The following is a 69,068-nucleotide window of genomic DNA, read 5'->3' on the forward strand; positions in this document are numbered from 1 at the left end:
TTTCACAATGTTGCTGCACCGAATGGCAAATATGAAAGTCTCAAACAGTCTTAAAAGAAGCTCTCCGGTTGACGGGCAAAGCAAAGTTATTGCATGTAACAAACCCCAGACAGGTTCACTTGATTGAGATATTGTGTTCTACCTTACACATGCAGATATTTTACTTCTTTCCTTTTTTGTTTTTCTTTTAGTCGGTTCCGATGCCTTACTGGTTATAGCCGAGCTTCTAAAAATATTCGTTCATGGTAAGAAAACCCTTTATTGTATTACTGGTAATGAAATCTGTATTAGCAGGTCAGGTGGCTAAGTGGGCAATACTGCTTCCTATTGGATCATAAGGGATGATTGACAACTTAAGGAAGACCCACCCACCTAATAGTTGCTGCAGAATAGGAAGAGCGAGTGTCGATCCTACCAGTAATCTTGTGAACTGACTTCCTCACTCCTAACCTCATCACAATCACGGCTCCAAGACTTTTCTAGAGCTGCCCCAACTCTCTGGAATGGTCTTCTGCCTAATCAGCATGCTCCTACTTTCTGCTCATTTAAAGAGAACTCAAAACCCAACCTCACCTACCCGTCTTCGTCTGCCTCCTAAGCCCTCAGTAGTTCCCACCATTCCATATCCCCTCCTATTGCTTGATACTTCCCCCACCTACCAGATTGTAAGCTCTTCAGGGCAGGATCCTCTCCTCCTGTGTCACTGTCTGTCCTTTCCAACCCCTATGTAATGTAATATGTTGGCGCTATATAAATCCTGTTTAGTAATAATAACTTCCTGTACTGCATTCTATTGGTTACATTGTTTCCAGTTATCCGTGTGGACTACAGAAATGTCTTCCCTGTTTTTAGAGAGATGAAGACTATGCTGGCATTTAAAAACAAAATTGGATAAAGAAGAGATAGACCCCCTCCCTCCCTCCTAACTTCTTTTGCTTGCTGTCCAATGTAGGTAGTAGGCAGGGCTGTGGAGTCGGTACATAAATCCTCCGACTCCTCAGTTTCTGGTACCTCCGACTCCTCTGTATTTAATATGCTAATGTATTTTCCCCATTGATTGAAGGAAGACAACATACACGCCATTTAACCACAGAACTACTGGCTAGGAAGCTGACGCTCTACTGTATTGGCCAGTTTAATCAAAAGACAAAAAAATGAAAACACCAAGGCTTTATTTATTGTTTTTATCAAGTGGCTATAAAGTAGTACATAGCATGCATAAAAAACAGGGACTTTACCAAAAAATAAAAACCATAAAAAAATTAAAATATTAACCACATTCCTTGGTAGTTTTAAAACAAAAACAAAGCTTAACTACATAAACAAAAACAAAAGCTGGAAAACCTAAAACAGTTTGTATATTAAACTTGGAATATAGTTGTAGAGTAGAATAGCTGGTAAATGCAACCCTAAACTAACTCAATCTAGTGTCGTTCTAAGAAACAGAATTCCTTCTGCCAGATCCTTTTTCATAGAAGCTCCTAAATCTGACTAGATTATTTTAGAGACTGAAAATAGTTATTAGACACTGACTTGGTGGGTGGAATTGCTGTTACAGTTCTAGCCACATCACTAATATTCTCGGGATAAACAAGAATAGGCGATCATACTTTTCTACTTTTACTTCTTTAACAAACTCCTGCTGGAGTCTCTTTACTTGGACATTTTCTGATCGTTTATCTCTCACACATATGCAACATCGCTTTACTGTTGAAAGTTCCATTTTGTCCAAGTAGGAATCAAAGTCTAATTCATTATTTGCAGAGGATGATCCTGAGTTACAAGCGCTTATAGCGTCATCCAGTGGTGGTGCTTCAGGTAGTAATCCATTCATGCCAACTGCTACATCATAGAGGGCCTTTCTTGCAGTATCAGTTAGTTAGTTGGGGCAGTTAACTAACTTCCTAGTATTAGGTGGTTTGCAAAATGATGTTAAAGTTCAGCCCTGGATGGGAGCATATATGGAGAGTGCAGACAGGACACCTGAACACACATCAGGACATAGCACTCACCTACACCTATATCATTACACTTGTTTACACTCAAATATTAAACACATTATATCTGAAATAAAAAAGAAAACGCTTTTTGTAAAAATTTACATAATCCAGATTACAATGTTGTGAATGTCAGTTTGTATAATAGCTCAGCTGAACTTCAAACTAGTAGAACTAAAACTATGCCCTGGGCTTTATTCTTACATCAGACAAGTACTTAATTATGACTATTGTTTGTGAAATAGGACATTTGAACTTGCTGAATTTTTTTATATGAGAATTTAAATTTATCAGGAGTCGGAATCTGTACATTTTTATCAAAATTGTCTCCGACTCCACAGCCCTGGTAGCAGGTACGCCTCTTGTCACTAAAACCCCACTTTACAAAATTCAGGACCAGGCCAATGGTTGTTGCAGAAAGGGGCAGGCGATGTCTTACCTGTCCAACTGTGCCAGGGAAAAAGCACAGTGCCAGCTTTGGTTGCCAGCAATTCCGGTTTCCTTTGCGTGTGCTGGAGATGGAATGAACTCCCGAAATTCCAACACAGCCAATCACCATAAGGGAAGACCGTCCCTAAGAAGAAAGAAAGATGGTGGCAGCCTGCATTTGATAGGGGAGATAAAAATCCTCCAATGGGCACATCTGTTCCTGTGACAGCGAACATGGGAATTCTGCTCACGTTAAGGGATCTGTTCATTTCCTGCTGCATCCTCAGTCTATGAAAATTAAAGAAAATTCCCAGAGAAGAAAACAAAACCCAAACGAGGTTTTAACTCCTACATACTCTGCCGAAAACTTTGCCAACATACGCTTTTAGATGTATGTGACCTGCAGTGCTTACACCCCAGCATTGGCTCCATTTCTCCTGTCACCTTGCTAATTACAAAGCAAAGCGTTTGATTCCCAATTGGTCAGGAGATGAGGAGTCATACAACTCCCAGTGCTGGAGTCTATAGCCCTGATTTATCCAAGGCTGGAGAGGATACACTTTCATCTGGGTGATCCAGCAAACCTGGAAGGATTGAAAACATTTGCTAACAAATTCAAATGACTGAAGAAATCCATTCCAGGTTTGCTGGATCACCCAGTGTATCCCCTCCAGCCTTGGAGAGCTTTAATACATCATGCCCTATCCCCTCAGGCACGTTGTCTTAGCCTCACCCTCGATTCTGCCCTCTAATTTTCCCCCTATATTAAGAACATTTCTAGCTCCCATCACTTTACCCCAGAGACCACCAACCTCCTTGTAGACGCTCTTATCTCTCGTCTGGACTACTGTAACCTCCTCCTCTCTGGTATTCCACTAACTCCTCTACAATCCTTTTATGAATGTTGCAGTCAGACTCATCCATCCTTTCCACCGCCCCTTTTCTTTGTAATTCCCTAGATTGTAAGCTCTTTGGGGCAGGGTCCTCTCCTCCTCCTTTGTCACTGTGAGTATCTGTCTGTCATTTGCAGCCCCTATTGAATGTACAGCGCTGCATAATATGTTGGCGCTATATAAATCCTGTTTATAATATTAATAATACTGGTGTACAGAATCTTGAAATTCCAATTGAAGTAAATATTCAGTGTTTGCTGTTTGTTTTTTTTATGATCAGAGACAGCAGCTCGAGCTGCACGTCAGGCCAAGTCAGAAGATACAGAATTGGTGGATATAGAACACGTGGAGAAGATCCTGCCACAACTGGTGAGCCATTACACCATAATGTGTGTATATATGTCTATCTATATTATATACATATAACTGATCATTATTCTATTCTCTTCTTTAGCTGCTGGACTTTTAAATACAATTTTTGTATGAAGATATTTCATCTACTAGAATTCATCAGCAGCTGCCTCCATCACCATACAGAACGGATGTCTCTGCTACCTGGGGGGTTGTTGGGCTGTTTACTACAGACTTTTATTTTTCTTTGATTGTTTTTGTGCGAGTACAAAATAAGTTGTAGATTTATTTATGAGTACAAAAAAAAAAAATGAAAAACATACAACTATTACAACATAGTCTGGTTGTTTGTAGCTCAGCAGTGTGTGAGCTGACTCATAGTATTGGCATTGAAAGGATATGCCATCTAATACTGAGATTGCCTAATGGGTTGTCCCTTCTAATTGGATATTTTGCAATTATATCTCTGAGCTTTTTGTTTTTATCTCTTTGAAATGCTCAGAAATTCTACGCCTTCATTTCCATCTCTGATTTGCCTTAAAGTGTCTTTTGGCTGGAAGCTGCAGCTGGAGTTTTATTTGAAGCTAAACCCCAGGCAGATATAAAAGAATACAGCGTAGTGTTAATAAATCAGTATACATTTTGTAAAATGCAAATACAGTATTTGAATGAAGTCTTTTTTCTTATTAGCCTATTGTGGCTCTCAGAGAGTAAAACTTGGACAAGGATTCAATAGTTGTGCTCACATACTAATAGGAGGGAAGGGCAATGAGCTCATCGGTCTGCTGCTTTCTTCAAGACAAGACCTGAAAACGTTACCACCGCAGGGACTGCCAGACAGAGCTGTGTGTAAGACCTACATCACTATTACAACAGAACAGGGTGAAACTGAAAGTCTAGAACAGGTGAAATGGCTCCCTTATGGAATTGCCTGGAAGATTTAAAATAGGGAACTGAAGAATTCTTTAAATGCAACCATTTTTAAATTTTGGCTACCCAGAACACAATCCTGCTTGTTTGTATGGTGGGTGATAAGCTTCATCCATCCTGACGCTTACAAGAAAAGCCGATGGAGTTGGCAGCTCAGCTATTTTGCACATTCTTGGCGCAATCAGGCAGGGAAGATGTGTTATTGCAGAAGGGGCATTGCCTCGAAGACCCAACTGTGGATCAGTAAAGTTCAAAGTAGGACGTTCACTTTATGCAAATAAAGCACCCCAAGGGTTTGCCACAGATTTGAGTAATAGGAAAAAGTGAATTAAAAAAAAATTTCCTTCCAAATATGGTCATGTGTAACATTTTATATAAAGTATAAGAATCTGGTTTCTGCTGTCTCCTGGGTTTGGTTTTATTCCCCAATGCAAACAAAATCTGATGTGTACAGCAGTCCCCTGGTGTTCAATAATCCATCATGGCAGACTGATGATCAACTGATATTGGTTATATCAGTTATTGTATATTGATAACTGGTAATAAGGCTTTGGGGGTGGAGAGCACAGCAAGGTGCTGCTTGCTTGTCCTTCTCTCTCCATTGCACAGATCTGTGCTGTGTGTACAACACACCTGTTCTCTGATATCCATAATTACATAGGTTAAAAAAAGACATGTCCATCAAGTTCAAGCACTAGGGAAATAAACATATCCCAGATATAAAACCCTATAAGACATAGTTGATCCAGAGGAAGGCAAAAAAACTGGGTACAATTTGCTCCAACAGGAAAAGAATCCATCCTGACTCCATGAGGCAATCACATGTTCCCCTGATCAACGGTCTGTATTATTTTTACTTTAAACCTTTAATCCCCAGTAATATTCTGTTCTTCTAGAAATCATCCAGCTTTTTCCTAAAGCAATCTATAGAACTTGCTGAAACTACTTCCTGAGGGAGCCGATTCCACATTTTCACAGACCTTATTCAAAGTAGGACGTTCACTTTATGCAAATAAAGCACCCCAAGGGTTTGCCACAGATTTGAGTAATAGGAAAAAGTGAATTAAAAAAAAATTTCCCTTCCAAATATAGTCATGTGTAACATTTTATATAAAGTATAAGAATCTGGTTTCTGTTGTCTCCTGGGTTTGGTTTTATTCCCCAATGTAAACAAAATCTGATGTGTACAGCAGTCCCCTGGTGTTGTTCAATAATCCATCATGGCAGACTGATGATCAACTGATTGGTAATAAGGCTTTGGGGGTGGAGAGCACAGGAAGCCGATTCCACATTTTCACACCTTACAGTGAAGAATCCCTTCCTTATCCGGAGCCTAAATTTTTACACTGAGAAGAATAGAAATGCTTTGTCCTCAAATGAAAGCAGAACTAAACATTGCAGTGCTTATCCGTCAGTGCTCCCTCGTTGGGCGCCACCATCATTCTTCTTTCTGCCTAGCAAAAACCTTCAGCCGCCTCGATTGGCCATGCCAGCGTAACGCAACTCCTGCACAGACACAGGACTTCCCTTAGAATTGGCAGCTTAGCTTATTCCCATATTCCTGGCACAATAAGGCAGGGAAGATGTGTCACTGCAGAAAGGGCATTGCATGTCTGCAATAGCCAACTGCCTGGATCAGTAAAGTTCAAAATGAGACCTCCACTTAATTGCTGCAGATAAAAGGCTCTAAATTTTTGAAATGGCACCAAAACGTTATATGATCATTCTGAACTTAAAGGGGAACTATTTGTAATTAGATAGGAATTTTTTTGCAGAAGGGACAGGCAATGTCACTTTTACAATAAAACACGCTTACTTTCCTAAACGCTGATCTTTGTTTAAAAAAAATGATAAAAAATGATACCAGGATATGCAGGGAGGGTATCTCAGGGATGCCTTGACTTACATCAACTTACTTGAGTTACATCATCCCAACCCAGCCAATCTAGGAGGCCATAAGAGAACCTGTAAGAGAAGAAGGCGGCGGCAGTAACTGAAATATCTCTGCTCTTTAAAAGGTCATTCAATGGCTTCAAAAGCACACTGCAGGAAGCAAATGTAAAAACTTCAGAGGGTAACTTGGAACTTACAGAGGACTGGGCACTTTCTCCTGCCCCCCACATAGTGCTGGATGTATGAATCGGCCAATCACAATCATTGCTGTCATTGTTAGAACAAAGGTGGGTTAGTCATATATGTGGTGCATTTAAAATAAATGAATAGAATGGCAAGTGTATTAGTGTATAAAGTTCATACTGAGCAGGAATCCTTCAGAACTGCTGACAAGTAACGGGAGGTGTTACCAAAGGATATTTGGGGTAGCAGAAAGCATACTGAGGACAGCAGCCAGAGAGGTGCAGCATGCTTTTTGAGGGTGTAAAAATGAATGAATGCAAGAAACCGGGAGCACTTTTATTTTTCTTTTATGACCCATCAGGAGGGTGGTAATAATAGTTCTTTTACAGAACTGTTTTGTAAAAGCCTTCAAGGAAAATGTTCAATAAAAGGTGTTAGACCACAATTGCTGCCACAAGCTCTGAAATCTTTTAATTTATGGAGCCGTCAGCCAACATCTTAAACCTTGTCATAAGTTTTCCTAACTCTTCAGCAACACCACCCTGGAACTAGCAATAAACAGGCCATTACCGTGTCTGTGCCTTTTTCCGCCAGCTCATTGTTGCCAAAATCAACACGTCTAGAAGAGAGTGCGCTGTCACCCATCTGACTAACTTATTAACGCTCCAACAAAGGCATCTGGGGTTTGGAGATTGTTATCCTGCCAGGTAACTGCTTCTAAAGCTGCGTACACACATGCAATAATTATCGTTGGTAGCGAACGACTAATGACTGATTGTTGGATAATCGTTAACAAAAGTTACAAAAAGTTACAACGAAGCCAATAAAAGAGGATCGTAGCTGGAAACTAACAGTCCCGGCGGATCTGATTGACCGACGATTATTATTATTATTAATATTAAACAGGATTTATATAGCGCCAACATATTACGCAACGCTGACGATCGTTCACTATTGTGTGTAGGGTCGTTCAGTGATTGTGAATGTTTCTGCAGTACACTTTCTCCTGTACATGTCACTTCCCGCATCATTCAAACGATTATATCTAGCGTGTGTAAATTATTGGTGGAATTTATTTGAACGATCGTATTTTTTCAACATTGTGCACAATACGATCATTCAAAATAATTGTGCATAATCATTATTCAATCGTTTCCTAACGATAATTATCACAAGTGTGTACCTAGCTTAAGTATTCTGTACTAGAGAAGAGATAAGAGGAGATTTATCATTATCCTTATATTGTGCACTCTGAATACAAGCAGAGCAGGGAGCCAGTGGCTGTTATATTACCTTACCAGTAGATGGCGATATTTATAAAGAAACTTTATATACAGATCAAAGTTTTGGGTAAAGGGGAACTAAAGTGAAATTTTGGAAAAAGTTGACAGTCCAGCTTTGACAGAAGAGACCGTCTACATCTCAGTCACAGATGCTTCTGTCAGTGTTTTCTTTTACAGTACACTGAGCCTTCAATTATTGCAGTGTGGGAATTCCTGTGCACATGCATGGGTGTTAGCATTCATCCCAGGCCAAAGACTCCAAACATGGAAGACTGGGTAAAGAAGCTTTTCAATGGAAAAGAAATCAAAGTGGGTGTACTTTGTGCAAATTTACATATTGTAATCACAGCTCACCTGAACATACAGACTTTAGTTCTACTTTAATACTCATTTCCCATTCAGTATATTTCCCTGCAGACTGTAACCAGTTTATAATTTTATTATTATTACACAGTATTTATATAGTGCCAACATATTACTCAGCGCTGTACAAAGTCCATAGTCATGTCACTAGCTGTCCCTCAAAGGAGCTCACAATCAAATGTCCCTTCCATCGTCATATGTCATTAATACAGCCTAAGGCCAATTTTTTGGGGGAAGCCAATTACCCTAACAGTATGTTTTTGGAATGTTGGAGGAAACCCAAGCAATCACAGGCAGAACCTGCAAACTCCATGCAGATAGTGTCCTGGCTGACATTCAAACCTGGGACCTAGTGCTAACCTCTGAGACATGTGTCCTCAATAGAAGATATTCCTATACTGGAGGCAATTCAAAAGGGTGTATTTATAAATTATTCCCTGTCACTTTGCTCTAAATTCACCCATAATTTTCGTTTATACATAGAGCATTTTAATGTGACAGCTGTGCACTTTGACAATCAGCCACTAGATGGCATAACGAGTCATTGTTTTAATAGGAATTTCAGATGAATTGACAGGGGTAGTTAATTTATAAATAGAGCCTAACGTTTTTGGAATTACCTGCACGTTTATTCCTAGTGGTCATGGCAATCAGAAAGGATTACTCTTCCAAGATGAACACAAACAGCTATTAAAACCTGAAAATGACTGTACCCGTACCCCTTACCACCCTATCCAAATCCAAGTTTTTCTATTGAACATTAAAACAAAATAACTTCTAATTTACATGCCGAGAGTACAATCAGTTTCCTATTGCTGTCTGGGAATCACACCAGCTCTGCTAAAATTTAGAGAACACTCATTACTTACCTGTTAAATATTGACGAAATCCAATGTTTCCCAAATCCAGACCAAGAGTTGGCCATGTTTACCCAATACCCAATCAAGGTCACAACTGTGAACCTGAATCTAAAGCTCAACTCCAGGGCAGACCATTGAATCCAGGGGGGTTAGAGGATATAGGCACAGTAAAAGGGACACAAGGGATCGCTGCACATGAACACTCCAAACCTCCTAGATTGTAAGCTCTTCAGGGAAGGGTCCTCTCCTCCTCCTGTGTCACTGTCTGTCATTTGCAACCCCTATTTAATGTACAGCGCTGTAATATGTTGGTGCTATATAAATCCTGTTTATTAATAATTATAATAATAATATTAATAATATCTGATTTGTATTTACCTAAAAGTTAGCACAGATTTTTACTTTTAAGATCTTCTGTATTTATTGCAAAGCTGGATTTATAGGATGCCCTATATTCCGGGTCCTCACTAAAATGGTTAGATGTTTTTTAGTTTTCCAGACGTCCTCAGGTTGGTGGTGATAGTATCCTCAATGATGTATGATTACACTGTGAGTGTAGGTTGCCTTGCTGATGACCCCCTTAGGCCTGGTCCATGAAGCACCGCACTCACAGTATGTCCTCAGACTTCCAAGCTTTGAATACAGAAGACTGTGGACATCTTGTAGCCCAAGGGTCAGCAAACTTTTTTGGCTACTAGGCCATTTTAGGAGGTCAAAATGGCACTCTCTCTCTCGCTTATGGCTCAGCCTCCCGCCGGGAACGCCCCTGAAGGGAAATCCCTCTCCTACGCAATGCATACGGAGAAGAGGGAATGTCCTCTTACCCCGGCAGCAGAAGTGGTAATGTTGGTCGCGGTAAATAGGGAAAGGAGGCATACCAAGGAGGCTCAAGAGCCGCGAGTTGCCAACCCCTGCCGGCATTGGGCCGATCGACCAGGGGGGCGTTAGGCTGGAACAAAATACTGGCTAGGCCGTATCTGGCCTAAAGGCCGGAGTTTCCTGACCCGTTGTAGCAGAAACCAAGCACTGCAGGGAACCGTGCTTTACAGCAGATGAATATTTCGGCCTGATCCGATTCCTATTTTCAATGCTGCTTTTAAAAAAAGAAAACTAAATAGGGAGGAGTTGGGCTTTATTGTCTAGTGATGAAATACAGATTGCTTTCTGTGTGTCCCCATGGCTCACCCTTTGACATGATCACAGAAAGGCACAGTTTTGCCACATGTAGTCATTCCTCGCTGATGAATGTACAGCCGCAAATTCCTTATCTCATCCCCAAGAACACACTGCTCGTCATTTGCAATTCTGGCCGCCCTTCAAAGGACTTTATTGAGCAAATTAGGAAAGAGGGGGGAAAAAAAAAACTTTTCATGAGCGTCTTGAGAAATACTTCCGAAAACAGACCAAGTCGTTCAGACTCTGTGACTCCTCTCGTCCAGCGAGACTCCCAAAACTTTTTTTTTCTCTTTTACAAAAACTTGCCCTAAGTTGGTATTACACTCCATCCTTCTCTACATACTTTGCTTACCAACAGCTAATACCAGACACCCCCCATCCCTTTAACTTCTTGGTCACCCCCACCCACTCTGCTTTAGGCATTTGGAAGTCATTAAGCATGAAGAAAAACATACTATGACCAAAGACAAAGACAGGTGTTGCTTTGATGCTCCTGTCAATTGATATTAGGCTGTGTCAGCAGGGAGGGGGAGCACTGATTGTCACCAGATCAAGGATGCTGGACATTAATTAACTTTCCTGCTGGTGAAGTCATGATTAGCCGCCTATTTAATGCACAATGCAAAGTATAGAATAATGCCTCCAAATAGTAAAGGAATCAGGGCCTCAGGTCAACATTACAGTATACATGCCGACTTTATCCTATCCGATACTAGTTGATAGGTGGATTTTTAGTATTTTTTTGTATTTATTTTGTTTATATTAAAAAAGTTTTCAGTTTTTTAGGCATTGTGAGATTATATATATATACTGCCGTGAAAGTCCCTTTACCTTTGTCTATCTTCTAAAAATATTTTTATTTTGTATTTACATAGCGCTGACAACTTAAGCAGAGCTGTACAGAATCCATAGTCATGTCTCAGGCCAAATGTGGGGAAATGACCCTACCAGTCTGTTTTGGGAAGGAAACCCAAGCATACACATATAAAACTCTACGCAGATACTGTCCCTGCTAAGATATGAACCTGGGAATAGAATGCCAGAGTTCCCAGCAAAGCACTATGCTGCCTGATTGGGTAAACAGATTTCCCCAATATCGACCTTTTACCCCAGTGTTTCTCATCCAGGGTCCCGTGGAAATGTAAGGTTCTTCTGGAGATTGCTAGGGGGATCCTTAAGCAATTTGTGCCTCTCAGGTCAGTTATAATAGACACCAATGATCTTTTTGACTATCTGGCATTCTTCCCACTGCTATGTTTTGGATATTGGTATTATTCTTAAATTTTCCCTAAGACCTGAAAGTTATTTCAGGGTTATTTTCTAGGGTTCCCCCATGTAAAAGGCTACTTTACCTAGATTGCTGTTGAAATAATACTAATATTGACTTCCTCACTCATAACCTCATCACACACATGGCTCCAAGACATTTCTAGGACTGCCCCGACTCTCTGGAATAGTCTCCTCGTCCTATTCAGCTTGCTCCTACTTTCTGCTCATTTAAATGACCCTCTAAAACCCATCTTTTCAACCTCACCTACCCGTCTTCTTTTGGAACTTCAAACCCTCACCATTCAATACCCCCTTCCTAATGTGTGATGCTTCCCCCACCTCCTAGATTGTAAGCTCTTTGGTGCAGGGTCCTCTCCTCCTCCTGTGTCACTGTCTGTCATTTGCAACCCCTATTTAATGTGGAGTACTGCGTAATATGTTGACGCTATATAAATACTGTTTATTAATAATAATAACTATTGTAGGCCCACTGAGAATCTGCTCTGTGCTAACCACACTTTTCAAAGGGCTTTAGCAAAGCGAAATGAGGACTTGCAAATACTCTAAAAAAATTTTACACACTGGGTACACAAAGTCTGTGTAGTGTTTTAAGGCATTTGCAAGCAAAAAATCACCTTGGTGCAGTACAGTTATTATTAAACAGTATTTATATAGCACCAACATATTACGCAGCGTTGTACATTAAATAGGGGTTGCAAAATGACAGACAAACACAGATGGTGACACAGGAGGAGAGGACATTGCCCACAAGAGCTTGCAATATGTGGGGAAGCAGCATACAATAGGAGGGGATTATATTGTGAAGCCATTACTGTATTTCAATAAAACACTGTATTTTTTTTTCTTTTATTACGACAGTTTCTCTTTAAAGCATCCCTTAAGTGGAAGTCAAATTGTGCCGTTACAGAAAGAAGTGACGCAAAGGAGCGCGACACACACTGAGGGCATTTTACTTCCCCCGCCGCTTATAAAAGCCAAGGATTGTCCCTTTTATCAGGTCCAGCATCTCATGTGTGGCTCAGACGAAACCTCACCAAGGGAGCCGTGCCAACAAAGGACAATTTCAACCCAGGAAAAGCCCGGGCCAAGGAAAGCAAGGGGTGGAGGAAATGGGGAGTGCAGACAAACTCAAGGTAAAAAGGGACCTTTTCAGCTTGGGTTCCTTGTTGTCGGAGGATGAGTAATTAGCAAAGTCAATATGGTGAAGTGGAAAAAGATGAGAGCCAAGTGGCTGACTTCAAAGGCGTTCTGGACATTTTAAGTAGTCTCCTGCGTCGTTAGCACAGGGCTGTGTTGTGCCGACGGAGGCATCGTTTTGGATCATTATCCAAAGCAGTTAGAAAACAACTTGCGAAAGCACATGCTTGGTCGTTAAAAAGTTATTTTTTCCACTTAGAAAAGGTTACCGCTGTTGTAGACAAGAGTCTCCACACCGAGCTTTAATGTCAAACTCGTGCTTTGACTACGCTGAGGGCTCGTGGGTTACTAGCAAACGAAGATCCCAATTGCAGCATTAAAGCTCTTCCACAAATTCACACTCCTAATTGCCTGCTGTCTTCCGCTAAGGAACATCTCTTGCATCTTTCAGTTCCCATAAATAATTATACTAAAAGATTGCTGTACGAAGCAGAAAGGATCGTCGCTATAAGCGTGAAGCAAAGGAAAAGGTAAGTATGCAGAAGAGGTTGTTTATTATTAATGGTTAGTTTTAGGGGATTAGCTAAGTGTTGGAGAAGGAAACATGTTTCTTGATCATCAAATCTTGACCACTGCTGTACTGAAATTACTTGTGTGCATTAGAAGATGCAGGGAGTCAGATGAAAGTCGTCTTATTACCTGGCTGGAGGTCATTCAGCATCATCTAGCTCTTTCCTCCCCAGCCTGGCCGTGTCCCTTTCACCCAATTTTTAGTTCTTTCAGTATTGGAGGATCAGTTGTGACAGTTGGTAGACAGTCTGCACAAGGCAGCGTGCTGATTTCAGAAAGCTTAGCACCCTGCTACTACCCTCTCCCATCTGAGCATAAAATAAGGTAATTATCGGCCTTTGCAGTGCAAGTCCCAGGTTCGAAACTCAGCCAGGACACTTGGAGTTTGCATGGGAATTCCGGTTTGCTCCCTCATTCTAAAAACATGCCATTAGGTAAATTGGCTCCAATTGGCTCCAAATTGACCTTACACTGTGGTAAAGACATGTGACGATGGTAAAGACGTTAGATCGTGAGCTCCTTTGAGGGACAGCTAGTGACATGACTATGTACTGTGCTGCATAATATGTGTAATAATAATAATAATGTAATGAAGATGAAAAGATTTCAAAAAAATATATAAATAGCATTTTGTTGGGGACGTAAAAGAGGAACCAGAGAAGAAAGATTCAGCTTCAGAATGTATTGTTTGCATTATATTAACACCTGATGGTAATACTATGGTCCTTTTTCCGGAGCTTCCTGTTTTGCAAAATTTTGTCCCTGTTTTGAGCAGAGGACTGATGTAACTGGCTGTGTGCCTTCTATAAAGTTCTGCATAATATATCTGCACTACACAAATACATGCTTAGTAAAAACAAACATCAGATGACTGCAAACACATTTGTTAAAAAACAAGAGACAAGAAAATCATTAAATAGTTTAATAATGCACAAACACCCCCTCCGCAATTATGCACAAACACTCTTCTGTACGCCTATCACCTTCAGCACAGCTGAAGCAGTAAACATGTACGGCATGTCAATCACATTTGTATTTACTCATCTGTATAAGACTGGCATGGCCTCTCTTTTAATCAATCAATTAATAATCAACACCCTCCAATGACTGCTTTCCAGATGTCTTTGATGCTTAGTGTTGAAAAGAATTAATTGAAAGACCGGAGCAACTTCATTTATTTCTTTCCTAAAGGAGAACACAAAGAAAAGAAAAAAAGATATTAACACACACCTGTGCTCATGGTAAGCAGTGTGGTCAACCCATGCCCATCATGTAAAACATCTGCAGCTCAGATGGTTGCTAAGATTCTCTTTTCCTTTTATTACCGGGAAGTTTGAGCCATTTGGGGACTTTGCTAGCATCCCTTTGAACTTGTTGGTGGGAATCTGAAATCCCTAACTCCTCTTCGTAGTTTTCTGGTGCTCGCTGAGACACTTCTGAGCTGGGTCCTGGGAGGTCCTCCAGGATGGGAGCAGTACGGGATGCCGGAGCGCGTGGTATTGCTCTGTCAATGTGAAAAAGTATCAGTTAGTATATGTGAAACCTAACGCCTGGTCTTGTGTCACCAGGCAGATAAACGGAGTATCTAACCTAATGGGTGGAATCGATGTGTGCCAGTCAGTTCCACCCAAATATGTGCCTATCTGTTTGGTCATTAGAGTACCTAAAACTAGCTAAAACTGCCAATATATTTCTATCTGCATGGGTAGCATTACAGTGGATGTACAGTTACATTACCCTGTCAATATAGAAAACAAAAGGATACCCTCCAGCGAATTGCTCAAAGCAATTTGCCCCATCCTATAAAAAAAAAAGCATGAATGCCTATTTTAATACTAAAGTCGGGACGAAAAAAATATATATATTTCTTCTACTGTTGTAATACCAGGATAGTTATTTTTATCTATTTGTCTTCTGATTGTACTAAGGACCTTGCTCAGCCAACACGGTCTTTTTGAACCCTGTTGCCAAGTTCCTGAGGAGACTATACATCTATTGGTTTGATTATCACGTTTTAAAATGTATGTTTTTTTCTTATTATTTTTACATGTTTGTGCTCTATTGGTAATATTGTTCTTTGCTCATTGGTTATATATACGTATGACTTTTCTAGAACTGCCCGGACTCTCTGTAATGGTCTTCGTCGTCCTATTCGGCTTTCCTACCCGTCTTCTTCTGTCTCTTAAAACCCTCACTACTCCCCCACCTATTGTGTGATACTTCCCCCACCTCCTAGATTGTAAGCTCTTCGGGGCAGGGTCCTCTCCTCCTGTGTCACTGTATTACACATGTATGACACTGTATCACACATTACAGACTGTCTGTCATTTGCAACCCCTATTTAATGTACAGCGCTGCATATTATGTTGGTGCTTTTTAAATATTGTTTATTATTATTATTAATAATAATAATAATAATAATAATAATAATAATATACTATCTGCAGCTCTTAAGTCTGCTCCCGAGGAAGTAGACCGGTTTCACGAAACGGGTTGAGGAAAAACTAAAGACAAATCTGACAATATAGAGAGATTTATGTAATTTGCTGTTTTTAAATTGTTTTTATCGTATGTATATTTGAGCATAATAAATTGTTATGGTGATAATTGTTGAAATATTTGAGATAAAAGTGTTTTTGGCCTCCAAAACTCCCAATTTTTAAATGTAACAAAAGTTATGTTACCCTGTCAAGTTTATTTAAAAAAATGATGGCCCCTTAAATATAAAAGCACTTATACTCCTCTCAGCAGTTGTCAACTCACTCTGTTCTTTTCTGCAGGACTCCCAGACATCACGTAAGCAATCAAAAGTGATGTAAGGGGTCAGATATTGGACTTATAGCATTGGACATGAGTGTTAGGCACTCCTGACAGTGTTGAATGCTGGAGAATTATAAGTCTATTACACATCTGCTATCAATTTTGCTTTTGACTGACCCATGCAATATATTTTCTGATCGGTAGGAAGTCCCAAAACACTTGTGATAATCTGCCCTTCCAATCAGTTTTCAGAATTTTTATCAGAAATGATCAATCGTTACACAGCATGACTTGTGTACTTTTTGTCTGCCTGTCATAAGAAACCCAAAAATGTGTTGCATTTTTTTCAGATTCACATAATAGAATTGGCCTTACAGAGGATGTAGCACTGGAGCAAAGAGAAGATATGAGACAGAGACTTAATTTTTGTTATCTTTCCTTTTACCTTCACAGAGTGGCTTTAATTAAAATACAATTTAGTATCGAAATAGATCTTTGTTGGTGATTCTGATAAACATTAACCCAATTTTTGATAATTTGGGTATTAAATGGAATTTATTCCAGTTAAAGAAAACTAAAAGCCACCAAACTGCCATAAATGTTTCTAGAGTATTGGCATATTAAAATACATAAGAGCTGGCCCACTCATCCTGCTAAATGGTGTAAAATAATTGTTATAAGCCACGGTACCTGGTCACTACCATATCTGCTTGAGAAGGAGACATTGGTTCTGTCAGTAGATGATGCCGGAGGTATTGATCTGTAAAGTAGAAATAAATCTTCAATTCAGTAAACTGTGTCTTATATAGAATGTATAGTACTTTAAATGTTTATTTAGATATATTTTATTCTAAGTGTTCTGACTGAAAACAATGTCACATTACAGCAATTGTTGAAACTAAAATGGATAAAATACAGGGTGTCCCAAAAGCTGCATTCATTCATGACGAAAGCACAACATCGCCAAATTACCACAGAACTTAAAAAGATATACAAATTATATCTCGGCTGTCCACTTGGTGACCAGGATAAATCTTGGGCTCCACGTGTCATCTGTACCAGTTGTTCCAATAGACTGCGTGACTGGCTAAATCAGCGTAAAGCAGCGATGCCATTTGCAATCCAGATGATGTGGAGAGAACCGTGAGACCATCTAATCGACCGATATTTTTGCCACGTCAACAAAAGTGGATTCTCAGGTAAAACTAAGCACAAAATTGTATATCCCCGCCTCAATTCTGCAATTAGGCCTGTTCCCCATGATGATTCATTGCCAGTTCCGGTACCGCTACATTATGGACTTGCTTCTGTAGAAGGTGATGAGGAATGCGCTGGAGTTGCAGCCAGTTACAACCCCGAATCATCTGATCCTGACTACTTGGCCGATGAAGATTCAGAGCCAGAGACCTTTACACAAGCAGAGCTGAATGATCTCGTTTGTAAACTAAATCTCTCCAAAGACAAAGCAGAACGTCCTGCTTTAAAGCTTAAACAGAAGCTCCTGCTTGCAAAGGGTGTAACTGTAACTCACTACAGAAAACAAAATCATAACTTGACAACGTTCTTCTCTAGTGATGGCTCACTGTGCTACTGTCATGATATAAATGGACTCTTTAACAGTTTGTCACAAGAGCATGTTCCATCTGAAAGGCGTGTCTTCATTGATTCCCCTAAAAGAAGCTTGAAAGCAGTCTTACTGCATAATGGTAATTCCAAACCAAGTTTACCGATTGCCCATTCCGTCAACCTAAAGGAGTCCTATGACAACATGAAGTTACTACTTGAAGCAAGCCAGTATAAAACACACCAGTGGAACATCTGTGGGGATCAAAAATTCATTGGCTTGCTGATGGGAATGCAAGGAGGATTCACAAATTATTGCGGTTTCCTATGTCTGTGGGGCAGCCAATCTACGGGAGACCATTATGTCAAGCGTAATTGGCTACCAAGAGATACCTATAAGCCCGGAGCAAGCAGTGTCAAGTTTCTGCCTCTGGTTGATCCGCATAAAATATTTCTGCCATCACTCCATATCAAGTTAGGCTAGATGAAGAACCTTGTAAAGGCCATAGGTAAACCAAACGCCATGGGTTTCAGTACCTTGTTGAGAAGTTTCCAAACATAAGCACAGCCAAAATGAATTGAGGGATATTTATAGGGCCACAGATCAAGTCTGTTTTGCAGGTTGATGTTTTCAAACAATTTCTCTCAGCAGCTGAGCTAGAAGCTTGGGATGCATTCATGTGACTGTGTGAAAATTTCCTGGGCAACCATAAGTCTCCTGCATACAAGGAAGAAGTTCAGAATCTGCCTAATTCATACCAGAAACTGGGTTGTCACATGTCAAAATACATTTCTTGCACTCACATCTAGAATTCTTCCCGGAAAATCTTGGTATGGTGAGCGACAAACAAGGAGAACGTTTTCAACAGGACATTCAGTTAATGGAGCACTGCTACCAAGGTTTGTGGAATGAAAGTATGATGGCTGACTATTGCTGGACGCTGTGCCGCGACAATCCAGACAAAGAGTATACAAGAAAATCATACTCTAAGCATTTCCGAAGAAACAATGGCACCTGACTGACACTGTTCAGTAGATCTATACCACAGTGTGCCTTATTTTACTTCACACTTCAATAGTGCTTACGTTTTGGTACAAAATACACGCACATACAATGTTAACTATAATAGTACGCATAAGTCAGGAACTTTACGTGTTAGGGGAAAACTGAAAACAGATCTGAAATCTGCTCGAAAAACTGAAATGTTTGCTGTGGTTTCTGATGATTATCAAAACTAATTTTTTGATGACCTGTGTCATTGTTTCCCCCTGCTGGTTGTATATCCTGTAATATGAGAGATTTCCAGATTGGGACTGCTCATTATTATTGCACAGGGATACAAACAGGCTAACCTTGGTAATATATTTCCCATTATTCAGGTTTGCTTTTATCGGTCTTATTTTTTCTCTCCCATTCACACTGTCACCAGGCTTTTAAAATGAGTTCAGAGGAAGCTGCTGGGAGATTAGTTTCTACTAATGAAGGCCTGTAACAAGAACTACATTTCCCTGGAGCCCTAAACTATACACAGTGTGTGGCCAAGTATTTGGAAGTCAAGGTAGCAGCACTGCTTTGATGGAATATAATCAGTGTATGCAGTGTAAAGCTTGGACTGGATCAACTGATATATAAGCAGTTACCATTTAGCAGAAAAAACAAACAACCTATTTTGGAATGGAAGGAGGGCTGAGAAGTTAAAAAGATGAAGGTAGAGAGAGTGCTGTAATCCAACAGAGGAGAAAAGAACCCAGGCAGGGCTGACAACACAGCTTAGAAATTCGGTGCAGCAGTCTTCAGCTCCCTACAGGAAGTTAGAATCTTACTGAAGTTCTTGCAGAGTATTTTTCTGCACTTGCAGGATTTTTAGAAAGCATAGGGAAATGTTTATTGCAAAAAATACCTTTTTTTTTTCTCCAATTTCCAGCATATATGCTTTAAACGACATGTGTCACACCTGCCTAACAGGTGACAGTGGCCTGTTCATGGGCAACCTATAAATGCTACAAAATCATTGACAAGAAAAACATTTCTTGTTTGTTTCAAACATGTTTAGCTAGTTGGTGGGAACATGTCTTAATAAATCCAATTTTCTTTTTATGCAAAAAGAAAAAAAAATCGTGTTTTTCAGTCCTTGTGGTTCTCAAAATACTAGCGAAGACGTTCAAAGCTCAGACTTGTGGTTGATCCTTCAACGGATCTGTGTGTGTTCGGGACCGCTGTCTTAATAAATAAGAGCTCGAGTCTGTCTGCTCGCTGTCGCAGTGGAGTTTTTGTAGTCGGTCACAAGTGATTTTACATAAACAATTCTAGACAGTAATTAACTTGTTGGCGTGTCTCACAGAAGAAGTTTAAACTGCTGGTACAGAACCCCAGTGTGGTCCCCAAGCACATGGCAAACACATGTAGCGGAGAACACATGACAAACACACTTTGAATTGTCTTTGTGAACGAGCTCCGAGACACCTTGGTGTCTTAACTAAGGGTGCTCTCTGCATTAAAGGGGAAATTTGGCTTTTTGGGGACACATAGCTGAATTTGCATCAAGCCAGTAGAGGTTTGTGCCTGTGGAGTTGAACTTTTGGCGTGCATTGTGGAGTTGAACTTTTGTCTCTGGTTAGGTGGATATGCAGAAATAGAACCGAAGGCTGCTGAGAAAAAACACTCGCTGTAGCAGTGTCTGAAATCAGAGTTAGAGAGAAAGTGTGTGGGAAACTATTTAGAGTAGTTACAGAGCTCTCTTGCAGCCATTACCTCTTGGGTCCACATACAAAATAATGAGAAACCCAATGGTTTCAACGGAATATGTGGTCAAGCTACGGACATTTATCAGAGTGTTTCCCTGTGCCTAGAAAATAGTACTCTAGCGTTAAAAGAGTCACTAACCTCAGTAGCTGCAAGTATTGTGGTGTTTGCATTAGAGATTAGAAGGTTGCAAGCCTGCTGAGACGTGGAAGCAGGGGGAGCTATACTACTGAATCACTGCTGTGAGAGAGGGAAGGGACTCTGAGCTAAAAGGAGGAGGAGATGACATGCACAGTTACTGCTGAAAGTTAGAAAAAAGGAAGCTGAGCTGCTGGGTATGGGAATTGTGCGATCTGAGCTGTTAAGTAAACTTTAGTGCTTTTGCTGTAAACTTTGGGATTTATTTTCTCCACAATGCCTGCAACTATGACTGGCTCATGATCTTTCCAACACTTTACTAATAATGGACTCCTGCAGTGTGAATATGGAAAAGGAATGTAGATCAGTAAGTATACTTTAGAAGGGAAGAAGAGACTATCAAGTCACTAAAAAGGGCAAAGTCACTTTTCAAATATCACCTGTCAGGAAAAATATACATTAACCACAGGCTGTATTCAATGGGTCAAGACCTGAAAGTAAAAATCCAGTACAGAAAAAGCAGGTCCCCTTCTTTTGAAGACTGTGCTGTAGGCAGACTTGTATAAATCTCTGAAATGGAGAGACAAAAATGCCATGGCATCCACACAGCAGGTGTGCATCCTTTACTGACTTTTAGTTTAAATTAGCTAAATCCATTCCGTGTCAGTTTTGCCCCCAGCCTCTTTTAGCTTTTTGGTTGGTTACCAATAGGTCACAATTTAGGGGCCGCCACCCGCCTACAGCTTCTTCCCAGCCAGCTTGAAAATAATTCTGGGGAAAATACTGCATGTGAATCAAAAAAAAAATGTACATCTTATATCGTAAAATTCAGCTACAGCCTAATTAGAAATGCCTGTCCTTTACTAGCATGCGACCAGTGGTGCCCTTATTCTCTCTGGAGATGCAGTAATGTGCACAGGTCCAACACACTCCTTACTGACTCGGAGCTGATCAACTGGCAGGAAGCATAAGCTCAGCTGATCGCACAGCTAAAGATTTTAACTCAAGAAAAGACGCCTTAGACCTCTGCAATGGGACCACTGCATTGAGAGCAAGGATACAAATCTGCAGCTGCTGGGAGGAAACAGGTTTTCCTACTCTGTAAATGATTTATAAAAGATTGCACATTATTGGTTTTGATGCACCTGGCTTCAAAATATAGATTTTTATCGAAAAGCTGCACAAAAAGAGACAAAATATTACCTTTTTTTTTTTTTTTACAAAAACCTTCAATGTTTTGATAAAATATGAAACTTGTCTACTTACCCCTATGCTCCAGCGACCCAAAATGCACAACAGCAGCTGGAAAAAGACGAGCCTGAGGGTGAGATGACATACGTATAAGTATCATATATCCCACACATTGTACTTCAAACAAAGCTCATTTTTCCACCAGTGACATTTATGTGAAATTGGTATTCATAAGTCATGTAGATTTACCTCCAATCCTCTTTCCCTGTCCCTGTACCTGTATGAGCTGCAATACTGAACCAAAATGGCTGCTGCAATCTCCCTGACCTGACTGTAGGTGCCAGTCAAACACAAGGCACATGGCAGCTGCCACAGTCAAAGAACACAGGGCAATAAAATAATATTCAGAGTGCTTATGCTGCATAAGAATAAACAATGCAGAATTAGGAATTGCAAGAATGCATTTTTTTTTTATTATTTTGGGGTGTGTAATTTAAAATTGCCCTCTAACCTATAATGTAGCTTTGTTTTTTTTAACCATATTTTAAGGCCAATTCTCGTCTATGCATTTTGTCTGCTTGGTAATAAACACTTTATACTGCAGGAAAATGTTACCCAGTTCTCCAATTTCTATAGGACAAAGCTGGATCATTGGTCCTTAATGCAGCCAACTCTATACCATGGGAGTGGTGAGAAGACTCAACCCTGGTGCCACCTCCAAGCCATTACCCCCAGTTATATCTTTTTGTATATATTCAAATATCCTCCCTCCCATTGTGTGCTAATCCCCCCTCCTCTTAGGCTACGTTCAGATGTCCGATGGTTCTCGCCCGATAATCATCTCAGGACGATATCGGACGAGAATCTGGCATGTGTACAGCACCCATCGTCTGAATGACCATCCTGGCGGATCCACGGACGATGGACGACGAACAGTCCTAACGTAAGAGAAGGGGGAGAGCGCACAGCAAGGTACTGCTCCATCGTTCTCCCTCTCCATAGAGCTGAATGGTGCTGTATGTACAGCAGTCGTTCATGCATCGTGCAGTGCTTTAGTCATTGGAAAGGATTGTGAAAGATCCTTTCCAATGACTATAATTGCACGTGTGTATGCGGCTTAAAATTGTAAGCTCTTCTAAGCAGTGTCCTCTTCTCCAGTTTGTTTGTATCTTTCTGCCATTTGCAATACCCATTTAATGTACAAGGCTGCGTAATATGTTGGCTCTATATAAATACTGTTTATTATTATTAATAATAATATTATTATTAACACCAACATATTATGCAGCATTTTACCGTCAAGCCAAATGAATGGAAATGCAATCAGGCTGCATCTACAATAACAACTATGACGTGCTTTTCATTTTTTTGGTGCTAAGTGTTGCAAGATGGGTTCATTTACCCTGTGCTGGTAACACCTACAACAGCTGGACCACTTCGTTCACACACATTGCAGCAGCCTAGCTCTCCAGCACTCTAATGTGCCACTTAAAAATTTAAGGGGTGCAACAAAAGCTAATGACTGAAGCAGGGTGTTGTTTTTCTTTTCAGAATAAAAATACCCGAATACATATATAATACTGGATCTGCAGCCTGACTGCATTATACTGATAAATCAAGAGGGTTCAAGTGGGTGTGCTGGCTGTAAATGTGGGGCCTTTTAATGTGCAGGTGATCGGAGAAGCCATTCAGCAATTCAGAAGACTCAGAAATAATTCTTGTCTACTCTATTCTAAATTCTTCTCATTGCCTTCTAAAGATGTAATGTGATGGAACAGGGACCGTTATTCTCAGCGGCCCGGCTGAGGTTAATCCAGGCAAATAGTGAAAGGGAGGGACAATGTAATAAGAAGGGGACACCTGTTATTTTCTCATCACTGTTACACATATCATTACAAAGCCATATAATTCCTACTCTTCAAATTGCACCATTCCTTTCTTCTCTCCTCCTTTTCAAGTGAGGATCAGACTGTCAAGCTCTATAAATCTACTTAAGAGCTTTGATACTTTTATGATATCTACTGCTCATTAAAGGCAGACCGGCCATCTAAATGCAAAAATCTTGCACGGAATTGTGAATTTGTTTAGTTTGTAGAAATTATTTTCATTTTTTGTTTCATTTTTTTAAACATACAACTTCATGTGTTACTTTTTTATCTATTCATTATGTAATGTAAGGGAGATACAATGCACAAAACGTAAGTTTTAATAGATATAAACTCCATTGCTGATGAGCAATAGTGTCATTATTATTACATATTATTTATATAGCACAAACATATTACACAGCGCTGTACAAAGTCCAAGTCCATGTCACTAGCTGTCCCTCAAAGGGGCTCACAATCTAATGTCCCTACCATATTCATATGTCATTAATACAAATCATAGGTCAAATTGGAGGAAAGCCAATTAACCAATCTGCATGTTTTTGGAATGTGGGAGGAAACCGGAGTACCCAGAAGAAATCCATGCAAACACAGGGAGAACCTGCAAACTCCACATACTCCTGGCTGAGATTTAAACCTGGGACATAAGCTGCAAAGGCCAGACATAAGGGACATGAGCTGCAAAGGCCAGTGCTATCTTCTGAGCCACCATGGTGCCCCCATCTGAAGTTGTCTGAGAATATACAGGATGCCCACGACTTTAGCCCTAGTAAATTTAATATTCCAACCAACAAATCTACCTCGGCACAGGTCCATAAGTTCCTTGTTCAGTAATGGCAATCAATCACTCATACTGCCTAATGATTGCAAAGTTTTAACTGTGATTTAGTGTGGGGATGCTTGACAGCTGCGGAGAGGTCACTGCTTTCACACAGCAAGCATGTGTCCTTTACTGTGGCAGGACTGTTTTACCAAAAAAGCACCAAACTATTATAAAGCATTTTAGCTAAAGTTTTCTGGGGTTGATAGGGCATTACTGTCCTCCATATTCTGTCTAAATCCTGTGTAAGATGTAATTTTGTAACACAAACTTTTTCTTTCCTGCAGATGCCAGTGCCCTGGCCTGGAGACCAATTGCTCAGGCCCAAGCACTGTATCATGGGTGGAAAGAATGTTTTCCCATACCTGTAAATAGCAGGGAATTTGCAGCACTCCTGCAGATGGACAAAGCAGCAGGTAAACATCAGTAGGTGTTGTACTACTATATCAAGGGCATCCGATGCGTTCCTTTCAATGGGCAAAGGTGACAGATTCCTTTTAAAACAATTTCCACAGTCCTTCAATCTGCTGTGATGGAGACAAGGACAAGACTAAAGCTTACTATAGCTAGTAAGTCAAGCGTCCATTTTTTTTCCAATGCCCCACAAGCTTTACCTTTGGTAGTAGCAATAGGGTCTACCTGGCCTGTAACACAAACCATGCACTAATTACATATGTGGTGCAGAACACCCCATCTCAGGATGGCAAACTGCGCTAATAGGTCAGATGAGAGCAGCACATGAAAAAGGGACAGCGTCAGCCCCCCTGTAATGGGGGCTTTTAACATTTCCCTTCCTTTTTTTTTTCTCTCAGTCCGTATTGTGTAAGGTTGCATGCCATCGAGAAAACAAAAGACAGCTTTCCGTAAACTTTAATTACAGCGTACCAGACATGGTCAAAACTCAGAGAGGGAACACTCGCCAGCGCTTTGATGTTTCAGCTGTAGGGATTTCACTATTTAGAGAAAAAAAAAAAAAGGGACAGCTTAGACAGGGCCCCCTCGCTTCCCCTGGAAACACACTAGCCCCCTTTTAAACAGCCTTTCTTTTATGCGCTCTAGAGGCTGGAAAAATGAGGTTTGTGTAGCGTGTTAGTACTGGAATTTTTTAATAACCTCCTCTCTCCTCTTTACTCTTCCCCCCCAATTATCATGGTGAATAATTAACATAGTGAAGGAGATAACTAAATCCAGCATCTCCCAAACTGAAAGATCTTTAGTTCAAAGCATGTCCCTTTTTTTTCTTTCCTTCTTCTTGTCCGTTCCCCCTGGTGCCGCCACTAAAAACTTCCTTGTCAGTCAATCTCTGGGCAAACACTTCAAAGCTTCATGAGCGAAAAGGCCCGAGGGTCAGGGAGAATTCAACACAGGGAGGAACAGCCTGCCGAACATACAACCAGCTAGTGGAATACAAAAGCGACGGAATACGGCGACAATGAGCCAGAGTCACAAAGGATAAAGTCAAAAATGGGGGGGAAAAAGGAGCAGAAAGATAAAAAAGTAAAACAACAGAAAGTAATACAGAAAAGAGGATGAAATAGAATGTATACTCTAGTCCAAGGTAAAAAGTGAGCCCTTAGAAATCAAAGGGTAATGCTGCATTTTACTGCCATAGTTCACCAATCCACACTGGGAATCCATCTGGCTTATCTCTTTGTAATGTATAGTGTGGGCTTAGGGAAGCAGCCCCGCACCACACACGTACAAACAGCTTTCCGGAATCTTAAGGTGCGTACACACTTCCAATTTTTATCGTTCCAATCGAACGACGAACGATCGATTGGGCAAAAAATCGTTCGTAAAAAAGTAACCAACGACGCCGACGAACGAGGAAAGTCGCTGGAAACGAACGACCGGACCGACGGATCGGATTGGACGACGATCGTTGAACATCGTTCGTGTGTACGGTCGTTCGTTGATCGTCCATGTTCAGAGCATGCGTGATAAACGAACGTCCGTTCACTTTCCTGTCGTGCACATAGTTCCTCTATCGCTCAAACGATCATATCTATTGTGTGTACAATATCTACGAACGATCGTGTCCTTAACTCTATGTGCAGGATCGGTGCTATACGATCGTTCGTATATATCGTGCATGAACGTTCGTCGTTCTTTTTCCAACGATAATAATTGGAAGTGTGTACGTAGCTTTACTGAATATACTTTAGACAAAGGTAGAAAGTAGCCTTGTTGAACTTATCACAGTTCCAGTGGTTTCTGGATAGAAGTATATTTAAAGGTCTCCCTTGTTGAGTAAAACTCTTGTTGAGTTTAAACCTTTTGTATTTTCTTTGTATCATATTTTTTATATCCTTTTGTATGTAGAAACGATAAAACCTGTGACATATCTGTTCCACTGGAGAAGTTTACCTTTTCACATACCAAACATCCAACAAGAAAAATGAGTGAAGAGCAAGGAAAAAACCCTATTTAGGAAAGTTGTCATGTACCCTCCTTTTGTGTGATACTTCCCCCACCTCCTAGATTGTAAGCTCTTCCAGACAGGGTCCTCTCCTCCTCCTGTGTCACTATCTGTATTTATCATTTGCAACCCCTATTTAATGTACAAAGTTGTATGTTATTACTATTAAGGGGACACCTGTTACAAGGTGTCCCTATTAAAAAATCTACCTTCATCTCTTGTTCCAGGAAGTGATTTCCCATCACTTTCTGTCCTAGTGAAAGTAGCACCAGTAGACACCAGAAGTGATAAAAAGGGTCACAAGTGATAAAAAGTATCAGCAGGATTCTATCTAAAACTTAAAAAAAGGAAACATGGCTTAGTAGGACTGGTTGTCAATACACAAATTGGTATAAAATGTATGGATAAAGATAAGTAGTATAGATAGACGAGTAATAGATAATAAATGTGGAGGCCCACACATGCTGTTTTTGTAAGCTGACAGTAGGTGTGTTCAGGAATGCTTGTGGTGCACTACAAAAAGTTCAATAAAAGGCGTTCCTAGATTAGCAGTTTACTGGATAATAGGACTAAGGGCAATTGATCCACTTGAGAAATACCCGGAAAAAATTGGATTTTTGTAAAATCTTGCAGCAAAATCCAAAACTGAGAGACATAGAAAATATTATACATTTGGGTTATAATGTCAGTTACATGAGAATTGGATAATGACAGGCCAATAAAATGTAAACCAGTTTAGGATACAGTAAAGGTGGCACCGGATGAGGCCAAAACATCCACCTGGTAGAACATTGAGAATGTTTGCACAGAACAGAAAGGGTTGATGCCTCACTCCTGCTAATGTTGGGATCCAAATGATGGTCTAGACTCTACTTTATAAAAAAGCAGACAAGAAAGAACTTTAATTGAAAGGAAAGACCTAGATCAAGGTGTACTGAACCTACAGTGTCACCACAATATTCACTGCTCCCACAAGTTTTTTTCCTGTACCAAGGGGCAAATCTGCCATGTTTGTCATCGAACCTGGAGGCCATTAGGTCCACATCCATTATCATCCACCTGTGACACCAAGATCACCTTGGGGTGTAGAGATTACTTTCCTGGGTCCAGACATGCCAGTGGAGGAAATCTCTCTGCCAACTGTTAGATTGATGTATGCCACAAACTTAGACATTGTTTTACTTATTCCCGATTGGATAATACTCCAAAGGGATGGTCCAACTCTGCAGAGACAGACAAATTTCCAGGGTATAAATACAGAAACTAGACAGTTTCCAGCATCCAAGTACTGACAGTGCACATAAGACTAGTCATCAATGGGTTGGCATGTGTTGTGGGGTTCTTTCAAAAGATGACAGGGCAGGATTTTTCCGACACCAGAGGTATTCTGAGCCACCAATCCAGGAAAAACCTGGCCACCAGTGACAAACAAATTGGCCTGTCCAGAGACCAGACCCACAAGGACATAATGTTGAAGGGTTTAGCAGTACAGATGGGGAAATAAAACTGCTTTAAAAGAAGCTACCATCTGCCCTAGGACTCAAAGCAGAGAGTCCGTTAACTCCTGAAGTCTGAATCTGCGATGAGAAATGTAAATTTTCTCTTGTGGATGAAAAAACTCTCTGGCCCGAGAATTCCACAAATAGACCTAGATATTCCATACAGTTACCAGACTTTACCAGCAAGTTCTACAGATTCAGGACCACTGTAATGGACAGGTAAAGGCTACACTGGCTGTTTCCACAACAGGAAGTCATCTAAGTATCCCACAAAGAGTATGCCACAAAAAGTGTTGCATGACTTATACTAGAGTCTTCACCTTGGTGTATACTCAAACTGCAGAAAAAAGGCTGAAGGACAAGACCATGAACTGGTACTACAGGGGTCCCACAGCAAAGTGTATGAATTTCTGATTCAAAGATGGAGATAACAAGGTAAGCAATCTTTCATGGCAAATGGAGGTGATGACAGATTTGGTGAATTCCATATGGAATTTCTGGACCTTAATGTTTTGAGAACCAAAACGGGACAGATAGTAATGGTGAACATGTTACAGTAAAGCCCTTAATCCATTCTACCACAGGTAATGGAGGGCTCTGCTAAATTTTATGTTGACACAGGAAGAAGGAGGTGAGAAACTAAGGAGGGGAAGGGAGCAACACTTTGGTTTGTAGCCCTGGGATACAACTTCCTGTACCCAAGCTTCTGAGAATAAAGATATTTATTGATTTAAAAAAACAGCCTCCCTCTCCCACAACATAAAAACCGTAAAGTGTGTATGTGGGGGGGGGGAAGATGGGTTCTCTAGTTGCTTATCAAAAGAAAAGTCCTGGGAGATGTTACCCCTTAAAGGTAATGGAGATCAAACGTGCCCGAGGCATGAAACACCTTCAATTTGGGGGTGATCTGTGGCCGATAGAGGTTCAAGGCCATGGGCAAATCAGATAAAGAATCTGTGGAGAACAACACAGGGGAGCAGCACAACCACTGTGGTAAAGTTGTCAGCCAAAATGGCAGAAGACCAAGCCACACCCGATGGAGCTAAAGATGATATGACAAACTAAGAGCACAAGGCAACATGACTTTAGGCTGCAGACATTGGCACCTATAGTAAGAATGTTGCAAGCAGCCCTTCAGCTGGTAAAAGAAAATGTAATGGAGACACTTAGAATTGTCACTTTGTGATTGCTTGACAGGCAACATACAGGCTCAAGGTAAAGGGCAAAGCCTAGGAAACTAAAGGACATCTGGTAGCAGCTGAGGGTCAGATGGTCAGAGGTCACCGAATTCCCTAAAGGCAGGAAGCAAGAGTAAATCAAACACCGTCATGGATCTTTGAACGCGAGGAGATGCTTCCTCAACACAGAGAGCAAGCAGAGTGTGAAGACACCCTCATAGTATTCACATTCTCAAGCATCTTCCAAAGCAAAGTAAATTAAATACCTTCTGAAATGGCTTTATTAGCAATTGTTTGTGGTGGCACGGTCTCTTGATAGCTTTTAAACGCATATGAAATACACAATTTAAGGGCTGCTCTTTATTGCACCTTAGCGTTTGTACACAACAGCAGATCTGCTGCAAGTTTTATAATCGGCCGACCATATTGATCAATTTTCTGATTGGTAATTGATTGGTTGGAAGCCCTTTAAACAATGCCCAAGCATTTAAATGATTGTGTATTGTTATTGTTTGATGTCACTTTGTGTTTGTAGTGCAGAAAGAGACAATGCAAGCTTGTGAAAGGAATCTGTAATGTTTACTGTATGGCCGATAAGGACATAAATTGAAACTAGTGTACATATAGAATGTATGCCATGTGCACAACTACCGGTATCATGTTCCTATTGGCTAGTGTAACAGCACATAATCATTAATTTCTATTAAGGCTTACCAACAGAACTTACTCAACTTACCGTACTCTCTTCCTAGATTGTACATTCTTTGGGGCAGGGTCCTCTCCACCTCCTGTGTCACTGTCTATATCTGTTATTTGCAACCCCTATTTCATGTACAGCGCTGCATATTATGTTGGCGCTATATAAATCCTGTTTATTAATAATAACACATCGGATTGCTTTACAACAGATCCAGGTGTGAAAAACCAGTTGAAAGTACATTTGACTATTTCATAATTAACTTCAGATCTGATCAGGTATTAATTTAAAAAGAAAATCTGCCTGTGTATACCAACCATTTTATATTCTTTTGTTTTCATACAGATATAGCCTGACCCATAGACTTGAGCTGGCAGAGACAATCCCTGTCCTCTCCTTCACAGTGTGTATATGTAATGAGCAAAAAAATAGCTGCTGCCACGTTAAAAATATATTAAAACTATACATAGAAATCATATTTTTTAAATGGTAACATTTACATTAGGCTAATCACATCCCTATGTGTAACTAAAAAAAAAAGTTTCCCTTTAAAGGGACACAAGGGTGGTAATCTGTGGATCTGTCAGCAAATATATGTTTGTTTCTGGAGACATAAACAGCTCTGATGTACTAGAACAACAATACAATCAAGTGTCAGTGAGGAGCAAAGAGTTGGTGGCATGTGAAGCATTCTTTCCATCCCAGGGTGGGGGCTGATTAAAGTGCCACAGGTCTGTTTAGTTTTGATGTTTGAAGATCAATGAGAGGCAGAGCACTTCAAAGGGCCAGTGGGGAAGACTGGCAGTATCCAGAAATGCAAACATTTAGAGACACATCCGAGGATCTGAAAGGGGAAGCCAGCTTTGAAAATGACGTTAAAGGCTTGAGCGATGGCTTCACAGAGCACAGATCAAAAGCTTCCAGACAGGAAGGAACCACCAGCGAAACGGCGGAGGGGAACCAGAGCACCGAATCGCAGGCATCCAGAACGATCAATGCTATAATTATGGGGGTCTGCGGACAGGGAGAATCCGAGGGAGACCTCGCCAAGGCTCCAAGCATTTTAATTATTAAAAAAAAAAAAAAAAAGGCTATTAGAGTCTGACAAAAGCCTCCTGTCAGACTGTAGCAGAGGAAACACGAGGATATTTTTCGACCGCAGGCTTGCAGGATATAAACAATATAAGAATGTAATTAACAGTAAATGTGAGGGGGAAATGCAGCAATGATACCCATATATAGGAAGGGTTCATTATTTAATATAACAATGAAAATTGAATGACTTCAAGATATACCTGTCCCCAGAGACCACCAAACCCCTTGTACATGCTGTTATCATCTCTTGCTTGGACTACTGTAACCTCCTCCTCCCTGGTATTCCACTAACCTGACTCTCTCTTCTACAATCTGTTATGAATGCTGCAGCCAGACTCATCCATCCTTCCCACTGCTCCTCTTCTGCTGCATATCTTTGTAGTTCTTTTCATTGGCTTCCACTTTACCTTAGAATCCAGTTCAAGCTCCTGTGCTTTGCTGTCAAATCCCTCCAGTTTTTGCCCCACTTACCATTTTGACCTGATAGAAAAATACTCCCCCAGCTGCTCTCTTCTCTCCTCCAATGACCTACTAATGACTTCCTCACTCATAACCTCGTCACATGCATGGCTCCAAGACTTTTCTAGAGCTGTCCCAACTCTCTGGAATGGTCTTCCACGTCCTATTCGGCTTGCTCCTACTTCCTGTTCATTTAAAAAAGTACTCAAAACCCATCTTTTTAAACTCACCTACCCATTTTCTTGGTCTCATAAAACCATCACTTTTTCCTATCATTCCACATCCCCCCTCATATTGTGTGATACTTCCCCCACCTCTTAGATTGTAAGCTCTTCGGGGCAGGGTCCTCACCTATTTCTGTCACTGTATCTGTCTGTCATTTGCAGCCCCTATTTAATGTACAACGCTGCGTAATATGTTGGCGCTATATAAATCCTGTTTAATTTTAATAATAATAATAATCATACGATAGGTTTAGAGAAAGCTAACTATTTATTTTGGCAATCAACACTGTTTTCACCATGCTACAAATCTTCTGCAGCTACTTGCTCTCACTACAATGATAATTGCAAATATTCACTGAGGGAACATGAAGCCCATGTGACAAGGTGACAACACAGAAGCAACACAGGAGGACAAGAACAGGATTGTTGTCATCCTATAAAGGAAATGCATGACCTTCATAGCAGAATTATCAGATAATACCTTAATTAGAGTTGTCAATATCATAGTATTAAAAAAATACTTGCAATAATACTTCAAGAAAATTTGGGCTTTAGAAGTATTTAAAGCATTATATAAGATTTTAAAGAATTTTAGGGCATGAGTTTACATCTGTCTTACCATTATATACGTAACCAACTTATATTGTTATAGCTAACCATTTGTAAAAACCCAATTTTTGTGTTTGTGGTGTAACACAGGTGAAGGTTCAAGTTGCTTCAGGATTCACACCCTGACTCCTAGCTCCTGAGCTTACATAATGGTATCATATAACTCATTCCCATACTTCAAAGAGACAAACAGCTAGCAGGCTCGGTTATCTGATACTAGATATTTCACACTGATTGTATTCAATTCCCTGGTCAGAGGTCTGGATCACGCTGCTGACCGTAAAATGGTCATAGGATGTGCAGGAACAGAACATAGTCTTTGTAATCCAAACAGAAAGTAGTCTAGATCAGTAAAACCTCTAATAAACCTCAATATTGTCCGTTGAAAAGCAAACGGATCGAAGTTTGGTTAGATTTAGGCTATGCACACATCACAATCATTTCCAGTGACGAGAGAGTGGACCGTACTTTTCTTCCACTGATTTGCACAGCAGTGGTTCCCAAACGATTTTCCATTGATCGGATCAATGAAGGGCATCAGGGGGACCACTATGCACATGTCCAATTTTCACCTGTTTAATGTACAGCGCTGCGTAATATGTTGTCGCTATATAAATCCTGTTTAATAATATTAATAATAATATTAACCTGAGACACACATGACTATTCATCCTGAGCGAGAATAATTGTATACGTAGCCCTATAAAGGCTTGGCAAGATGGACGAAACACTTGCAAAGGCTCTGGCAGAAGCAGCCAATCCTTGCCAGGTACACTGCTCTTTAGTTCACCAGCTGCGACTCTAAGCATTTTATGGCTTCGGCATGTAATAAGTGTTTCCATAGTTAAGGACAACTGCTTCCATTCCATCCATGTGCAGAAGCTTTGCTTTCTGATAAACAGCAATAAATAATTGTTAGGAAGGCTTTGCAGCCTAGCTGGATTAAGTTTTTGGGGAATGCTTGCAATATTAAAAGTTTATTTTACTAGTGAAACCGTCAAAGCCTGGGCCAGCATGCAGCAGAAAGTAATTGCTCTGTGTGGAAGCAGTGATATCTCTATGGAGGTGCCCGTTGAGTCAGACCTATAGCATTGCAACCAATACGGAGGATCACTGCTAGATGGAGAACTCCATTTCTAGCAAGTCTCTCCCTGTAGCATACCAGTAGATGACAGGCTTTTCTATTCCTACTACTAGGAAACAAACTATGGGACTTTGCACACCTTTTGTTTTGATGCACTTGGATTTTAGTTAGCTGATTAAACCTGAACTTTCATTTGGGCCTTTCACATATTCAGGCCTTCAAAGTGTTAAGCAGGTCTGATAACTGATAGAACTTCTTTTCCTGATGAATAAATCTGGGGCAAGCCAAAAATATATCCAGTGGAAGAGGAAAATGTAAATGTGTGTTTTGTTTGACATAGTAGATCTGAGATGACCAATAACTTTTCCAGTAATGAAAACAAACATCCAAGGCAGAGGGGATTGAATGCGTGTGTGACAGTGCCCCTCGTCTGCTCTTTCTCCTGGAGATCTAAGTGCCTTCTTCCCCCAATATACACAGTCTTCCTCACGACAGGATGCGTCTTATTGCCCTCCGAGCCCCAGGGAAAGACCTCCCTCCTCCGGTGACACTTTTATTGAGTGGTTCAAGGTTCAGTGGAAGCGCCTCTATTAGGAACAGCAGTTATGGAAAGCCGGCCAAGAATAACAGAGCTGCCAGCAAGATGAAAGTAGGAGGCAGGAGAGGCTCCGCTGCCGGAGCGTTACGGAGAAGAAAGACCCCTTCACAAGCTGCCAAAAGCTCAAAACCCCCTCTCCTCCCAGGACCCTGGTCCAGGCTGAACACACAAACCTGGGGGGCTCAGGTTACTACTGTAGAGGAGGATGGGGGAGACCTGCACAGCTGTGTCGTACTGAAAACAAACCACACTAAAGCACAGTATGACTGGCGGGATGTGTCTGGAAGACCCAGGGAAGACCAGGATCCTGAACTAAAGGGATGCCAAGGCAATGATCAGAATTCTTCAAAGGAAACATACTTATGAGACAAGTCAAAGTGTAGTGGAACATGCACTTGTCACCCTTATTCAGGGGATATCATAGCCGGTTCCGACTGTCCTCCAATATGTCCAACCATATCTTGCAACCTTGTGTTGTGCATTGACTGCATTTAACACTTTTTTCCTTTCACGAAGGAATGGGATTTGTAAATCAAATTTTCAATGCTGAAATCTTTGTGTGCATAAACAAACTTCTATTTGTTGTTAGCACTTGTTATATTATTATTATTATTATTGATAAACAGGATTTATAAATAGCGCCAACATAATATGCAGCGCTGTACATTAAATATGGGTTGCAAATGACAGACAGATCTAGACAGTGACACAGGAGTACGAGAGGACCCTTCCCAGAAGAGCTTACAATCTAAGAGGTGGGGGAAGTAACACACAACAGGAGAGGGGATATGGAATGGTGCGAAGTAATGAGGGTTTTAGGAGCCAGAAAAAGATGGGTGAAGTGAAAAGATGGGTTTTGAGAGCTCTTTTAAATGAGCAGAAAGTTGGAGCAAGGCAAGGAAAACCATTCCAGAGAGTCAGGGCAGCTCTAGAAAAGTCTTAGGCCGTGTGTGTGACGAGGTTATGAGTAAGGAAGTCATTAGTAGGTCATTGGAGGAGCGAAGAGAGCAGCTGGGAGGCATTTTTCTGCCAGGCCAGAAAGGTAAGTAGGACAAGAACTGTGGAGAAATTTGAAGGCAAAGCACAGGAGCTTGGATGTGATTCTAAGGTGAAATGGAAGCCAATGAAGAGAACTACAAAGAGAGGCAGCAGGAGATGAGCGGTGGGAAGGATGGAGAAGTCTGGCTGCAGCATTCATATTAGATTGTAGAGGAGAGAGTCAGGTTTTATTCTCTCGTACCAAGTTTACTGTATTTAGCAAGCTATACATCCTTAACTTTACAGTAAAATGTTATTATATATGGCTTCTTTCATATACTAACTTGTACCTGGATGGACGAATGCGCTCTGCCATATACATTCAGGCCTTATGGAGCATTAGTCCAATGTATGAGATCTTACTCCAGAAACACAAACCAAAGTGGAGAGGCTGGGGGAACTAGAATATAAATGGATACTGCATGCAGACAAAAGACATTCATCCTACTACACCCAGAGTTAAACAGTCCATTAAGAATAATGTGGAAAAAATAACTGGGAAATACCCCCAAAATTCACTACTTTTTCCATAATAACAAGTTAATATGTAATATATAATTAATATTAAGGATGGAAGAAAGGTTTCCTGTAATTTAACAATTTTGTCCAGTATGATAGCAGTTAAAAAGCCCCTTGCACAAAGGTCTTTAACTCAGACCAAATAGAAACTTGAAGAGAAAAGAATAAGTTCCAAACCAAACAACTAGTTTAGAGTAGGGGGAATGAGAACTCCTGTTGGGTTTTTACTGCTATTAGGGAAAGAGAATTCTCTTTACTTCCTGTGTTGCTGACATCAGTTTCACCAGACAGGAAGTGAGAAGAAATCTGCTACTGGCCACAGACAGAAACAAAAAGTTGACAGGGCTTTTAGCTTTCACCTACCGTAACAAAGAAAAAACATTTTTATTTCTGTCCGTGTTGAAGTTGGAGTTGAAGTCACCCTCACTTTCTGTCTGGTAAAATAATATTAGCAGGTCCAGTAGTGGGGAGAAATCTCTGTACCAGAACCCAGAATAGCAGGATAACAGTAAAAAAAAACCCTACGGCATACAACCCTTTCCAACTCTATCCGAAGAAAAAGTTCTTGGCTGGTCTTACTCATAAATGAGATTAAATAGACAGTCCCTTAAAATGAGGGAAAATTGGGAGACTTGGTGGCATCCCCCTCCCTCATGTGACTAGTACATTCATACTTGCACACTTTTCTGTGCAAACATGTGCAATGAAGAAATCATTTGCAGGTAATATATCATGTAGACCCATTACCCAAGGCTAGTCTGGGTTTTGGATTTCTTTATACACATTACAGCAATAGGCTGCAAGTTCCTAGCAATTACCCGTGAAGGTTTTATATTACCTCATGCTTATCATTAAAATTAAACTGGATTACCAGCACTTTAAAGTACCAGGCTTTAAAAGTGGACCTGCTACTAAAATGGAAGGTCTGCTTACACTACCCTGACCAATACTTACCTTACTTCTTTCTTCTGCCCTAAGAACAATAGGGTCATTTTACTTTTGGAAAGGTTTGTGTGGAACGTAGAGCAGAAAAAAATCTTACAAGCCATTTTAACAATTGAAAGGCTTTCCACTGGATGTTCTATGCTCTGTATTCCACAGGATTCTACCCAGAAGGACAGGGACGTCACAGCTAGAGATATTGCAGACTGGTAAATTAAGTATGATTTTAATGCTTCCTTTATTTTAGGTGCATTTAGATAATTTGTGGAGAAGGGCTCTAAAAGTGGACCATCTATTATAAGGGGATCCCACCACACAATTCACTAATGTCATCCTACCAGAAATTATTATCATCATATAAAACCCATGTAAAACTCCCTGTGTAACAAGTCAAATGCAGTTATTACTTAGCTTTTCACCAACCTCAACTGCAATATATGTAAAAAAAAGGTAAGAATTATTTATAATAAAGCCTTATTTACCTGGAAGAGAGTCTCAGAGTCATCCCTCAGCTCTGTTCGTGGTGGGGTGATAACTAAATAAAAAACAGATATAGATAATAACATATTATTGTGAGTACTATAAATTACCTAATAAAAACCTAAAATTTCAAAAACAATAATATTTTAGGAGTTTTTACATATAATAAAACCCTTTCTGAGTCTGAAATCTTAGCTACAATTGCTCAAAACTTCCATGAAGCGAAAGGTGTCTTTGGCCAGTCCAGTGTTCTACCCAGCCCCTTTTAGCCGGACGCACCGCCCGGCACTTTTCAGTAACCTGAATGTTTTTGGGTGGTTACTAAAGAGCTGGGTCACAATACAGGGGCCAACACCCACCTACAAATTTTTCCCACCTTAAAGCAAACGGTGCAGGTAAAAAAACAAAAACGTATTCACTATATGGAGGCACTCCTAGCTGCACTTACATTCTCATCATTATGTTCATTTTTCCACATTAGAGAGTTGGTGTTTGTTGATTGTCTGCTCAGGAACTACACGCTGTTACATGGGGGTGGTGAGATGCATTCCTAGCTCTGGGAAGTCTCTTTCTCTCTGAGTGGCGGGGGAGCAGAGGGATGTAATATGCAGCAGGTTGAACATAGACTAAGCACATGTTCACTATAAACTTTTAGTTCCCTCCGGAGCAAATGCCAATATAGTGCCAAAAAAATCTACAATTACGTCTGGCCTAGCAAACATGGGTTTACCACTTTCAATTCAATCTCCAGTCAAGTAAAATGATAGGAACTGAATTAATTTAACAGTCGGTTTTAGGTTTCAGAATGAACCTTGTTAAATAAAAATTAAAAGTACACAAGTGGTGTTTTGTGTTTGAACTTCTGAACTATTAAGTAAATTCGATCGGGGGCTCATATCTGTCCTGTGGTTCACCCCATTTCCATTAATTGGAAAGGCAGAATATTGTACTTGTTTACCATATTTCTGGATTTCTGATAAATAGATTGGTTGGTCAAGAACCAAAATGGCAGTGAATTTGCTTCCACTTAGTGACAGAATGTGGCGGGGGTGGGTGGATTTTCCCTCATTTACAGAGCTTCATAGGAAGAGAGCTGAGGGTTCATTAGGGTTTGAGCTCTTAAAAGAAGCCCATCATGCTGAAGGAATGCAAATGTTAGAAATTAATATCTATTCTACCCTCAATATGACTACTTACCAGACCTTTTCCAAAATTCTGTTCACAGGGGAAGAACTATAGGTTGTATAGCTAGGAATTAATCTTACTTAAGCACAACCTGGGTTGGTATAGCACTCATTGAAAATACGAAGGCTTTCTTACATACTTTAAAATTAAAGAGGTTAGATATGTAAAGAGGATAATATATAGAACTGACTAACATACATAGATAAAATGGGATATCAGGCTCTTCTAGATGGCTCTGCACAAATTCTTTTACCGTTCCAACTGCAAGTAAAAAGAAATAGGAGTGAAGGCCATTTCATGGGCAGATAAAAAACAAAAACATAAAAAGATAAAAAGTACAAAATGCATACGGGTTTCTGTCACTCTGAAGAATCCCTGCAAGACGTAGCGATCTGGGAAGAGGACTCGAAGGACTACCTGCAAAGTTAAATAAAAAAAATTATTTTCATGTATATGTAAACCTTAAATACAGGCATGGCATTTATATGCCACACAAATTAAAATTCTTTAAAAACTACAATGCAAAAATAACTGGTCATATTCAATTAATTTGCTTCATGTTTTTTGTGACCAAACTTAAAATGGAAACAAATCCACGATACTCCTCTAGGATACCATGCTAATGCATGGCGTGTCTGTAGTCCCATAGTTGGCCTGACTGACATGCTTCCACCATGTCCTACCTATTTGAATGATAGCAGCTCCAGGCAGGAGTGGTGCTGCCATAGCATAGTTGTTTGTGAAGAGGATAATTGGACAGGGAAAGTTGGGTGGGTTAAGGGATATACGTCTTCAAAATGAATCAATGATAATCATAATCCCAATGTCAGTTTTTTATGGCACTGGCTAGTATACCCACACCCAGTCATGGGCTTGGCAACTTTCCTCCAACCGCAGAAGAGTCATAGGAATCCCAAACCACAAAAACCCCTACAGTGTAAAATACAATCTCTGATGTCCGTCAGATCAAAGCCTTCCCTGGCATGGCTTCTGTTCTGTGCTACAAAACAAAAAAAGGTACCTGCTCACTCACTACACTATTTTTATTTTAAGGACAGCGTGAATGACTAAAAAGTAAAAAATTACTGCGGACCTAAAGGACAGACAAGTAATTGCCTTTTGCATACGTTCCTAATCAGTATGGGCAAAACTGCTTATTTACAGGATTGTGAAAAAAAATAAATAAATAAATAATAGCAAAGACTATACAGTCGGTGTACTCCTATTATTATAGTGTTGGTCTATTTAAAGTGGACCTAAAACTAAACAGCTGTGTAATAGAAATACATGTGAGATTTGCAAACCTTTGGCAGCTACAAAGTGACACCTTTATGCGCTGTGGCTGCCTTGCTGCATTCTATGTCAGCTGCTAATTCATCTGAAGCAAAGAGCATCATCCTTACATTGATAAGGTCCTCCCTGGGTTGGCTGCCTCCCGAGAACTGCCTGAACACCTCCCGCTTTAGCCCCCTGTGCCTGAAACCAATACACTGGCTTCTATATTTTTCTAAATTAAAAAAAAAAAAAAAAAAAAGAAAATCTGCCTATTCAGGACCAGCTTACAGAGCTCACCAACCCCAGGAATGTCCTGCACATTCCTCTGCCACCTCCTTTGAAGCACTCGCCCCATTGCTGTAGTGCAGCACGTATGTGGTAGCATGTGACCTTACTAATTTTGCAATGATTGACCCTCAGTGGCTAATTGCCAGGCTATGATGTGGGACGGCGCCGCATAAGCTAAATGGTCGGATTCACCCTACTGATAAAAGGAGGATGGCAATGTCTCTTTAACTGCGTACATAAAAGTTTAGCTTTATTCCAACTCTGCAATCCTGACTAAATTACAGCAAAGACATTTTCATGCGTTCTGACAAGACTTATCAGCAGAAAATGAAGACCAAAAAAAAAAGAGCTGCAAACTATAAAGATGTAATTACTTTCACATTGCCCAAAGAGTTTTATTCAACTCAAATAAAAGGAAATGAAATTGCTTACATAAGAGCCATAAATCTGACAGAAGCAAAACAATGTAAAACAAAGAGGTTTTATTCGCTATTGCATGATATTTGGTAAACGGATCCACATTTTTTATTCCAATAACTATGATCCAATTACTATGATCACTGACAAGACTAGAAAAAAGGCCATGTTTAAATAATGAGGTTTACTTTTCTACTGACGCCAGTGGAAGAATATGATCCTTGATCCCACACGTCATAATTATCTGTTACTTAGTGGGTCACTAACCTGGAACAAGTACACAACCCAATGCCAGAAGATCTAATATGCAGATCTATAACTATATATCAGTGGACCCCATAGTAACCATTCCCCTGCTTTCTCCAAGATAAATATTGCCTTGTCGTCGAAGCTCATCCACCATCCTCCAAGTTCCACCATCTCTGGAAAGACTGGCTGCTGTATTGTCTTCTTGGCTCTGTTACAAGAGAGGCCGGGGAGGCCGTGTAGAGATGCTGTGACATTGGAACATCCACCGGCACACCCCTGAACTCAAATTTGAAGATTTGCTGTCTTATAGGGAACATCTAAAACAGTATTCTCTCCAGAAATTTTTTTCAGCTAGGTGGGAAAAAGCTGTAGGCGGGTGGTGGCCCCTGCATTGCGACAACTTCAGTAACCACCCAAAAATAGCCGGGTGGTTACTGAAAAGATCTGGGTGGTGCACCTGGCTAAAAGGGGCTAGGGAGAACACTGAAAAAAATGTAACTGTGCCTAAGTAGTACTCTATAAGGCTACCTACACACGTCAGATAATTCTCATCCGATAATCGCCTCAGGGCTGATTATCAGACGAGAATTTGGCGTGTCTATGGCACTCGTCGTCCAGATGACCGTCCTGGCGGATCCACGGACGAGGAATGATCCTAATGAAAGTGAAGGGGAGAGAGGACAGCGGGGTGCCACTCCGTCCTTCTTCCCTTTCCAAAGAGAAGAATGGCACTGCATCATGCAGTCTTTTGTCGTTGGAAAGGATTGTGAAAGATCTTTTCCAATGACAATTATTGCACGTGTGTACGCAGCCTAAGATTTACCTGTTCTTCAACAGCTACTGAACAATCGCCATGTATATTCTGTGCCTAGGCATTTCTGTCTTTTGAGCTGTGTGTGTCTCACTGTAGAATCATCCAAGGACAATTTGTCCAACCAACATGACCAGAGAGGTTACAATAGTTCTGCATCCAGCATATCTCAAGCGAGGCTGACATATGCTGCTGACATACCTTTCAGCCTTTATCATTACTCATAAATATTATTTATAGTACAGAACCCAGCGTACCATCAGAAAGATGTCTTGAAACTAATTTAGCAGCACAGGCACAAAACGTAGAATTGTTTCTAATTAAAGACCACAGGATTTACTTAAAAACCGGACTGCACAGACCCTTCCTTCTAGCAGCCCCTTTTTGCACTGATCTCCTAAAATAACCCTATTCTACACAATGTTTTTCCCTATTTAGCAGTAAAGATGTTAGCAACAGCCATAATTATGGGAAACGGAATGATAATACAAAAAGGTTTTAACAAGACAAGATCAAAGTGATTTTGTGGAGGAAATAGTCATTTCTCAGGATTAAAGCCTCACTTTGATAACTCCTGAAAGAGCTAAATTTAAAATGCCGTGTGTCTGATCACGTGGCAATTCTTCCTCTGTACTAAAAAGGGTAAACCTAAAATGCCACTTCATACTTTGAAAAAACAAAGTTACTTTCACATACACAAACACCTTTAAAAGAAACCCCTCATGATGGGTTTTACCGATAACTTGTTTGCATTTGACCCTACCAGCAGCAAATGTATTGTCTCTTTCCTGTCACTTGGCCATGAAAAACACCCAGCACTTCAGCCTACAAGAATAACTGGCCTCCCATGTGACAGCGCTGGTGCATGATGATTGGCCACTCAGCCAGCTCTGTCACATGGGGGTATAGAGAGGGTCCTAAGCCCAAATTCCCAACTTTCATAAAGTTTACTCTCTGTGTATCAGAGTACAAGGCAAGGGAACGAAGGCAAAAAAAATCATCCACATAAGGTGGTCTCTGGGTTTCTAAGTGTCTGGGCCTTATTATTACCCATTTAAATTGCCCTGCAAGTTAGACCTAAGTGGAGCAACAAAACAGAGGCTTTCAATCAGCAGGCAAATCGGAGACAGCTCTAGCTTTACCTTACAAGAGGGTGTCATACCTATGCACCCAGACCAGTGCTTCAACACAAACCAATGATCCTCCTATGTAACATGCTGGCAAGAGACTGGCTTTTCTACTCAGTCTATAGGTGTTTACATATGTCAGATGTTGTACACCTTTCATGCGAGACCCAAGTGTGGAGGATGGATGGACCCATGGATTTCATGAAGGACCTGAAGAAGTTTATTGTGCCTAAGCAGTGCTCATAAAAATTACCCTTTTTATCCTGAAAAGCAGTTATCCTGGTTTGTAAGGTAAGGAGTGAGCATTTTAGCTGTATATCTGCAGTGTAAGATCTAACTGATGCTCAATAATTGTTGGATTTAATATTTTGTGATCTTTTTGGGCAATAGTTTTCATTCTGCTCTCCCTGTTCTTCCGTGCCCTGCTGTGTTCTCTAGATTAGAAAAAAATAGTTATCATTTGTGATGGTTGTTTAGTGATCTGGTGGGACAGCTGACGCTAGATATTCAGCCAAGATGAACGATTGTCTCAGGTGATGACAATATAATGTCTGTATGCAGATTAAGGTTTTATGACAGTTGATGGAGTGGGATTTGGTGCTGACATGACTGTGCTGATCACCGTTTTCCTTGCTGTAGACTTTGACATGAGAAAGAAAAGCCCTGCCTTCATCAAGAGAGTTTGCATGGACAGAAGAGAAGAACATTTTAAGTCAGTAAATGGGAAAAATTAGCTGTAGTAGCTTTGCAATACTTGTTACTATGTTCCCCACCTCTTAAGATTGTTAGCTCTTTTGGCAGGGTCCTCTCCTCCTCCTGGTCATTGTTTGTATATGTCTGTCATTTGCTACCCCTATATATTGTGCAGTCGCTTTATAAATCCAGTTTACTAACTATAAATAAAATAGTTCTGTGCCCTCTGTTTGCCTATTTTGGCCAAAGCTTCCAGAGTTTGGTTCCTATTTAAGCACAACAGCATAAGAGAAACAAAATTGATTCCCCCACACTGGGTTAGCATTCAGAAAGTAGCACAGTTTTGTCAAGTCATTCCCATTTTGGCAAATATTTCAAACAGGCTGCTTCATGTGTCTTTCCTTGTACCCTGGACGGAGCTCAGAAAGGCTGCGGAGAAGGTGAAAGGAGTGATCGCTGTAATGACACATATGTTCTGTTTACATGAGCTGCCGCTGGAAAGCACAGGTCACACTGCTGTATTCCGAATGGAAAAACAGAAGTCCTAACTCTCTTTCTTTAAACACAGGCTGCTTATTGATACAGGGATCAATAATCCCTGGGGTAATTACATTTTCTTAGTCATTTCCTCTATGGTGGAAAGAATTAGGAATCACCTGTTTTGCTTTTAAAGTTGAACTCTAAGCAAACAGCTAAATACACATGAAATGCACCGGTGAGCTCAGCAATACTAAAAGTGGATGACCATGGAGGAACACTGTGGTGGATGAGCATGGAATTCTTCCCATGCTTAAGAAAGAAGCCTTCACAACATTAAACCAAATCAAGAACATTCCCCAAAAGGTCGTTGTATCACTGGTAAAGTTTACAAACAACAGAAGACTTTGTGAAAGAGCAAAAGAGGGGGCTTATTTTTCTATTCCAAGTCAATCGTCTCAACCCAACTGATGTCCTAATTTAGTATTCACAGTTCTTTCTTTAAAAAAAACTCAATTATAGATTAATGAATAGATGACACAATATTAAAATGTGTTTTCTAAATCTGGAGCATCTTGGAGTTTACCTAATCACCTACAATGTTAACTTGAGGGCCTACAGTGAAAATGGAACTGCTCTGATCAGAGGCTCACTTGCCTACATTTCACAGGGTGCATTGCTTTGTTCCCCCTTTGTTTTATACTTCATGGACATCACTAAATACAACAGAAAAACAAGCACATGCACAGTAAACATCTCAAGAAAAAGTGAACATTAACTATCCGACAGCATGAACAGAAATGATTGTGCTGTTCAGGTTGACAGCCAAGCAAACTCCTATGACCATTCAAGAGCTCAAGAGTCTTCAGACCTTTTTCTAAGTTGTCTGAATCAAAAGACTCCCAAAAAGCTAATTTCCTCTGTTGGTGTTGACAGATGAAAGCTGTTATCTGCATTATCCTCCCACACTTGTTCTTTTGGATAATGTATCTACATAAGTGTCCTGCCAATTTCCTCACTCATCCTTAAATGAGTTTTAGATAAGGAATGTAAATAGCAGCAAGAAATAATCCTTGGATGTGCCAGGTATCAGATTCCTACCTTTGGATATCTCTCCAGTTTTTCCTTCAGCTGTGCTTCCCTTAAAGCTTTAGTCATTAGCGGTGCTTCCTCCAGACGATGTCTGAGGAGAGAACATAGGAAGAGATAAAACAGTTTCAAATGAACACTTTGTGGCCTTAACGCATCCACAGTAAAAATATTTGCATAGCCAAATTATTTCTAAATCTCCCCATACAGTTTGTTCCAGTGAAGACAATAACAATGAATGTTTATTTGCTCTACTTTGGTCTGTTAAATATATCATGAAAAATCTGATTGCTTAGTGTGTGTTAACCCTGCCAAAAGTCTTCTCAGCACTTTTTTCTGCATTGTTATCAGTTATATTGTTACAAGGAGTACAGGACTCTATATGTAGAAGTTCCTGGTAATCCTTAAGCTGCGTACACACTTCCAATTTTTGTCGTTGGAAAGGATCTTTCACGATCCTTTCCAACGACAAGGGAGTGCACGATGCATGAACGGTGCTGTACATACAGCACCGTTCATGCTCTATGGAGAGGGGAGGGGGAGAGCGACGGAGCGGCACCCTGCTGCGCGCTCTCCCCTTCCCTTTCATTAGGATCGGCTGTCGTCCATCGTCCGTGGATCCGGCAGGTCGGTCGTCCGGACGATGGACGACACCGACTGTACACACGCCAGATTTTCGCCCGATAATTGGCCGATGCCGATTATCGGGCGATAAAAATCTGACGTGTGTACGTAGCTTTAGGCAAGGTACTCAAGTGCAATATTTGTCGTTGGAACGGATCTTTAATGAACCTTTCCAATGGCAAAAGACTGCACGATGCATGAACTAGTGCTGTACATACACAGCCGTTCTGCTCTGTGGAGAGGGGAGAGGAAGAGCGACAGGGGAGCAGCCCACTGCGCTCTCTCCCCTTCATTTATGTTGGGATTGTTGGTCGTCCTTGGATCCGCTGGGACGATCTACGGAACTACAGACTACGAGCGCTGTACACACGCCAAATTCTCATCCGATATCAGCCCTGAGGCGATTATCGGACAACAATCATCTGACGTGTTTACTTACTGTTGCCTAATACAGTGCAGAGATTAAATCCCGTCATCCAAGGACTAAGGCTACTTACACGTCAGATGATACCCATCCGATAGTCGACTCAGGGTTGACAGTGGACAATATTCTGGAGTGTGTACAGCGCTCAACATCCGTTGTTCCGACAACCGTTCCAGCAGATCCAAGGATGAAGAATGATCGTAACATAAATGAATGGGAGAGCGCGCAGCGGTGCCCCTCCGTCATTCTCCCCTCTCAATAGAGTAGAATGACGCTGTATTTACAGCGCATGTGCATGCATCGTGTAGTCTTGTTTCATTGGAAAGGATCATGAAAGATCGGTTCCAATGACAATTATTGCACTTGTGTACCCAGCCTAAAAGAATGTTACTGCCAGATTTACCAGGTAAAAATTAGGGAAAAACAAAAAAATGTAAACTAATGGAAAATCAGCACATGCCACGATCAACAAGTTTTTATTAAACAAGCTGCCAAGGTGATCTTAAACTTTAACATGCTTTCTGGTTTCAAGATTATTATGTTCCTGGATTCTACATCATTTTGTCCACCTCTGCATTACTTCATCAATCAGATACCAAAGGCTCACACACCCATCCAACAGAAAACATGTACTGAAAAAAACAAAATGGATCTGCAAAGCAAGTGTTTTACCTTTCGTTTTTGAGTTCTGCAAACCTTCTTCTCACATCATCTACTGTGAGCTCAAAAAAATCTTCAGGTAGATCCTCATTGTTGGCACGTACGTTTTGTTCCAAATCCAGGTGGCACACAATGGGCTCTCTGTCAAGAGGCTAAAAGGCAAAACATCAAAATACATTTGTTATTTAGCAAGAAAGCACAGATGCTTTGTTATTTAGAAAGACCTTACAGATGCTCATGCATTGGGGACATGATTTTGACCCTAACAATGAGAACAATGATTCTACATTTTTTGACAGGTACTATTCAAAGCATGTTGTGTGATGTCCTTAGTACTACATGAAAAGTTCACAAGCGGAACAATGGAGGAGAGCTGCCTTTCTAAAAAAGTAAAGGTTGTGCAACCCAGAAGACAGGTTGTTCATTAAACCATTTAATGTACTGAACAACCAATGAACAGATACAAAAGAGTAAATAAAGGTCACTGACTCTAAATGAAAAAATAACGAGGGACCCCTTACATTACACCAAAGTATTGCAGTTCAAGTGCCTATTATTATTATTATTCAACAAAAATCTTACCCCATCATTATATGTACACCTAAGGCTCTATTTATAAAGCAGTGAATTAGGAATTCACTGAACATTCTTGGGACCATGTGTTTCAATTGCAGTAATTTAATGTTTTAGTAAAAGTCACTTTCAATGCTTTATAAATGGACCTCAAATGTGTTTTAAGCATACTATTTAATGTGTTGAAGTCCAAAAGCACCAGAGATTGCTGTTGGGTGTTGGCGTTTTGAATATGATTTTACCAGGCCCAGCAGACTCAGACCGAAGGGATAGTCTAAATTAGGTACCCCTGCTTCAGCAGCTACAGGACGAGAAGAAAGTGTAAAGCAATTGGACCACAGAAGAAGAAGGGGAAAAGAAAAGCTGCAGGAACCGTCTCTTTTTTGAGCGGTCCAGTTCTATAGGAGATCCCCCTACCTCCAGCACCCCTGTCGTAATTTTCACAGACCAGGAGGTTTTTTCTGCAGATGCTTTGCCATTTTACAGGGAAGCCATCTAATATTGAAACATATAAACAAATGTTCCCCCCACAGAAATCAATGAGATTTTTCTACATGTGCACAGACGAAGCAGCTGTCCATATACATTTTTTCAGCTCTCACCAGTTTGAGCACTGAAGATTGGGCAGAAGAAGAAAATCTAAGTGCCAGGAAAGGGTCAGACAATAAAGAACCATACCTGTATCTTTTATTGCTTTTGTCTAGCCTTCCTAAGAATCTTTTTGGTATTTTACATCATGCCCTCTTAAGGTATAAAAAAAATACAGTGTTTAATGTAAAGGAATGAAATGCCAATTTGTTATTTACACAACCAGCAAAGTAGAGAAAGTTAATGGGACCCTATAGATCTAGAAGTAGCTCTGTTGGTATTCCACAGCTTACCTCTGACTGACTGTCCTCTGGATCAGGCTTTGATTTCTTTGGCCTAGAATGTTCTGGACTGTGTAAAGGATCATGGGCACTGGCAGACTGCAGATCGTCATCAACTGAAGCTGCGGGAACATTGGCACCACCTAGACGGTGGCCTCCGCCTTGGAATGGGACAAAGGAAGTCACCTGAGATTGAGCAGGAGCTTTTGGCTTGACACTGTACACACTGGACTGTTCTTTCTCCACAAAGGAAACAGTTGGTTTAGGTTCAACGTCTTGGGGTTCTTCCTTCTTCATAGCATTAAAGGACATCCTCTCTTCTTGGAATGCTACAGGTTCTTTCTTCACATCTTCTGTTGCTGGAGGACTTTTTGATTCTTCCTTGAGGCCCGAATCCCTCTCTCTTTTTGTGTCCTCCTTTGTACTTGGAAGCTGTTTGCTCAAAGATGTGTCCTGGTTTCTTAGTACAAACCTTGTGAATGAGATGAATAGATAACATGCTTTATTACAACAGGGTTTCACAGTTATAAAATGGTAGAAGCATAAAGTGTGCGTTGTACAGCAAGCAATTAGATTTTTCCTGAGCTACAAAAAATTGCTAGAGGCTTAATGGAAATACTAAAGAGAACTGTATCTTTTAATAACTGCCTGAACATAAACCCTAAAGAGGAACCTTCAGTCTCCCACAATTATGCAGGCTCCTTACTCATTTTGAAATTGCTTACTGTAATTTTAAATTACCTTGTGAATTTCTCAAACTGTGCTTTAGAAGCTACACCAAATCATATTAAGTCTACCTAATTTCCTAGCTGGAAGACATATAGCATCATTGATCCATTTCCTCTCTGGCTTCCCTGTATCTAGTCAACCCCTTTCCATTTACTGTTTTTCAAATCTTTCAATCATGGATGATTAACAGCTTATGTGGACATTACTACAGCTTCCTGTTTTCATATTCATATGAAGATATGTTTCCATATCCTTTTCTGCTCTGAAGGAAAAGATGTCTCCATATTTGATTGATTTTTTAAACAGTTTTAGAAAATTACAATGTCTAGAATGAAATAGAATTTTATTTAGTTTTAATATAATTAATTTAATAAAGTGCTGATGATTTTTCTTTCAATAATTTTAGCAATAATTTAATAATTCTTTTAAGTTCCTTTAATAGTTTTTGGCATGTTCATTAGGGACAAATGAGGGAAAAAAGTAAAATATACAAAGAAAAAACGTTGGTTTAGTTTTAATGAAAGTGGAATAAACTCTTTCTAACTGACCTTATTATGGCACTTCCACCTGTCAGTCCCAAAGATTGAAGAGTTGTTTGTTTCAGATGTGATTCACCAGATACCTAAGAAACAAGATCTGATTAATTATTGGACTAAGGCTACATACACATGTCAAATGTCTCTCGTCTGATAATCGCCCCAGGGCTAATATCGGACAATTTTTGTTAACAGTGTATTTATCTGGGTGCTATAGATTAGTTTTAAAGAGTGATCAAATAATCCTTCTTTGTTACCAGTTTAATTTAAATGGTGTTGAATTCCTTATTGCCTATTACTTAAGATGCCCACAATTACTCCACCAATGTTACTGTAACCAAAACTAACATACCGCCCTTATGGCTGTGGCGGGTGGGTACAGCTGTGAAGTCAAACACAAACGTTATACTATTTGAGTTCCCAAGAGATATAAAAATCTGATGAGTAAACATAACAGATTTGGGTGGCCTGACTATAAAAATGGAAGCTGCCACTTACATACAACTGCACGTTAAAGAAAAACTCTGCTTTAACGAAAAAACACTGCAAAAAAAATTCACCCATAAAAAAATTGGCACTCTATACTCTGCACGTATACTGTACATTGGTGTGATTCAACCACCCAGAATCTATTCAAAATTAAAACACCCCATTTGGGTGGCCCATTTAGGAAAACTACTGGATACATAGACTATAATGTCACACCTCAGTGAAGTAATTTGTATTTTTTTAAACCCACTTAAAGGTGAACTTTTATTGCCACATCAAAGCGTGCAGGTGGCGGTCTTTGCGTCCACTCTGATGCATCAGTCGCTGAGTTCTAAGGGACGTAAAGAGGTGCGAGCTGGAAGCACCGGAGCCAATGAATCATTAACGAGCTGTCTGGATTACAGAATTCGCTGCTCTGTGCATTGCCTTACCTCATCTCGCATATAAATGCATACGGCGACGCTTCCAGGAGGAACCTCGTCCAAACACACCCTGCAAAACACAAACAGCCGTAAACCTCAAAACACAGACAGCATCACTTCATTTGTGCAACTTAGAGCCAGCAACATTAAAAAAATACTGGACAAAATATCAAGCTTATTCAATAGGGCCATGCAAAGAGTTTGTGGAAGGTATGGTTAACCACAAGAACCAATCAGAATTCAACATTGGTAAGATCAATGAGCATTTTCGGAGGAAATAAAAAAATGGTCTGTCACATTACCATATCTGTTGTGCTTTAAAGATTACACAGAACCATTCATTGGTTTAGTCCCCCAAAGGGAGCTGGTAATCTACTATTCCCAATACAAGACCAGGCATGTTAGAAGACAAATCTTCCAAAATGTTAGTTAGTTGTGGGAGGAATCACACACATCCACAGGAAGGGCATTCAAACTCCATCCAGATAGAATTCCAGGTAAGACTGAAACCCAGCGGCTAAAAAAATTAACCATTTAGGCCTATGTCACACTAGTGATGCTGTCACTGGCCTATAGTTTTACTTTAAAGTATATTTAAAACTACCATCTAAGTTATGCTGGGGAACTCATTGGATGGTTTACCCTCATCTGTTCTGTTATGGATTTACCATAACTTTCTGTTACACTGATAATACCCTCCCAGGTAAACAGACTCAATGCCTCCAAAATCTATCCAAAACTACAAAAAAATTTTGGGATTGGATGCCACTTTCATTATAATGCACTAAAGATCCATTTACAAAACATTGATCCTGCATCTACCCGTTTTAACAAAACACTTTTTTTTTGCTATTCTCTCTTTATATTATGATTATTTAACATGAAAATGATATGAAGGCTCGATTAGGGTTCTTCCATAAGTGGGAAAGACTTTGAAACGGAGCCTCCTTCTGAACTGCATAGGTTAAAATTCCACTTTTGTTCAGGGGAAACATCTCGGATACTCTGGGTTGTGAGTGGGCTGCCGGTATCCTTACTTACAATGCAGAACTGTTGAACCTGCATTGTACATAATGATATCAGAGAGCCTGTGACTGCCTGAGCTCTGGGGAGAGGAAAGTTCTGGTAACTGCTAACAACACTAATAAAATACCGACGATATAAAGTTATTGGATCTTACTTAGTTTTAGGGAAAGAGACCAGGACATCCCAAAGCGTCTTACTGCATTGAAACTCATCCTGCAACCTCGTCCCATCTTCCAATTGCAAGGCTACCCGAACTTTCTAAAAGAGAACAGAAGTCAAAAGTGTTATTTCATTTGGCCCATTTAGGATTGTGTGCTAAACTTGCCTGTGCCCTTCACAACAACCGGTCCTCTGTTCAGACAGTTGGAAAGAGAATGTTTATTTGTAGTTACAGGGAACACGAGTGGTTTGATTCAGCACATTTTGGCTTATCCAATAAAACAGTTTACAAAAGATAAAAGTAGTTTTATAAGTGTGTGTATTGCACCCAGACTTTACAGAAGGCACCTCAAAGTTCCCAACACACATATTTTGTTTATTTTCGCAAATGCCATTGGAGCTCTAAGAACCTGCACACTATCATGAAAAACTCCCAACAAAAGCTTGGATGCTTTGAATCTTGCCGGACACTTCTGCTATTTTATTGGCCACAACAGGTAGAGCCAGCTGGGAGTTTGGAAGCGCTGGTAAACACATGACAATATGGAATGTAGTTAAAGTTGGGTAACAAAACTCCTTAGATTTTAAAGCTCCTAGCTTGCCATATGTGAAAATAACTGCAATTTTGCTTTTAATCGTTAAATCTTAGGGATAAATTATTTTATGCTGTTTATATGCTCAAGAATCAGTACTGAACCCAACTGCACTTTCATTTGTCAAATTCCTCGAAATTTTAACAAAAGTTACAAAAATGTATCCAAATTTTGTGTTTATAAAGTCTTAAACACTAAAAATATTTGCTGCGCACAAAATTAATTTCATGCAAGATGGAAGAACTCCTGGAGCACTAAGAGTTACCTAAGACACGGCACAGCAGATATTGCTGGCTTTCCTAATCAAAACTTAAAATCGAGCGGTTTAATAAGGGAGTCATACGTTTAGCGTATGGGTGGTTTTCTTTAGCAAAGAAAAGATAGCCAACTACGTGAAAAGGTGAAAAGAACATTGTTTGACCAGTTTGGTATAGCGGAATTTTAAAGGCCTTTCCAGAGCCCTTTTGCCAACCCAACTGAATAGTTTGGGATGACTTGGAAGCTGACTGTGACTTCTCATTCAACATCAGCACTTGACCTTAACCTCACAAATGATCTTTGATGAATGAGTACAAACTTCCACAGGCACCAAAACCTTGCAGAATACTTTTGAGAAGAATGGAGGCTGTTATAGGCAGAAAGTGGGGGCCAACTTTATAATAATGTCTATGGTTTTTGAATGTGATGCTTAGCTCAAATAGGTGTGATAGGCAAGTCAATTCCCTAAAGTAAATTATTATTATTACAAATATCTCCATGGTCAAGAAAGGCAGGATGGATGTACTGATTATCTGCACATTTTCTCTGATGTAGGGGGAAAGCCTCTCAGCAGGGGTCACACAATATTTAAGTGCTAAATCAATCCAAGAAGAGATTATCAACACAATCTGCATTTTTTATCACAAACATTCTTTTTCACAGACAGAATACTTTGTAGCATGCAAAGACTCCTCACCGAACAGTCAGCTCCAGTTCGCTGCGTGGAGCAGCTCACCATCTCCAGTTTGGCATTGTTGGGAAGGTTTGCAAATCGCCATTGAAGAGACAGATCTAAAACTGTCCTCTGAAATCTAAAAAGAATTGGTTTCATTTATTGGTAATAATTTTTTTACATAGTATTTTTGTATAACCAACATATTACGCAGCACTTCACAAAGCCCATAGTCAGGTCACTAGCTGTCCCTCAGAGGGGCTCACAATCTACTCGTGTCCTTACCATAGTCATATGTCAGTAATACAGTCTAAGGTCAATTTGGGGGGGGGGAGCCAGTTAACCTAACTGCATGTTTTTGGAATGTTGGAGGAAGCCAGAGTACCAGGAGGAAACTGACACAATTACAAAGAGAACCCGCAAACTCCATGCAGATAGTGTCCAGGCCTAGATGCAAACCTGCGACCTAGCGCTGCAAAGGCCAGAATGCTAACCACTGAGCCACCATGCTGTCCCATTATGGTAACATGTTAAGATGGTGTTACAAGTAAGCAAACTGAACAAAACAAAAATGTAAACTCACTTTAAGTTATACTCTCTGGGGTTGAAATTCTGTTTCTTGCAGACCTCTTCCAGTACCTTAAAAAAAAAAACACAGAGGCCAAACATAACTTATCTGCAACTCATCAAAAACGGAAGATTACTTATTGCTAAAAGGAAGCAAAAGGATGACTCTGAATTAATCATATGGGCAATTACCAAATATTGGTAAAACCTCTGTGAGTGAGAAAGTACTTCCAAACAGAGATATTTATTGAATGAATAACAGTAATTGAAGCAGCACATCATCAGCGTTGATCATTTTGGAAAGACTAAAGACAAATACTTACAACATCAATCAAGTGCAATCAAGCGCTGGTTTCTGGCCATACAGTGATACAACCACTGAATAATAAGTTGACAAAGTCTTCAAGGATAACTTGGCATGTACTGCCAAGGGAGAGCACACAATTCCATGGGACATGCAGTTACCTAACCCTGCTAAATACAATGTGTAGAACTACAGAACTCAGCATGTCTGAGCAGGTACTTACAGTTTAGGAATAACATATTACCAGTGATGTTCCTCTGAATACAGTTGTTATGTAACTACATAGCTGCAGGCTTTGAACCATATTCTTCTTATTTTAAAGAATTGCAAGATACTTTTGACATTATCATTGTTTTCTGCAGTATCTTGGACAATGTGATAACATATATGGCTCACAGGAACCTATTTTTTTAGTATTAAGCTATTAAACGATTAGTTCCTCTTTCAGTTTTTAGTTTACTATCAAATGAGCTCACAATCTAATGTCCCTACCATAGTCATATGTCTTTAATACAGTCTAAGGTCAATTTTGGGGGGGAAGCCAAATAACCTAACCGTATGTTTTTGGAATGTGGGAGGAAACTGGGGTACCCAGAGAAAACCCACACAAACACAGGGAGAACCTGAAAACTCCATGCAGATAGTGTCCTGGCCGAGATTCAAACCTGAGACCCGGCGCTGCAAAGGCCGGAGTGCTAAGCCACCGTGCTGCCTAGAGCTCCCTTCTCTACAATTCATTATTAGTGCTCTCAATGGAAGGGAAAGTGATAAGGAATCCCATATTTTACATGTGTCATTAACACAGTACTAAAAATTTAAAGTGGGGACACCGAGAACAAAGAAAAATATGACCAATGTGGTAACAATTCCTTTCACTTTAAAGTTTTAAAAAGTTTTACTTGATGGCTGCACTTGTCTTCATTTGTAACAGCAGTCCTAGATGCTCAATATTACATACACTTTAACACGGAGGGCAAGTTCAGTTGGCTGTGTGTTGTGTTACAGCAGTCCATTTATTGAAACGGGCTGCCCAGTGCACCACAAGATGTAAGAAAACCGTGCATGCAGCAACACACATAGCAATGTTGTACTTCAAAGATGCATTTGGGGTGCCGTTAATGATAATTAACAACACAGCACACACAGATACATATTGTAAATATCCTGAGCTGCATAGATACGATTGTTCCAACGTAACACTCAGAGCAGGTTGTGAGTTTCCCCTTATTTTCCAACCAGCTGTCAAATCTTCCTTCGAATGAGTCTCTCAATTCTAAACTTTCCTGGCATTTGATAAAGGGTCACCTTAACCATTAAAAAAATAAAAAATGCACACTTGTCCCAGACCCAACAACAAACTCAACTATACTGGAGAAGCCAGCAATGCTATGCTGCCTGTAACTGTAATAGACACAGCATAGCCATATCTTTAAAGTGCCACCTATGTAGTGACATTGGCAGAGTCTGAAGGGAAGGACCAGACTACTAATTACAGGTAATCTCCAAGTTACATATGAGATAGGGAGTGTGGGTTTGTTCTTAGGTTGAATTTGTATGCAAGTCGGAACAGGTACATTATTTTAATAAGTGAAATTAGGACAGATGATTGTCTCAACATATTATTAGGCAGCGTGGTGTCAGTTACTGTATAAAATCCTCCCTTTGTGAGTTAATCACAAATAAAGCAAAAAAAAATCTTTATGAAGCCTAGAGATTCATTAACTTCTGGAGCAAGCTGTGCTTTGATATGGAAAAAGTAACAACTGCAGAGGTTTTCTTGGTCATTAAAGAGTTACAAGAGGCTGTAGAAAGAGCTCAGTCCTTAAAAAGGAACTATACTCAAATAAAAACAAAAAAAAAAAAAATACACTTTACATCAATCCCGCTGGGCAGTCCGGCATCTGGTCCTGCGTCGTCTCGGCATCCGTCCCAGAGCCGGCGCTCCAGGCGTTGCCCTCTTCGTTTCCCGACCCAGGCACGAGATCGGGTGATGTAGGATGAAAAAAAAAAATTGCCGATCTCACTTCGCATGTGGCGAATTTTTCTCTTTAAGCAAAAAGGTTTATTCTGCGCATGCCGGAGATGCTCAGAAGGAGCACCCAAGAGCCTCCCCAGATGCCTGACGTAGGTATCCCGGGAGGCTTTGCAGTCCCATTTTCAACAGGCCAAGAATTAGGGGGCGGAGTAGCTTTTTTTGTTTGTTTTTAGAAAAGGGTGTTGCGCCTAAAAAAAAAAAAAAAATGAATTTTTACCTTAAATAAAAGGGTTGTCTACCCTTTGGTGTAAACTGAAAATTCTGAGTTTAGGTACGCTTTAAGATCGCCCTCAACCTCAGCTGTATTTAGCAAAAGATTTCTTCTGCAAGTCACTCAAACCGCCCCCCATTAAACCTCCTAGGAGGTATTGGCATATCGGATGTCCTTAACTCAGGGACTACCTGTACAGTGATGGACTGAGGGACACTAGCTGGGTATACCGGGTTGTGAGATTCCATGACCACTGTCACAGAGACAGAACGCTAAGAGAAATGCCTATCTAATGTACAGCATTGTGTAATATGTAATAGTTTATTAATATTAATATTATTTAAATTTAAAATGTTGCAAGAACAGGAGGTAAGTTCAAATGGGGAGACCTGTTTCAATGATAGTTGTCCTACAAATGGAGAGATTATTTTAATTAAAGGAAATGTTTTCAATGGAACACAGACAGCAAAGTATACACTGACAGTTTTAACCCTTCAATGCTGCATCCAAAGATAATAAACAACGTGTTGTTGTGCACGGCATTGTTAGAATTGTGTACATTTTTTCATTCATTGTGGTACATTGGCAACTCATTTGTAATAAAAGGAATTCCGTAATACACAGCACGTCAATGTGAATTAACAAGCATTCTTGGTAAGACCCTCAAAGCATACTGGGCCCACACATGAGATATTTGTTCTTTTTCTTCCTATTTATAGAAATATATCTGCTCAGGAGCACAGTACAGATGATGTGGTCAGCAATAAGAAAGCATGCAGCTGCGTTCTGGTTTCAACGGCTGCGTTTCACAAGAATGACCAATGACATACACCTCTGCGTTTATCTCTGTGTCCCCAGTCCAAAAATCATCTAGGTATAAAGTGTAGTCACCTATCATTGGAAACGCCCACATTTAAATACAGAGCTGACCACCAATATAACATAAACATGTAAGGCATGACCCAAAGTGTGCAACAGCCCCTGTATTGTGACTCAACTCTTCAGTAACCACACAAGAACAGACGGGTGGTACCCGAAAAATGCCGGGTGATGTGCCCAACTAAAAGGGGCCGGGGTTAACACTGAAGTGAAAAGCACGCCCAGGAAGCTGCATGGGAAGCCTGTCCTGGCACGAGATTTTCATCTCCAATAACAACAAGTTATTGCCACCAGTGACTGACATCTAGTATCTGTACACAACCTCCCCACCAATCTAGTGATGAAAAGCAAGAGACAACGGGTAATTTATAACAACATTTATTTAGAAAAGAAGATACAACAAACCTGAAGGTAAAAAATTCTCCAAAAAAATAACAAAAAATACAAAGTTTTCCAATCTTTACATGCCACAGCCATTTACTCAAAATGCTGCCACTTCAATTTTAAATACAATTCCATACAATTTATTTGTTGGCTAAATCAAGGAAGAGTCTTTATTCATTTATGAAGCCACCTTGAAGAGATTTACCCTCACTTCCTGTTCCAATAACATTATCCTCCCCACCAAAAGAAATAGAAAACCCTCAATAGGTTATAGACCACAATATAAAAAAAATGATTAAAACTCTATGGTTCCCCTACTACAAAAGTGTGTTTATACCACAGTACGTGTGTTGGAGATTTTGTCATGCCTAAAATCCAAGTGGCAATGTTGTCACCAGGACAGGAAGTGAGAAAAGATCCCCCCAGTGGAGTTCTAGAAACCTGAAAGGGATTGTAAGCTTCTCTATCAGAACCATAAAGCCAGTGTCATTTAGCTGAAGATACAATTTAACTCAGAGTTTCCCAACCAGTGAAGGTTCCCTAAGGTTCCGGAGGTTGCTGGGGGTTACTGGAGCAATGAGCAGTTTGTGATTCTCAGGTCAGTGTAAGTGACTTCAATGATCTTTTGGCTATCTGTAATGGAGACATTTTCCCAATGGCCAGCAATGTAGGAAGCATTGTTCCTGCGGACCACCACACTAATATACTGTGAGCTGTGGATATGGTAACTATAGAAGGGGGGCTCTGAAGACCTGAAAGTTATTTCAATGGTTCACCCATATTAAAAAAAAGTTGAGAAACACTGATTAAACCCTTTCACTGCCATCATTGTATACATTGCTGTGTCAGCAGAGGCAGCACTGGAATGTAATTTAGTTTTTAGCCTCTTTACTTTTTTTTACATTTTTTTTTTACATTGCCCAGCTATATATTAGATGTGATAAGGGGCTCCTAAAGAAGCTCAGTCACTCTTAAATAGAGCAGCAGTCACAAACTAGTGGTCCACGGCTCTGGCCGGTGCGCCCCCGAGTGGGGTCAGGAGAAGGACCCCTGCTGGGAGGACACACAGGACAGAGCCGGAAACCATGACCCCTGTACTGATGGCAGGCTCAGGGCGGTGGGCTGGTTGTGTTTTTGGGGAAGTGGGTGGGGGTCCTGACATCATGATATCACTCTAGGGGAAGTTTCATCCTCTTTGAGTGACACACAGCTCCCGGCGCATACACGGTCCGGAGCCAGTAAATTTAGAGGTCCAAAGAGGTTGGCAATCACTTATATAGAGGACTAGATGAACTTTCTCTACTATTTGTCCTGGGCCTACCTGGTCCTCCACGGTGGGGAAATGGGAGCTTTTGATGGATCAGTGTTTCTCAATCAGGGTTCCTACAGAGGTTTCTAGGGGTCATTGAGCAATTTACACCTCTTAGATATCAATATTCTTTTTGGCTATGTGTAAGGGTGACATTCTTCCCAATGGTCAGCAATGTAAAAGGCATTCACCTACTCATCACCACACTAATATACTGTGAGCTGTGGATATATATTTATAGAAGGAGTTCGCTGAAGACCTGAAAGTTATCTCAAAGGTTACCCCATGTTAAAGTGAAACTAAACTGAAAAAAAAAATAAAAATTAAAAAAAATAAATCACACTTAGGCTAGGTACACATGTGCAATTGTTCTCGGCCGAAATCGGACGATCATCTTACCTGTGTACAGCACCCGTCGTCCATACAACTATCCTGGCAGATCCATGGACGATGGACGATCTTAATGGAAGTGAAGGGGGACAGAGCGCAATGGGGTGCCGCTCCGGCCTTCTTCCCATACAGCAGAATGGTGCTGTATGTACAGAGCTCGTTCATGAATCGTGCAGTCGTTAATCGTTGGAAGATCGTGAAAGATCCTTTCCAAGGACAATGATTGCACGTGTGTACATAGCCTTACCTTTAATCCTGCAGATCCCTCGATGGTGCTGGTCCTTTCCCCGAACTGGTCCCGCATCGTCCTGGAATTCCTCTTTGTCGACCAGGTGCCATTTTCTTCTTGGCACGTCACCTGACCTTGCACTGCGCAGGTGTAAAATTGGGTGACATAGCTGCTGTAAAGGGGGAAAAAGAAAAAAGAGCCGATCTCACTGCTCATGCGCGAGATCCACATATCTTTTCCTTGATAGAAAAAATTCTTCTGTGCATGTCCGGGATCATGGCATGCGCTGAAGAAGCACCCATGAGCCTCCTAGGATGCGTAACGTAGGTATCCCGGGAGGCTCTGCGCTTCCATTCAGTCGTGGCGTTGCACTTAAAAAATAAATAAATACATTTTCTCTTTACATATAAGAGTTGTCTAGCCTTTTATGTAAAGTGAAAATATTGAGCTTTAAAAAGGCCAAGATACACTGGGATAGAGAGTAAGCAGGATCTGACATCCTATCGCTGATCTCCCCTGCAAAGAATGAATCTAGGAGAGCACATCCTAGGCAATGTGCAAGTGACTGTCTTGATTGATGAACATCAGATGACGGACCATTGGGCACACTTCAGATTTTCACCCAAGAGAGTACTTGTCTCTATTCATACCAAACATTCAGAAAGCTTCAGGGCTGTCCCTTTATTTTTTCTTTACAGAGATCCTATCATGTAGACTTTATGCTATCTCATTGGAAGTTTGTAAGTCCCTTTGTGATAGCAATAAAGTTTTATTAAAAAAAAATGTTAAAAATATTAAAGTTTAATAATACAAACGTAAAAACAATAGAATATAAACATATGTATAAACACAGCCACAATGTGTTCTCTCCAATCTCAAGAACACAGAACATCTGGAGGCCCCGTAACATTTACATGAGCAGCCAGAAACCACCGAGGCCTATGACAGTGCTAGTTACTCCCTGCTGGTGAGTACAGGGTGCGACTACCCGGCAGAGGTGGTGTGTCCTCTACCCTCCCCCAGCTCCCCCCACCTGTAACAGAGGGGTCCCGGCTGTCACTTTCACCACCTGCCGCCTTCCATTAGGAGCCAACACCGTCACCCCGGCACCGCTAGCCGCCATGATGGCTGACGCTGCGGAAGCTTTCAATTAACTTTATTGAAACGAAAACAGCCTGACAAAGCAGAGAGCGAAGACAGGAGAAGCTACTGCGATGCGGAGGCGAGCCGATCGGTTGCCTTGACGCCGAAACCACGCCTCTTACATTTCCATAAACCACGCCCGTTAGCTGTCATCTGCGTCAGTGAAACCCCACCCCCTAATAATACCATCCAATTACTTTTATTTTATTAATATAGATACAATGTAACAAACTGTAATTCCATGAGTAAAGGTATTTCAGTCACGTGACTGTAAAGGTCTAATCCTATTGGACTGTTACTGTTTTAAAAGAATAAGTATCTTTATCATGGGGTGTGAGCCTATTGGAACTGACAAGTTCATGTCAAATATTAATAATATTAATATTATTTTGTATTATTAATATTATTATTATTATTATTAATATTATTAAAATTAATAATATTGTTATTATTAAACAGAATTTATATAGCGCCAACATATTACGCAGCATGGTACGATAAATAGGAGTTGCTATCCTGGGATGCGAGCCTATTGGAACTGACAAGTTCGAGTTAATTATTATTATTAATATTATTAAACAGGATTTATATAGCACCAACATATTATGCTGCACTATACATTAAATAGGGGTTGCAAATGACAGAGCTTACAAGAGATGGGAGAAGTATCACACAGTAGGAGGGAGATATGGAATGGTGGGAAGTTGTGAGGGTTTTCAGAGACAGAAAAAGACGGGTAGGCAACTTTGAAGATATGTATCATGTTAATGTGCATTATTTGCAAAATAAAAAGCAAAGATGTCCACATTCATTGTACCAGGCATTTATGTGCATGTGTTGAGATGCAAGCCCATTGATTTTAATAGAAAATGCAGTACACACAAAGATAGAACAAATATAATTCTGCAAAGCAGGTGAGCTCATTATTGTTATTATGTATATACAGTATATAGCATATAGTCATGTCACTCATGTTACATGCATTAGCACATTTTACTACCACTCATCATCAGTTGCATCTAAATGCACATGTATTGCAGCACACCACAAAGCAGATGGTATGGTGCACTGTTTTGGAAAAAGAATGGTGCATGTCTCATATTTTTATACATCCTTGTATGTCAGAAGTTGAGTGTTGCAACATTAACATGCATAAGTTAACAGAACGCACCAGTAGGGCCTGATGTGAATGAGCACAAAGGGGTGAATCTTGCCAGGTGACCAGCTTTGGACATTATTAACATTTAGAATATGGCTCCATAATAATAAAAAAAAACTTTCATCCGTGTAATTTCTTTTTTCGAATCTGTGAATTATCATATGTGACTGTTGTTCAATAGATCAGTTTTAGGCAGGGGAGGACATAGGGAGATGCAAAGTGTACTACTGCAAGAGGAGTCAGGACCCTCATCATCCAACAGGGGCCCTCATAGGAGCCCCAAGTCAGTTCTGCACAGAAGCCCACTGTTGGCTCCCTCTGCCACTGGTCATAGGACTGAGCTTTGCTGTGTTCAAGGTGCAATTATGCCACAGTGGGGGGCAAACCTATCAGGAACACTAAAATGTCCTCCTAGCACATGCAACGTATGCATCTTATTTCATTTAACGGGCAGGAAATACAGTATGGACACATGGGGCTTGATTTATTAAAGTTCTTTGAAACTATCATGGGAGAACCTGTGTGATTCTGCAAAACTTGAATAGATCTGGTTCAGGATTTAAAGCATTTGCAAACTAATAGCAAGTGATTCGTAAGAAATCCATTCCAGATTTGCTGGATTATTCAAATTCTCCCATGATAGTCTATCATCTCCAGGTATGGAGAGGTTTTAAAAAAATCAGACCCACAGAGTCTTTCTGCCATACAAACCTACCTGCTAGCAATGGCTTGGTTAGATATGTGCAGTAAGTTGATGCACATGCATTATGTCACATATTAACATGCATTACATTAGGGAATCTAATTAAAAATAAATGGGCTGGCCATGCATTCCAATTTCTTTTTAAACGCAACTATAAATTGCAGTGCAATACAATGCAGGAGCATTTAACATGAATGCCACCAAAATGCCACCTACATATGTGACCGCAGGACAACCTTCTATTGTAAATTACTCCAAAAAGCAAAAGTTAGACTTTGCAAAAAAAACTCCTAAAACCACACGTGGAAGCATGCTGCATGCAAATAATTTCCTATACTCAGAGGCCATGTATATTACAGCGTATAGTATAACCAAGGTGCAGTGCGTTTGGCACCCCACTACTGCATCCCATGTACCAAGGTGTGGCACAGTGTTGTCCCTTTCATTTGGAATATATCCATTGTGCTTACATTGCATAATACATGGTAACACTGTGGTCATTTACACAATGCAACACAGCAAATTTATCTGAATGGGTCCCCAGTAAAAAAAAATTTCTGTAGCTCATTTGATCAATATGATCATTTGACTATCTAGGCCTAAGAAAATGGGAGGACACCATTCCAGAGATACCATCCTGGCACCATTCCAAGGACATCATTCTGAAGGCAACATTCCGAAGATCAGCCTGACACAATTCTCGGGACACCATTCTGATCTCACACTCATTCTGGAGACCCCATTCCAAGGACATCATTCTGAAGACAACATTCCGGAGAGATCAGTCTGACACAATTCTCAAGACATCATTCTGATCCCATTCCAGGGACACCAATCTGATCTCACACTCATTCTTGAGACCCCATTCCATGGATATCATTTTGAAGACAACTGTCCAGAGGCACAATTCTGACACCATTCAGATGATACTATTCCAGATACTCTATTCTGGGGACACCATTCTGCCAACATTCCGGAGACACCTGGCTACCCCACGGTCCAAAAAAAAAAAAAAATTAAAGTGCTGCCCCATCCGCACAGTCTTTGAAGCTTTGAACTGAGAATGTATATGTTTTTTGCATATTGGCCAATTCCAGGAATCCAGACAATGGTGGTTTTAGCCAAATCCGAACACAAATAACTCCTGCATTCCGGAACAATTTGCATGATGATTTTTACATAAGGTACATTGATAAACAGATGTGCCCCACGTCAGCGGCTAGACACAGCCTGTCATCTTTTATTTTATTGTGTGATCGACTTTCTTATGGCTAAGCAAATGAAGCTGTAATGAGATATATGAAGGGTTGCGCAAGGAGGGACCATTTGTTATTGTCATCTGCAGCTTTAAATCTGAGCTCTTCTATCCAAGGTAAAAGTGCTAAAAAGGAAGCAACCAATCATTTTTTTTTTACGAAAGGGCACATGCTAAAGGATTGTGATGTGTTGCCAATTATTGGTGTGACTTATTTATTATTTGAATAGAACAGTGAATGGTTGGTTGGGACCGATTTTTATCATTGTATCCCTGTGTACCTCCCTGATGTATCCAAAAGTTCTGCTGCAGATGTCAGCAGCCCCAACAGATTTAGAGTGGTCACCCATTGTATCCTGGTGAATCTCAAACAGGGCTCCTCCAAGGGTTGCTCTGGGTTTCTTTAAGCAATGAGCAAATGACATCTCTCAGGTCAGTTTAAGTGACACCAATGATCTTTTTGGCTATCTGTAAGGGTGAAATTCTGTGCACTGGCTGTCAATATAAAAGGAAGTCTTCCTGCTGAGCAGCACACTAATATACTGTCAGCACTGGTTTTAGTAATTATAGGAGGGGTTCCCTGAGACCTGAAAGTTATTTCAAGGGTCAACTTCTGTAAGAAAGGTGGAAAAGGATGCTCTATATTATTTATCTTTTCTCTTATTCCAAGTAGGCAAGTAAGACACTTTACTTGCAGATAAGATATATAGGGAGTCTCTTTTGCAAAAACAGATTATATTATAAATTATTTTGAAGCACAAAGGCTCCCGTTCCGGCTCCTCCTGTTCCTGAGTGACAACTGTCTCCCCATTGTGCTCCTCCATGTTTTAGGGCAGTGCTAGGACAAGGTCTTGTCTTCTGCAAATGTTCGGTATAACCCACCCAACTCTCAAATTTGGTCCTGCACACATTTAAATTATTAAAAAAAAGGAAAGGGAATGAAGAAGTTAATGGGCATTTTAAAGGATAATTACAATTTAACTAGAAACATTAAGATTTCAAAACAAATTAGGAGTAACTACAAAATATTTTCAGCGATCATGTTTTAAAGACACTGGAATTATGTTTCTGGTACATTTTTTATTATTTTGGTGTTAGAAATAAATTCAGATTGAAAAGGCTTACATACAATAATTGAAAATATGGGGTTCACTAAGGGTTATTAGGGCTTAAAATGTTGTAATCTGTTAAAATTCATGATAGCTCTTTTGGAAATGAAAGCTACAATGGTAGAAATAATGGCTTGCAGGCAGAAGGTAAATGCAGATCAGTGACAGCCGGGAGGTGTGCTTTATAGAACAGGTGGCTGTCGGATTGACAGCAGAAAGGAGGGCTGCCAATGTGAACCACCATCTCCTAATGTATTCTACGAGGGGGTGCTGAGAAGTTCCTGGCTTTGCCCAGAAAGAAGAGAGCCAGAGTTGTGAAATAACACATTTATTCAACACATTCCCCCCGAGACTGATGCACTTGGTACAGCGTAGTTGCAGCCTTTCCAGTTTGTTTCTAGTCCTTTGGTTGGGCCGCAGCTCTCAGCAGCATCTATGACGTCAGAAATGTCCTCAAAATGTTGCCCCTTCAGGTGTTTCATCAAATTTGGGAACAGATAATAGTCTGAAGGGGCCAGGTCAGGTGAGTAAGGGGGATGGTGGACCAATTGGAAACCCAGGGTGTTCAAATTTGGCAGCCACAACGTTGGACGTGTACACAGGTGCATTGTCCTGCAAAAAAAGGATCCCTTTGGTCAACTTTCCACAACATTTCGTTCTTAATTTCCTCCTTCAGCTGGTCCAGGAGGTTAGCATAATACTGTCCGATGATACTAGAGCCCCGAGGTAGGTAGACCACCAACAGAATACCGTCTTTGTCCCAGAAAACGGACACCATGGCTTTTTCGGCTGATTTCTGGGTTCTGAACTTCTTCGGCCACGGGGACCCACTGTGGCGCCATTCCTTTGACTGTTCCTTGATTTCAGGATAATAGATGTGGAGCCAGGTTTCATCCTCAGTCACTAACCTAGCCAAAAAGTCCTGTGCAGCTTCAAAATGGGTCAAAACGGCTTTGGATGCTTCAACTCGTTCCTTCTTCTGATCACTGTTCAAACATTTCGGCACCCACTTCGCTGAAAGCTTGCCATGTCTAGGATAGTGGTGATAACAAACCCAAAACGCTCCTGTGAGATGGGCTATCTTTTTTGCGTATATTTGCCGGTCCTCAATAATCAGCTCATGGACAGCATCGCAGGTTGCCGGGTCAGTTGAGGTTGGGGGGCGCCCACTGCGGGGCTCATCTTCTATGGTGAAATGCCCGGTCTTGAAACGAGATATCCAGGTTCTGACAGTGCTGTAGGAAGGACACTTCTCCCCCAGTGTTTGTGACATCTCAGTGTGAATGTCCTTTGCCGACTTTCCCTGGAGAAACAAAAACTTTATGACGGCCCGTAACTCCAACAACGTGAAACTTGCTTGTGCCTCTGCCATCACAGCTTCTCACTAAAAGAAAAAAACTGTTTCAGGAATCGAAAGGACCTGATATTTGCACAGTTACATACTAAGATATTGGGCTGTCATATGCCCCCACACTCATTATTCTATTTCATCTGGAAGGGGGCAAAGCCAGGAACTTCTCAGCACCCCCTCGTAATAAACTCAGCTGTCAATTTCACAGCTTGGTCCCGGATTGTGTAGGACACACCTGCACAATGTAGAGGCAGAGGTGACCCCTACTTCAGCTGTGCCCTCTGCAGCAATACCTAAAGCATAAGTCCATTCTCATGCAGCCTTGCCCCAGTCCTGCATCACACACCAGGACTACAAATGGACGGACTGGCCAATTCTGCAGGCACAATCCATTGTTGTCACTATCATTAAACCTGTCCAATGCAATGCTGGAATTAGTACATATAGAAAGGAATTGTTTGATACAGACTGGAAAAGATTAGTAGCCCTAAGCTTAAAAGAAATGATGGGGCATGCAGAAAAGCCATGGATGCTAGATTTTTATTACTCAAGAAAAACTTTTGGTATTATCTCGAGTAAAAATCTAGCATCAATACAGCTGTCCCATGACGTTATTTAGGAATTCCCAAGGCTAGATCACAAACAATCAACCACTAATGATAGCTATTGTTTTACAAAAGTACTCATTAGGTCACCTGCTGCTCATTCTACCCCCTCATCATAGAACACAATAGGCAGTTTGGAAGTAAATGTAGTTGAGGAAAAGAGAGAAAGAAAGAGGTTTGAGGCTCTGGGTAGTTGATTGAAAACAAATGTGTGTATTCAAACTTTTTTACATTGATAACAAATCAGAGTACATGAAGATACAGTATTTCCCACTGTCCTGGTAGACATTTAAACATTGATATAATACAGTCACAAAAAACTTTTTGTGAGACGTTAAAAACTTTTTAATAGTTGTCTACTTGTATAGTATGCTGAACCCCTGACCTGTAAGTGTCTAACAGGATAGTGGGAAACACTGTATCTTCATGTACTATGATTTGTTGTATCAATGTAAAAAAGTTTTAATGCACAAATTTATTTTCAAGGAACTACCCAGAGCCCCAACCTCTTTCTTTCTCTCTTGTCCTCAACTACATTTACAAGATACAGAGAGGTGGCTCACTAACCTAGCATCACTTTTTCTTGATATCAAGGTGAGATGAGGAGTTCATTTTCCACAGTTTGGAAGAAAAGATTATTATACGATTATTTCTAAAATGATCACCAACAATCGCTTTGAGCGAAATAGTATTGAGCCTTTGTATAGGCCATAAGTATGGTCTGCTGATGATCCTCACCTTCACTTCTTTTTTTTTGCAAAAACCTAATTTTTTAAAAACTAGAAAATGTTTTGCTCATCCTAAAATAGTAATTTGCAATTGCATGTAATGATAGCTTGCCCAAGAGCAGAGATCATGGCCAGTGAACCATGACCCAGCTTACATTTGGATGCAAACAACTCTCATGGTGAATCTGAAAATAAAAAGGAGGGAATGGCTGACCTGTATCAAAAATTTTGCAACATCTTCACAATTGATAATAAACATTTCTGATGCTCCCTGTTACTGGAAAGTTGAGCCATGCCATGCACAATCACCCTAATGATTACAAACTAAAGCTACATACACATTACATATCTGTCATCCGAAAAAAATGTTCCTGATCGCCTCGGGCAAAAATGTAGGGTGCATTCAAAGCTCCCTGATATTATTAGTGTGGCCAGGTGGATTGCTAAACGACTGACCAAGGATGACCACAGTCATTTCTTATGGGTGAGGATGCAGCGGGGTGCCTCCTGCTCATCTTCCCCACCTCCAACTGCATAGAACTGAATTGCGCTGTGTGTACCGCACTTGTTCATTCTAGTGTCACTGAAAACAGTCACAAAAGATCATTTATAGTGACAAAAAATTGACCTATGTATGGGCCCGTAGCTCCACACGCACCAATGTGCACCAACAGTGGCCTTTCAAAATGATGCGCCTAGGTGCGCCTGTCTTCCCTCCACTATTTTAATAGGAATCTCCCCTCTGTGTAGTTCAGGACCCCTCCTCTCCTGAGCCCTCCTCCTCCCCTTCATCTCAATCTCTGCTGGGACGGATGTGGGATTGCTTGATCTAATCTGCAGCAGTTATTCAGTCCTTTGTAACTTTTTTTTTTTTTGCCCTTTCAGCTCCTCTCAAGTTACCTGCTATTTACCCACTAAAGACCCCTAAGTGACTTCACCCTGATGACTTTAATGGCTCATTAATAAGGAAATGGTAAATCTGTGGGAAGGGGAGGTCCAGGGTGCCCTTGAAGGGTTAATTTAAAGCCCCCTCCTCCTGCCCCTTTAGTGCAGTTTATTCCAAATCCTTAGATCTGCAGCTTGACAAACACACACACAGAGTGTGCTGAGCCCAGAGCTTTGGACTGCAGGCTTTGCTTGTTGCAGTAACTGGAGAGGGGATCAGATAGATCCTGGGATATCTCCCCTGGGTGAGATCACCTTCCCACCCACCTCCATCCATCAAAGGTGGCTTCATTCATAAGCAGCATTTACAGGGGTGAGCCAGGACCCTCTGCACTTACTAAAGTTTCATCTGAATTTAGGACTGGGCTTTTCTAAGGCTGACCTTAGGACAATTCCTTTGGGAGTTTAAACTGAGTGGATTTCTTCAACTTTTGCAAGGAGCTTGTTCAGCACCTGTCCGCCTCTGAGATTCACCTTGGACTCTTATTACTGCAAAAAAAAGAATTTCTTTACTTTGGAGAACAGTCACCTGCAATCCACAAGGTACTAATTTCTGTGATTATATAGTAGCCATCTGTACTGTAGGCTAGCCATTTATTACATAGTTTATTATATAGTTTCCAGCACTACTGTAGGGTACATAGATGCTAGTCATAATGTAATTACATACTTGCCACCAATTCCATCGGGTAGTCAAATGGTTATTACCTAGTTGCCAGAAGCCCCCGAGCCTAACCATGTGGGATACCTAGTTGCCAGCAGCCCCCGAGGCTAGCCATGGGGGATACCTAGTTGCCAGCAGCCCCCAAAGCTAGCCAT

General features: G+C 40.6%; 3 protein-coding genes across 3 annotated transcripts in view; 2 read left to right on the forward strand and 1 right to left on the reverse strand.

Annotated features, from left to right (window-relative positions):
- The window catches only part of CENPX (centromere protein X), a 6,396-nt gene extending 2,070 nt beyond the window's left edge, over positions 1 to 4,326 (forward strand). The window contains exons 3-5 of the mRNA XM_072403390.1: positions 192 to 245; positions 3,600 to 3,688; positions 3,774 to 4,326. Of these exons, the coding sequence (XP_072259491.1) occupies positions 192 to 245; positions 3,600 to 3,688; positions 3,774 to 3,788 (158 nt within the window). The 3' untranslated portion in view covers positions 3,789 to 4,326. The remainder of the gene's footprint in view (positions 1 to 191; positions 246 to 3,599; positions 3,689 to 3,773) is intronic.
- Positions 4,327 to 14,262: 9,936 nt separating this feature from the next.
- Positions 14,263 to 60,401, reverse strand: ASPSCR1 (ASPSCR1 tether for SLC2A4, UBX domain containing). The gene is made up of 16 exons (XM_072403392.1): positions 60,285 to 60,401; positions 53,527 to 53,582; positions 52,968 to 53,082; positions 51,415 to 51,518; positions 50,244 to 50,304; positions 49,336 to 49,409; positions 48,071 to 48,530; positions 46,629 to 46,768; positions 44,921 to 45,002; positions 38,833 to 38,899; positions 38,681 to 38,743; positions 37,300 to 37,352; positions 21,826 to 21,877; positions 16,806 to 16,875; positions 14,681 to 14,859; positions 14,263 to 14,540 (listed from the first exon to the last, which is right to left on the reverse strand). Exons 1-16 carry the CDS (start codon positions 60,372 to 60,374, stop codon positions 14,530 to 14,532), a joined length of 1,677 nt encoding a protein of 558 aa, XP_072259493.1. The 5' UTR covers positions 60,375 to 60,401; the 3' UTR covers positions 14,263 to 14,529.
- Positions 60,402 to 68,229: 7,828 nt separating this feature from the next.
- NOTUM (notum, palmitoleoyl-protein carboxylesterase) overlaps positions 68,230 to 69,068 on the forward strand; it is a 42,244-nt gene continuing 41,405 nt past the window's right edge. Inside the window, exon 1 of the mRNA XM_072403393.1 lies at positions 68,230 to 68,792. The gene's annotated coding sequence lies outside the window, so the exon portion shown is untranslated. The remainder of the gene's footprint in view (positions 68,793 to 69,068) is intronic.

This window comes from Pyxicephalus adspersus, chromosome 3 (assembly GCF_032062135.1).
Source record: "Pyxicephalus adspersus chromosome 3, UCB_Pads_2.0, whole genome shotgun sequence".
Lineage (NCBI taxonomy): Eukaryota > Metazoa > Chordata > Amphibia > Anura > Pyxicephalidae > Pyxicephalus > Pyxicephalus adspersus.

Excerpts from the sequence above, each read along its gene's own strand:
- ASPSCR1 (XM_072403392.1), bottom strand. The coding sequence starts at position 60,374 with ATGGCGGCTAGCGGTGCCGGGGTGACGGTGTTGGCTCCTAATGGAAGG. Across the intron at positions 53,583-60,284 it reads CCGGGACCCCTCTGTTACAG|GTACTGGAAGAGGTCTGCAA; the intron begins GTGGGGGGAGCT and ends TTTTTTTTTAAG. Across the intron at positions 16,876-21,825 it reads TGGGTCGCTGGAGCATAGGG|ATCAATACCTCCGGCATCAT; the intron begins GTAAGTAGACAA and ends TCTACTTTACAG.